The sequence below is a fragment of the Numenius arquata genome, chromosome 11 (assembly GCF_964106895.1).
Source record: "Numenius arquata chromosome 11, bNumArq3.hap1.1, whole genome shotgun sequence".
NCBI classification, from domain to species: domain Eukaryota; kingdom Metazoa; phylum Chordata; class Aves; order Charadriiformes; family Scolopacidae; genus Numenius; species Numenius arquata.
In genome coordinates this window covers 26,040,320-26,111,314 of record NC_133586.1, presented here as the reverse complement: position 1 = coordinate 26,111,314, position 70,995 = coordinate 26,040,320, and the positions used below count along the sequence as shown (strand labels likewise).

The 70,995-nt window shown below is 53.3% G+C and overlaps 1 protein-coding gene across 1 annotated transcript; it reads right to left on the bottom strand.

Annotated features, from left to right (window-relative positions):
- Nucleotides 1-46,263: 46,263 nt before the first annotated feature.
- PCDH1 (protocadherin 1) lies at nucleotides 46,264-56,944 on the bottom strand. Its single transcript, XM_074156259.1, has 3 exons — nucleotides 56,881-56,944; nucleotides 50,165-50,979; nucleotides 46,264-48,534 (listed from the first exon to the last, which is right to left on the bottom strand). The coding sequence occupies exons 1-3, from the start codon at nucleotides 56,942-56,944 to the stop codon at nucleotides 46,264-46,266; spliced, it is 3,150 nt and encodes a 1,049-aa protein (XP_074012360.1).
- Nucleotides 56,945-70,995: the final 14,051 nt, after the last annotated feature.

Below are 70,995 nucleotides of genomic sequence, written 5' to 3'. Positions count from 1 at the left end.
TGCTTGTCTAGACTGGAGCCCGTGGGGAGCTTCCCCCTACCCCTCACCCCCACGTGCACAGAGGCTTTATCCTTCTGGCTTATAATTGTGCAAATGAGCTTCTTTCTGACAGCACCTCTTCTTCGCCCTCCCCCAGGACTGATCCCCAGAGACACTGTCAAATTCACCCTGGGACAAATCCCCAGTGCCTCCGCTCCCAGGACCAATGTCCAGTGCCTTCTCCTCCCCAGGGACCCATCCCCACTGCACCCCACATAGCCTCCCACCCCTTGGCACCCCACCGAGGACCCACTCCCACTCTGTTCTTCCCCACCGGCCCACCCTCGCCCCACCTTCATGCTACCCCTAGACACTCATCCCCTCGTTACCCCCCAGATACCCTCTCCCCACTGTGCTCCCCTCCAACGACCCAGATCCACCACCCCATTGTGCACCCCCATGACACTCATCCCCCCAACCCTCCCTCCCCATAGCATGTATCCCCAGCACCCATCCCTCCCACCCTTTGGGGACCCCCTCTGCACTCACCAACCCCCTTGCACCATGCTTGCACTGAGAACATCGCCAGGTGCTCCAGGAGACAAGACGGCAACTCCAGCCACAGGGCTTCGAGCTTCAGGGTCCCTCTGGTGACCCCAAGCAGAAGGTAGAGAGCCCGCCCACAGGCAAGGGGCCAGGGGAAGCTGGTCTTGGACAAGCACCCCTCAGATGTGGCCATGTCGCTCTCCTGCGTGGGGCCCCCAAGGGGGGCACTGGACACTGCCACTGCCTGAGCCAAGGGGAGGCGTGAGCAGTCAAGTTGGCAGTGGAGTCAAAGATCGTGGCCAGCGAGGCCAAATTGCACATTCTGCCCAGTTTGGCCCTGAAACTACAGAGCTACAATAAAAACAAGTTCAGGAGCGTGACCTGCTCAGGCAGCCAGGCCAGGGGAACGTGGGCCCCACTGGGCGGCTACCACAGGCAAGGGTAGAGCAGGGATGCCTGGGCAGGCGGACGGACGGACATCCACCAGGAGCATCGTGCCTGCCTTGAGGAACCCCCGGCCGGTCGGCGGGGAGCAGCAGCAGGAAGCCAGGAGGAGGATCCTGCCTCCTCCAGGTGGCACCCCGAGGTTCAGGGGCTGTGGGCGATGTGGTGTGGTGTGATGCCGCCCAGGGAAGGCAAGGAGCAGGGCTGGGGCAGGAGGGAGCGGGTGCGAGCAGGCGCCTTCTGCCGCCTTTCCCTTGTCACCCGGGCTCAGCTTGCGCCACGTCCCCTCAGGTCAACCGGAGACACACCAGGGAGCTGGCTGCATCTTGCCACCACCGTCAAAGCAAAGGGAGAGGAGCTGCTCAGAAAGAGGGATGCTGGAGAGGGGGAGGAGTCTGGGTGGGGTGGGGGGCCCCAGCGTGCTGCACCCCAACAGGCACTACAGCTATGGCAGGGCAGTCTCTGACCCACAGTGGCTGGGGTGCCCTGTCCCTGCAGTGTCCCCATGACGGTTGAGCCTGGCAGAGCCATCCACGAGCCCTGTGGTGATGGGCTGTGTGGACTGAAGATGAAGCACGGGGGAAAGCATCCTGCAGTTACCACTGGCCTCGCTCCCTAAGGAAGATCCCAGAGATGAAGACGATCAATGCGCGCGCGAGTACGGGAAGAACAATGGTGCAGCACAGCCCCTCCCCATGTCCTGGCAGGGGAGGACTGGGAAAGGCTACCCAGGAATGAGGCGTGAGTCCCCCGGACCCCTCCTGCCAGGGGTGCACATGGAGCCCCCCAAAACAGGACCATGCCCCCACTCCCGAGGGAGCCGAGAGGCTCAGGAAAGTGCCCAGGCATCCCCCTCTGGGGAGTCCCTTGAGGGGAGGGGGTCCTCTCCCCACCGCACAGGCAGCGTTGCCCTGCATGGGTACCTGCAAGGGAGTTGAGGATGCCGGAGCAGTGGGGACCTGCCGGGGAGACTGGTTGACCTTTGACAATGGAAGAGAAAGCTGGATCCCGTGAGAGTGGCCCTGTGGCCTAAGGGCAGCGGGAGTCCAGTGGGCAGGGGCTCGGTGGCCCCCGGTGTGACCCTGAGACAAAGCTCCTCCTCACAAAGGCAATGGTGGCTTACAGGCGGACGGGATGGAGGTCGAAGGCATGGCACAGCCGGCCTCATGGGCATCCCCTGCCCCAGAGGAGGCACAAGGCGATGGGCTGAGACACCACAGCCAATGATGACCTCCCTGCCAGCAGAGTCAGAATAAGGGATACTCCGGACCCAGCCGGTCCCTTCACTGAGGGCTTCCCCACCCTTCCTGCTCCCGCTGGGTGCAGGGACACCCCCAGGGACACCCCCTCCCCGTCACCCTGCAAAGCAGACCCCGCCTATGGCACCGGGCAGTCCCTAGGGACCCTGCAGCTTGTGGGCACAGTGACAACGTTCAGAAAGAGATCCAGGCTGAAAAATAGCAAAGTCCCTATAGTCCGGCTAGGACGCTGCCCCTCTCCTCCAGCTCCCCAGCTGCTGTTTCAGGGACTGGTCACATCTCTATTTACAATATAGAACATGAGTGTGGGCCGGAGGCTGCGCTCCCGCGGGCTCTTCCATGCAACAAACCATTCAAAGCTGGAATTTGCTCCCTGTGGTTTGCTTGTTTTCTTTTCTTTTTTTTTTTTCTCTTTTTTTTTGTGTGTTTTTTTTTTTGTTTTTGTTTTTGTTTAAATGTCTTTTGTTTCAAGGACAATAAAAAGGTTCGATCAGGCAGGACTTGAATGTCATTCCTAAGATTCGTATTTACAGGAGTCTACAGCAAAGAGACAGGCAGCTTTCTCCCCGTGCGTGGGGACACCCCTCGTCCTATGCCCCAGGAACTCCACCAGCTCTGCGTGGACCTTTGGTACATAAGCCCTTCTCCCCAGCCATGCTCTCCACACCAGGAGCCTGCTCAGCCCTCCCTGGTGACACAGCAGTTCGGAGACATGCACCCGCAAGTGCTCGGAAATCGGGTTTCGGATGCTTTCATCCTTCCCACCCACCCCTGGCCCTGGGAAACAACGGGTTAAAAAGGCGCTCCTCTCATCCCTGCCTTGCCCTGCCCTGCTGTCCACCGAGCCCACTGCCTGGAGAACCAGCCGCTGGAGTGATAAAGCATTGAAGTTTAAAATGTTCTTCTGGACACTGGCCTCAGAAGCGCGTCTGCTCCCTGCCCCTCATACCCAGCCTCACAGGTATATCTCCCTCTTGGCGGTCTGGGACGAGGGGGTGGTGGCTGGCTGGAAGTCCGAGGTCTGGGTGAGAGGAATTTCCTCCATGGGAGAGTCCTTGCAGGGCTCATGGCTACTATTGGAGAAGGCACTGTACGTGGGGAGCAGGCGAAGATTGGCCATTTTGGTGCTGCGCTCTTCTGAGAGTCTGGGGCTGCCATTCCCAACTTGCTCTTGACTCCCTCTGTCTTGGTAAGGCACAAAAGTGGAGAGTTTGAGGGCATTCTTGGGCCTGCGGCTGGGGGAGGACTGGCCAGGCATCCAGCAGGTATCAGAGTGGCCGAACTCTGTGCACTCCCGGGTACAGGTCCCAGTCATGGCTACATCGGGCAGAGGCCGGAGATCTGCGGAGAAGCAAGTGAGAGCATCGTTATGCACACACAGGTGCCACTGGCTCAGGATGTGAGGATGGAGCACAGGGAGGAGCAGCAGAGCCTGGACATCTCCGTCCTACCCACACCCTCCCACAATGGGAGGGGACAGCCAGACCCATGGCCACCCAGGGAGATGGACCCACAGCCACTCGGGGAGCCAAGGCAGAGCTGGGAAGGGAACCCAAGGCTCCTGGCAGCTGATGGCCTCCTGTCCAAGCTTGCAGCTCCAGCTCCCTCTGGACAAGCATCCTCCTGCAGCATGCAGAGAAATGGGAGGCAGAGCATGGAGCAGAGCTCACTAAGCCCACCCCCTTTGGAGACAAGCCTTGCACAGGAGGGGCTCCACAGCCTGGATTTGCACAGCGTGAGACAGGCTACCACTGGACTCATCACCCCACAGCTGTGGGTATCACCTGGACCCTGCTGGGCTCCAGGAACTCCTTTGGTCCAGTACCTTTGAACATCACTGATGGCTTCACCATGCAGAGACAGGGAACTGCCCTAAACACGGTCACGCTCTTCACTGCCCTGAGGTACAACCATATTTCATGAGCACCATCCTTGGCCAGCCCTGCCCTGCTCACCATCAGGCATGCCAGGCCACCTGCAAGCCTCCCCAAGCACCCATCAGCAGGACCCCCAAGCCCAGCCAGAAGTCCTCAGACATTGGCTGGTCTCCTGCAGAGCCTGAAATCTCCTGCAGAGCCTGAAATCCCTGCGCACAGTGAAGCACACCCATGTTTAACCCCAGAGAGCCTGGACATATCTGATACTCACAAGTCCCTGCCCCAGGAGCGCCTGAGCCTCTCTGTGCACCAAATACCTGCCCCTGAGAGAGCCAGGTATCTGAGGGCATCAATAGCTCCATGCTCCTGGCATAGCCTGGAAACTCTGACCATCAGCTACACTAGTTCATGGTCTGGTGTCCTCACATACTAACCACCTCTACCCTAGACACTACAAGACCTTCTTGAGCTTTGGCCATGTGTCCTTTACACATGGAGTACTTGTCAAAAGTCTTTAGAGGCCAAAACTTAACATTTCCATGCAGAGGTGAGTGTCCCTCTGAGAGCCACCCCAGACACAAGCCATTCCTTTCCATCTACCCCAACCTGGGGCACAACATAGCCCCCCACCACTGCCTGAGACACATCGCTACCCACTACTACAAGCACCTGCTGCCAGATCAAGCCTGGTGCTGATGCTGGGATGAAAGAGGGGACTGCTCATGACCTTGAGACTGCTCTGATTTGCAGATGTCCCTTCTGGTTCACAGAAGTCCTCTCCATCTCTCCACCCAGGAGCTCACTCCACTGCATTGCTGACAAACAGCCCTGCAGACTGATGAAGGGAGATACTAAGGAGCTCTGGGAACCTGAGACATATGGCGCTTTCACCAGCTAAGGGCAAGCCCCTTCCCATCAGATACACTCTGGTACATCTAAACCCTTCCTCTCAAAAAAGGGACAGACTCATTGGCACTCCCTCAGCCCTGGGAAAAAGCAAACCAGAGCCATTCACACCGTGCTGAAGGCTGTGCCCTCATCTGCACATCCCACCTGCCACCAGTGCAGAACTCTCAGACACAGGCATCCCCGAGTCACCCTGGCACAGCTTTCACACACAAGCAACCCCGGGATGCAAGGAAGGTCTCTGCAGGAGAAGGTTCCATACGATGCCAGGAATGGTTGACAAGGGTCATAAGTGACACCTGAAGAGGCGGGCATGGAAGAAGGGGCAAAGTGAATAGTCAACCACTGCATGAGCATATCTTGCCCTAAAACAACCCCCAGTGACTGTATCACAAATTCTCGGCTCCTTTTGGGTGTTGAGGCACCCCAGTTTTTCCCCTCTGGTTCCTGTGGAGGCTCTGGCACACCCACGCTGCTCCCCGTGTTGGGAGCTGCCTCCCATGTCCCGTCCCCTGGCACACACGTAAGCTGTGATATCCTGGCAAAAGCCATAAGGACATACCTCAGCGCAGACCCCCTTCACAGCCTGCTCCGCTCAGGGGACTCTAATGAGGAGCAGAAAAAGGACGAGAGGGTCACATCATTGCACAGTCCCCAGCCTCCACACCCACCCTTAGGATCCTCCTGGCCCCTTCAGCCTCTGGCCAGCCCTCCCCGTGGCATTGCACCAAGTCCCACAGCATCCCTCTGGTACCCCAGGAGTCCCTTGGCTTCTCCTGGCCCTGCTCCAGCCTCCTTGAGGCTGCTTGGCCACCACTGCCGATCTCTCACTAGTTTCTACAGCCTTATCCTAACTTCCCTGGAGCCCACTGGCCCTTGTAGGATTCGCATGGGAAGCTGAGGCAAAGCTTGAAGCCACCTGGCTTGTGGCACCCTGAGTTCCCATGTGCAAAAGGACTGGGGCTGTGTCACATGGCAACATGCACACACACACACAGACACAGCCCAGTTGGATGCACGCTGATGTGCTCATGCACCACAAGCGGGCACACTCAGATGAACTTGTGTGCAAGGGGACAGCCATGTTCACATTGCACAGTGCAAAAGCAGGAGCCCAAGCATCACAGGGGGACAAGATCCTTGCACAGGCCAGTGTGAGGGCACAGCTTGCCAGCATAGGGCATTGGGGTCATTCTCAGGGCTGGCCATAGACCAACTCTCCTATTTCCTGAGTGTGGTGAAGGAAAGTTGCCTCGTTTCTTTCTCCTAGCTACAGGTAGAAAGCAAGATATGAAACCAGAGGCAAGAGAGCCCAGTTTTCAACTCTACTCTATGCAAGTAAAAGCAGAGACTGGAGCTTGTGTCCTAGATGATCCATCAGGTCTTTGTCTCAGGACAACAGGATGCCCTGGTGGCCACCAGCTTGGTCATTTTGAGGTCGTGTTAAGTTGTCTGTCATTTCTGTCTCTCACTTTCTTGCTGTCTCTCTCTCATCTACTTCCCTACCAGAAAAACGGGAGGGGTCATCATCATTTCCACTTCCAGAAATGCCTTGGTGCCGTGCACTCCCAGTGTGGGGAGTGGACAAGTGCCACCTCTTTTTGCTCTGGCGGAAGGTGCTTTATGGAGGTTACTGGCAGGACCAAAATAAAAGCTACCTCTCCAGTGAACAAAGCTATGGAGATTTCCTCGTGCCAATGGCAGCTTAGAAATTGCAGGATCAAGCAGGAACGCTGTGTTCAGAGCCTTTTATTCTGCTTTTCCCATTATCTGTTTCTGGCACTAAAGTCTTTTTCCAGCGTTGTCCCTTCGCTTGCAGTGAGATGCTGGCATCGAAACTCTGCCGCTAAAGGAGCATATTAAGTGCCAGGAGCACAACTTGCTCTGCTTTAAGAGCCCGGGAACGGGGAAGGGTGCAATTCCTGAATAGCTGTGATTTCAAGCAAGCACGACCCTACAGCCTAATTCTCAGCACATGCTGGTGGTTCAGAGACTTCAGTGTGCCACCGCAGACAAGCAGAAGTCTTTCTTTGGGAATAAACATTGGTGGAAATTTTACCCACAAAATGCTGATTTGGGATGCGATGAGGAGGCAGAGCCCAAATCTCACCTTGTGGTCAAGGTGCCCAACTCACCTTAAGAAATGTACTTGGGATTTCAGATTCCTCCTCCATCCCAGGTTTTGTGACCCTGAACCCCAAAAAAGTTCCCAGGTGATTAAGGGGATGGCCATGCCCTCTGCTCCAGCATCTCATTCCTCCATGGCATCCTGGCCGTGCAAAGTAAAAGCTATGTCTGTGCAGCAGCCGTGTTTTCCTGAGCTTTGGCCTCTCACTGTGCTCCTTCCGAGGGTTGGCCCATCTTGTTATTGGCATTTCCATGCCACAGGGCTGTATACCATCGCCAGGAGGGTTGCCTGTTTGTTGGGGCATTCACAGTCCTCACAGTCTTCTGGCTCCCCCCTTTCTACAGCTTTGCATTTCTCTGGCACCCTCTTGTTAGCTGCCTCCAGGCTGCTCTGCCTCGGCACATTGCAGAGGAATGAATCCAGGGCAGTAAAAGTCGCATCCCTTTGAACTTTTCAGATGAAAAGGGGGCACAGTTGGGGCTTTACAGCGAGACAAACCCTGGGCCCTCCTTCTGGGCTGGAGGAGGGGAAGTTCTCTGGAGCCGCAGCTGTTCTGGATGCTGGCATGGCTGTTCTCGTCTCCTGACATCCAGGGCACCTCTGCTCTTTGTGAAGGAGACTGTGCCAGGCTGCCTCCTCTGGGAAGAGGCACATATTGGTGCCGCTGCTAATTATTTCTCTCTATATATCCCTATGCAGGGCAGGAACACATCCTGTTGCAGCCACTTGCAAGGGCTCCTCTAATAGTATTATTGCTCTTAGTGGGGGATTTCAATGGTGCACTTAAGTACTATTAGATGGGAGACAAAAGCTGGCAGCCTCATTCAGCGGGCACTTCCATCTCCTGCAGTAGACGTGCAAAGGTTCACTCGCCTACTGCAAGACAGGTAGCTTCAAGCAGAGGCTGAGGGCCAGCCCCAACACATTTATTTATTTTTTTTGGCCACCATCTGCAATGTCTGCAGCCTGGTTTGGCTCTCCCCGTCTTCCCTTCATGATAGACATCAGCACCTTATGTGTGGTGTGCGGCACTGGGCAAGCAGAGGTGATGCAGCACAGGGGGGCAAACCTTGAGGGTGAGGGGATGTAGTGGAGCAGCTCTGGGAGGGAAGACAGAGGTTCAGTGGGGATGTGACACAGCAGAGCACGGCAGAGATGCAGGGAAGCCTGGAAGGGAGGAGGAGGAGGGAAGCACAGCATGCTAGGAGGGACGGGAGAGGTTCAGCAGTACAGAGAAATTGTGAATATGAGAGTGTGGGGAGAGCAGCTTGAAGCCAAAGCAGGATGTTTTCCTGAAGCGATAGATCAGAAAGACTCGTCTTCCCTACCTGGTGGCATGGAGAACATCAGCCACTAATTTCAACCAGCTACCCCTGTTCAGACCCCAAAACCACTATCTCTTCCAGCCTTGGTAAGGGGTTAGAAGGGTGGAGGACGCCCCACACTGCAACGTGAGGGCTGAAGTACAAGTTGTTTCTTTCAAAATGACTGTCTTTCAGTCAGGGAAGGATGCAGTGTTTCCAGTACAGGCAGCTTTACTACCTCTATCGCCATGGTGTGGACACCTGGAAACACCCCTTCTCCTACACCCGGCCCTCAGGGCTCTGCAGACCACTCCTGGGACACCCCTTATGGCAGTGACCACCCATGACACCACATCCCACCATCACTGTCTTCCTTGCCTGCCCCTACAGCATCCCTGCAATGGGAACAGCCTCCTCGGTGCTGCTCTTTCCAATGACATCCTTCCTACAGCCCTGCTCCTGAGAGCAGGCACCATTCCCCTACTCCATCGTAGCTTACTGGGACTGTTCTCCTGCACCATCACTCTCTCCAGGTACCACTCCCTGGAGGGCTCACACCTACAGGTACCGTTGTCTACAGCACTGTTCCCAACAGGCACCATTCCCCTACCACGGTGCTGCCGGCATCCTCCTGTGCAGCTCTTCTCTATAGGTACCAGTCCCCTACAGCGCTACTACCTACAGGTATCGTTCCCCTACAGCGGTCTTCCCTACAGGTACTGTCCCCCATGGCGCAGTTACCGAAGGTACCACTCTCCCATCGCATTGCTCTCTACAGGTGCCGTTCCCCCGCAGCGCCATTCTGGGGAAGCACCGTTCCCCCCACAGCGCTGCTGCCTATAGGTACTGGTCCCCAACAGTGCCACGTCCTCCAGGTGCCATGTTCTGTCCTACTGCTCCCTCCAGGTATTGCCCCCCCCCGCTGCTGTCTTCCCTCCAGGCACTGCTGCTCTAATGGTGCCATTTCCTCCAGGTACCATGTTTTACAGTGCTGTTCCTTCCAGATACCACTCCCCTACGGTGCTGCTTCCTCCAGGCACCACTGCTTCATGGTCTGTTCCCTCTTCACTACACCCAAATGGTACAGCTATTTGGATAGTGTGCCCCAACATCCCATTTTCTTATACCAGCAGCCCCATTGCTATTCTTCTCTGCTCTATTCTTCATGTCTTTGCAACCTGGCAGTGCTGGGATGAGTTCCTTGTACTATCCCACCCCTCAACTCACCCCTCTCAGTGCCTTCCTCCCCCCCCCCCCCAGGAGCATTCCCGACGCAGTAGCCCGGAGGAACCCCCCCACATCGGCAGCAAGAGATGCTCAACAGCTCGTCCCCAGCTGGCTTTCTTTGATGTAAAGGAGCTTGGTGGCTCCTTCCCAGCCCATCTTCCCCTTGAAGGGGCTTTTGGGAGAGGGGAGCTGTGCTGTAGGTGGCTGTGGAGCCATGATCTCTTTTGCAAAGCCCAGGCACAAGGTCCCCCTTCAAGGTCCCCAGGTAAAGCGGGCACAGCCATTGCGTTATCCCCAGCAGGGAATGCCCACCCTCCAGACACAGGGGACCAGAGCGGGCAAGCTCACCTTCTGCAGCTCCTCAGCCCATCTCCTTTCTGGTCCCCGATTCCCACATCATGTGCGGACGTGACCAGAGCCCTCTACCTCCAGAGCAGCATAAACACAACACCAATTTAACTTTCCAGGCCTTGGGGAAGGCTCCTGGACTGCTGCCCGTTTCCACAGCAATGCTCCAGAGATCAATGAGTACAGAAATATTGGAGGCTGAAAGCACAAGCAGAGAGCTCCCCGCAGTCCACGTTAGTTCCCTATTTTTCCTAGGCTGAGCTAACATCATCCCTACAACACCCAGGCAGACGGTTTGCAGGACCACTCCTAGCACTACAACACCCAGACAGACAGCTTCGGGGACCAATTCTAGCACTACAACACCCAGACAGATGGCTTTCCAAACTTAACACCATCACTACAGCACACAGACAGATGGCTTCTGGTATCTGAGACTGACCTGACGCTGCCCATAAAGGTGGTTACTGCAGTTCAATGCCACACCTACAGCTCTCAGGGCAATAACCAGCAACACCCGTTCTTACAATAAATACCGAGAAAGACCTTCAGACTGATGCCAGCACACAGATGGATTTCTTCTAGGCACCAGAGTCAAAAGATATAATGCGCCCAGCCATTTCCCCCAGACCCTGCAGCGCTGAGCATCTCCCCCCTCATGCTAAACAATAGTATCTAAACACCCATACAGACAGCTTGCTCCAAAGTTAATGGCCTGTCAGCCCCCAGATGCAGGCACAGATCAAACCGTGGCCCCTGGCCATTACAATGGCACACACTCACTGCAGCACCGAAGCAAACGACTTCCCAGATCCTGCCAAGGGTATCACAGCAGAACCGCCATGTAACTAATGCGGACAGATGCACCCACCAGCCTCAGCCTCACTGGCACAGGTAGTGCTAAACCACTTTGTCAGCTGTGAGGGCCTGAGCCCAGCCTCCCAGAGGACATGTTCTTCCCTTGCTCACTGCAGCTGGAGCTTGAGGGACCACCTCCCTGCTGCCACTATGCCTGCAAACTGCAGGTGGCTGTGTGACAGTGGCTGGGAAGAGCAGGCATCCCATCGCAGCAGCAATGGGAGGCAATCCTGTGCCAGCAGCCAGAGCACCCAGACGGATGGCTCTGGACACTGACCATGTTTCTGCAGGGACCAGGCAGGGTTCACGGGGCTCAGTGACAGACTACAACACTCCCAAAAGCACCATCAGCACTCCCAAAAGCACCATCTGCCCTCCCAGCTTTGCTGAAATCCCTGTGATACCCAGTGAAACAAATTCAATCCCTCTATAACACATTTTGTGCTTGTGGTGCCACTTACATGATCTCCTACCCTGGCACAGTGGGGCTTCAACCTTTGCTGGACTATAAAAAGCAGAATTATTACATTAAATCACTGAATAATTATGTTAAGAACTACCTTAATAGGATTACAGGGTTCAAAGGTCAGGAAATGCCAAAATTAGGATTGTCCATGCCGTCTTAATTCGCTTCATGAAAGTCTGCTTCTTGATGCAGACCAGAATTATGCTCTGGTGGAAAATATTTTCCCTGGGGTCCCTTTGTGCCTCCGGGGGATAGGACAGAACCACCTGGGAGATATGCCAGGCTTTTCAGGAGAAATAGGCTTTCCCAGTGAGACTCCACCCCACAGGCTGCAGAAATTGGGGAACATACAATGAAAGGGTCAAGAGATCACAGAAAATTATCTCTCTAAATCAAGGGGCTAGAGAGACGGGGATTGCTTTACTATTGAGAAAACAATTAGCAATTTCTTTTCTTGCCTCCTTCTGGAAGTGAAATATCTGGACGGGTTTCACTGCCACTTTTTAAAATATTTGTTAAGTGGCATATGTCCACTATGAAAAATTGTGTCCTTGCAGTTAAAGTTTGTCAAAAATTCAAGCAACTGAAAACAAAGTCAGGTAACGAGCATTACCGGGCAATCCTCTTCACCCAAGTTTTATACTTGTTGTATAAAACACAGCAACAACTCTAGCTCCAAAATGAAATCCTGCTTCCTGTAATATCCAACCACTGTCCCTTGGCCAACCAAGAACTTCTCATGACACCTACAGACAACAGACATTCAATAAATAACCACCAGAGAGGACGAGGAGCCACGCAATAATCAAACTGAAGCCTGCAATAACCAAACCATCCTCCCAGTCATATGATTTGCTCCTGCAATACCCAGCGCAGGCGAGGAACAACTCCTGTAGCACCTTCAGGAGCACAGGAAGGTCTTGACAAGACGTTGTGGGCAGCCGAACAGCACAGCTGCCTTTCTTCCTCCCCCTGCCCAAGGGGGAGGGGCAGGTGGGAGCACAGGGCTCTTCTGGCTTTTGAGTTCTCTATCGAAAGGGCTAATGCTGGTTATATAAATTAACAGAGGAACACCACCTGCTATCCCCAGGGGCTGTCAGCTCATGCATGCCTTGTATGCGCATTCCTGCTACCCAAATACCTACACAATTGTTCCTTCCACATTCCCACCTTGTTTTTGCCTCCCCTGCATAGGATTCCTCCCAGCCCTTCCTGGTGGGGGTCCCAGCCTGGGTCTGTGGGGCTGACCTGCCCCCCTGTCCAGCCAGGGACTCCCCAGGGACACATGGATGCATGGCTCAGAGCCTCCTGCCATGCCCCAGGTGCCCGTGTGCTGCCAGCCAATGGGAGGGGGGTGACCGGGCCATGAAGGGCAGGAGCAGTGCCACCCATGCCGGTGAGAGCTTTGGCTGCCCACCAACCTAACTACAGGGTGTCTACGGCTGAGATGCCCTTGCCCAGCCTTCTGGTGCAATGCATTTTCCAGCTGGGGTTTGCTGCGCCTAGGGGAACAGCAGGAGAGCTGAGGTTGTGGCCCCCAGGTCCTTTTACCCCATCTCCCTCCTCCCTTCTCAGAGCATCACCGAGACACATAGAATCATGGAATTGTCTAGGTTGAAAGGGACCTTTAAGATCATCGAGTCCAATCGTCAACCCAATGCTGACAAAACCACCACTAAACCATGTCCCTCAGCATTACCTCTACCCAGCTTTTAAATACCTCCAGGAACGATGACTCCACCAGTTCCCTGGGAAGCCTGTTCGAGTGTTTGATAACCCTTTCTGTGAAGAAATTTTTCATAAAATCCATCCTAAACCTCCCCTGGCACAACTTGAGGCCATTTTCTCTTGTCCTATCACTTGTTAATTTGGAGAAGAGACCAACCTCCACCTTGATACAATCTCCTTTCATGTAGTTCATGGCTTCTGGAGGGGACTAGAGACCTGTCCCCTGGCTCCTGCAGGAGGATAGTGCTCTGCGCTCCTGCCATTGCTCCAGAGGCAGGTGACAGTCGTCTGCTTGCACTGAAAGCCTTGGGGCAGCAGCGAGGACATGTGAAGCAACCCACATGCCCCAAGCCACCCCACAGCTGCCGGGCACAGGATGTGTTAAAGCAGCAAATGCTTCTTACAGGAGGAACTTGAGCTTTACCTTGTTCCTGAGGCTGGGAAAGGCAGGGGTCTGATCCTACCTGACCCAGCCGCTCTGCTCAGGCACAGAGCTCAGGAGGAACACACAGAAAGGTCCCCTCCAGCCCACATCCCACACATGTTTCCAGAGGAATTGCAGCACCCCATCCCTGGAGCTGGCCTCCACACCTTTTGTCTGCTGCAGCCCACCGCTCCAGCCGGCCTCCCTCCAAGGGTTAATCTTCTTCCGTAGAGTTTCTCAAAGCTAATTAGAAAGAGCCTGGGCAAGTGTGGTGGCAGACACTGCTGCACTTATCTCCCCACTTCCGGGGCTCTGCCCTTATCATTTAATTAAAGCTGCAGCCGTTTTTCCCTTCCTGGCAGCAGCTAATCAGAGAGGGCACTGGAGCTTGAGGCAGCCTTTGCCAGTTCACCAGGGAAGAAGAGGGAGAAGGGCAGGCAACATGCCCCAGGAAGGACAATAAGAGGGAGAAGAAGACAGAGTCCCTTTGTGCTGGCAGCCCAGGGACAGGGAGGGCAGCGAGGGACTGAGACCCAGCCCCAGTGCTAGTCTGCCAGTGGTGCTGTGTTGCGGGAGGATGTAGGGTCCTCTCAGCTCTGGATGGACCACTGCGATGTCAGTCTAAGAATGAGCCAAGAAAGATGTCTTCACTACAGGCTAACTCCATCTCTCAGCAGGAACAGGACCCTGGAACCCCTACACTTTCCCAGCAGCTCTCCCAGTAAGGCACGTTGAGATGCCCCCTGACACCAAAGCCCATGCATGCCATATGCCCCAATGGCAGAGCAAGCCACACTCAATCCTCCCGCAGGTGAGGAATGACCCATGCCATGCAGTACCTAGCGTCCCAAAGAAACCTCGGGACACACAGAGTACTGGGGAAGGGTCATGTCCAGGAGGGATACCATCAAGCAACACGAGAGATATCCATCAAGCAACAAGAGAGAGAATCATCAAGCAACAGGAGAGACGGCCATCAAGCAACAGCAACTGCAGTGAGCTCCTGTACCAAGTCTCTGAGGGAGAGCAAGGATGCATAAACCCCAAGAAATGCTGCTGTTTGGAGGCCACACAACGGTGTGTGGGTGCAGCTACACAGGGATATCTGCTGGCGTGCATTCAATGAGAGACTCAGCCATTTTCGGGCAAACAACTCCCAACCAATGCTGACAGCTTCCGTGCCAAATTCCACACCTCTCTTCCAAAGCACGGTTAAGCTAACAGTTCTTGAAAAGAAATTCTTATAACCAGTTTGTTAGCTGGGCTGAGACAGCATGTCTTGTTCTCAAAAAAACAGCTGGAACACCTCTGCTAAAACTTAAGAAAAAAAGGAAAAGAAATCAACCTGAGGGAAACCCAGCATGGAAAATTTAAGTTTTAGTGTTGGAAATCTGCTGAAGTGACAAGCAATCGAGAATAAGTCTGTATAATACAAAATGTCAAACAGCCTAAGGCTGCACAGTCTATATAATGACCTTCATTGCAGGTTCCAAAAGCTGCTCTGGAGGCACAGCCTGGTTGACATGTATATGTATGCTTGGCATGCTCCGAGCGGGAGGAATGGAGCAATTGTTTCAACATTATGCCCACACTATCATAGAATCATAGAATGGTTTGGGTTGAAGGGACATTAACAATCATCCAGTCCCACCCCCCTGCCATGGGCAGGGACAGCTCCCACCACACCAGGTTGCTCAAAACCCCATCCAACCTGGCCTTGAACCCCTCCAGGGATGGGGCAGCCACAGCTTCTCTGGGCAACCTGGGCCAGGGTCTCACAACCCTCACAGCAAAGAATTTCTTCCCGAGATCTCATCTCAATCTCCCCTCTTTCAGTGTCAAACCCTTCCCCCTTGTCCTGTGGCTCCCCTCCCTGATCAAGAGTCCCTCCCCAGCTTTCCTGGAGACCCTTTAGGTAGTGGAATGGGCTCTAAGGTCTCCCTGGAGCCTTCTCCAGATTGAACACAGCCAACTCTCTCAGCCTGTCCTCATAGCATAGGTGCTTCAGCCCTCTGATCATCTCCATGGCCTCCTCTGGCCCTGTTCCAACAGGTCCATGTCCTTCCTGTGCTGAGGACTCCAGAGCTGGACGCAGTGCTCCACTATACAGTCCTTCCACTGCTCCTGAAAAGGGTGGTCCTCTCCCACCATTGCTCACCTGCTAGTTCCTCAATCCTCCTACTGTCCTTGTCATATGAGCAAGTATTAACTTATGATATTTTAATTATTTTTTTTTAATTAATTATCAGCAAGACCAGTTTTCTCACCTCACCTACAGGCTTGTGTCAGAGCGGGGACTCACGTGCACAGCCTCGGAGTGTCTTGTGAGTTGCACCAGTTCATGTGCACAGGGACTCGGGAATATTGGTCTGGTTTTATGAGCGCTCTCTGTGTTTGCTCCTTGGTGGCTGCCTTTCATTGTACACTTGTATTAAAGCTCTTGTGTCAAGGAGAATGGAACTGGCATACGCATGTCTGCCTTTGAACAAAACCATTGCTAAGGCCCATCAACAATTTAATAATCTTTCACTCGCAGGACAATGGATCAGGGGAAATTATTCTTGCAGGGGGGCCAGTAGCCACACAGCAAAGCGTTGTTCGAGGCCTTTGAAGTCACATAGGTGTTTAACTGACAAAAGAAATCACAACTTTATGAAAAGGGCTTGCCTCAACAAGGGGATCAGGAAACAAAGAAAAATCAAGACCACTCAGAGAGAAGCAGAGCAGGGGAGAAGGAAGAGCCCTTGAAAGAGAGTCAAGCCAAACCCCAAGGAAACTGGGAGAGGAAATGACAGTACGGATTTGCATGCATATGCTTTGTTTTCTTCCCACAGATCTTTCCTGGGCTGTTTAAGAGTAAAGTGAGCACATTCACTTGTCATTTCAGCTTTTTTTACAGTCTGTTCTGACTGTAGAAACATGTTGGTTGCCCAAACCATAACACAGACACCGAGGAGGAAGAAGCCAGATCCTTGCCAGAATTTGCGGTGGATATTTGAAGGATCAGGGGATGGGCACTAAATCCAGGGCTGATGGTCTTGGGCTGCCCCAAGGAGGAAATGTCTGTCTGCTGATGGAGAACGCACACATGGACCCGGATACCACACCCAGCCACAGAGAACCAAATGCACATGAAATCCAACGTACGGTGGTTTTGTAAGCATTAGACCTGGAGCACAGTCATGAAAATTTGTAGGAATGATCCAACACCAAGTGAGGGTGTCTGACTGCTGATTGCTCAAAATGAAGAGCAGCCCACACAGGAGAGCCTGAACCTCTGAACTACCCAGCCCATTCTTCTGCAGTGAAGACACATTGCCATAAACCCAGCTGAAAATGCACGTTATTGACACCTCAAACACCCACGACTCAGAGGCTGAAAATCCGCAGTGGAAGCTGAATGGGGAGAGATTTCTTGGCTGGCACATGGCAGGAGCAGCATATGCACTGGTCAAATCCTCCTGTGGTGCAGCCAAAACACATGCCAAGAAATCAACCCAAGTGGTTAACATTTAGGAATTGAACCACTTGCCATCTTGCTGGCCTGGTTCCCCACTGAGACATTGAAAGGATTTGAAGTGCTGATGGCCGCAGCCGGGGAGAAGTCACCTCCCCATGTAAAAACAGGAGGTATCAACGCCAATGCAGCTTGCTAAAGGTGCAGCTCTGAGCAAACAGGAGAATACCGGTGTGCTGGATGCAAATGGGGAGGTTTGGGAACGGGGCAGACTGGTTATGGTTTGTTTGGGAAGACCCAGGAAAAAAAAAACACCACCCAGATCCTGATGAATACTGCTCTGCCCTATGTTTGTTACTAGGATGGCAGAAAGGGGCTCCCGTGGGAGAGCGGGAAAAAGGAGGATAATCGCTTCTGATAGGGAATATCAACCTCCAGCTACCCGTGGGTGCTGCAGTTTACAGACTGCTGGAGGTTAGATGCAATAAAGTTTGCACCACCCGAGGGAGACCTGCCAGAAGGAGTCCTAAGGCGCAGAATGAATAAAACACGCTTTGAAGAATGAGCAAGGATTAAACCTGCTGCCTAGCACTCTGGCAGGACAACGGGGATACATCACCGCCTTGCATTAGAGGCAGATTGGCAAAGGGGATTTGCCAGCTCTGTCACCCCCAAAGCACAGCCCAAGGGAACAGCAGGATGATCACTAGAAGATTTTGATTTCATGGTCCAACAGAGATGTATGAAAACTTCCAGAATCAGTGCAAGGGCGTAATTTTTACAGATTATTTTCCAAATGGGAGAAGATGGTAATAGCAGGTCTGCTTCTTGTGCATAGTCCATAGCAACAGAAAATATGTGTGTAGCATTGAATAAAGCAATGGTGTACCTGCTTGAAAGAGCAGCCCAGGACAGGACAGGTAGAGAGCTCAAAAGGATCTCTGATTTGAGAGGTCTAGGATCAGCAATTGACCCTCTGAAGGAAGCCATTAATCATCATTAAAGAGGTTTATGTCCCGAGCGACCAAGAGGCACAATAACATGAGTCCTGTGTCCTATGATGTGGGTTAGCAAAGAGAGAAAACAGGGCTTGGAGAATGAAAAATAAAATGCATGTGGGCAGCAGGGTTTATCTGCAGCAGGGAACTGCCTGAACACAGGGAGAGTTCGGGATCCAGCTGCTGAGGGAAACTGATAGGGTGAACAATACCCTCGAAGCAGCATTGTTTTCAGGAAAGGCAAGATATTTGCCTTCTCTCACTGATTTATCTGCATCTCTGTGGGTGCCCCTTCCTGTGTGGCTAATAAGCAGCAAGATGCTAGACACAGAAGACACAATTTCTATTCCTTTTATTCATTTTCTTTCTCAATATAATAAGTCTTGCTTTTGTCAAGATCCCTGTTGTCTGGGTAATTTCATCTAGAAATCCTCAAGGAACAGAGATCTCTATATCCCTCAAAGTTTAATATCTTGGTTTTAGTTGGCATATTTTCAAGCAATAACTTATACAGCTGAAGAAAAAAAAAAAAGATTACTTATGTCTAATTGGTATTATACTAATTACCAGCAGAATACATCAGGCAAATATCACATCTACTCACTCTCTGTCATTTTACATTCCCTACTCCATCTTCTCTTTCCTCGGCAGCTATAAAACAACACAACATGCTGTTCTGACACATCCCTGAACACAGATCATACCCTAACCCTCTCCTCCTTTCTCTCGCTGCCTCCCTGTTTTTTCACTTCCAAGCAAGGTCGTTTTAAAGCAGACACAGATATAATTGATTGAGAACTGCTGGCTTTCCGAACTTGTGCCTATGCACCCCAGCATCCTGCTCTTCTCTCCCGGATCCCTTCCCCAGCCTCTCCCAATGTTCCTTGTACAGAGGGTTTATGGCCATCCACGTAAGAACGTTTTTACCTTTCACATCTGAATAAGTATATGACTACAGAGAGACCAAAACAGGGACACACATCCTCTCACACATGGGCCATCTGAGCTGATTTATTCCTGACTCGCAGCATTTTTGCTGGTTTGCCCTAAATGTTTTAAAAAGTGAAATAAATTAAACCTGATAGTGCAGGCTTTACACTGGAGTAAGAACAAGAATGGTAAGGGCAAGGGTAAGAATGTAAATCTAAGTATCTCCAAGGACCACCAAGAGCACTGTCCTCATCATCCAGTTGATTTTGGGGTTAGCCTGCTACCGCCTGGTGCAGAGCACCTCTCTGACAGAGAGAGCCCTGGCACAGTTTGGGGGTGAACACTGTGGGGGAACCTTTCCCAATGGGCAGGAAGGATGAAGCAACCCTGACTGAAGGAATTTAGCCCAGTGGAGATGAGCTGTGTGGGGGCAGTTGGCCTCAAAGCCCAAGAACAAGCTCTGGGTCTTTGTATTTAGTGATACAGCAGTGAAAAGAGCACGCTTGTAGGACACAGTATCCACCAGACCCTGAGCAGTCCCATTCTTCCATCAGTGAGGTGGAATCCTCCTTTCCCATGAAAAGCTGAAGCCCATCATTATCTGGGAAGCCCAGTACCCAGTGCAAAGGCAGAGGCCCTTCTCCATCCCCCTGTGGTCTCCAGCAGCAACAAACATGGACAACTTGTCACTGTGCCTCTGAGACCTGTCTAGATGTCCCTGACTGGGAAAATGGAGCCCACCAACTACAAAGCACATAAGCTTCTCCCATTTCTGCTTGTCAAAAGCTTTTTGTCCTGCTGAGACCAACTAGAGGGCTGAAGTGTTGAAAAGGCAGCCCAGGTCCAACCACTCTGCCTAGGGAAGAAGGAGCTGACCACCATGTGGCTTCCCTACACCACTGTTGTGTTGGCACTGGACTGCATGGTTGCATCAGCTCACATGAAATGAGCCCTGGTTCCTGCAGGGGAACCTCAGCTCTCTGAAAGGAAAGGCAAACGCAGGGGCTGATACGGTTAGATAACCTCTGAGTCAAAGCAGCCTATCCTTGGTATCTCTCTCCAGATGCCATGACTAATGCTAGATTTATGGAGTGTCCTCTCTGCAAGTAAAGTAAAGAGCTAGCGTTACAACCACTTAATGGAGGTGACTTCAAATCAGGATGGATGAGAGTTTGTGGGAAGGAGACAGGAGGAGAGATTCATTGATAGCGAGAGCACAAAGGATAAAATCCTGGGGAAGAGCGAACAACTGAGACTGACATTTGACCTGTCTCAATAGCAAAGCCCACATTGATTTCACTGGGGACAGGAATGAATCCCTTATCCGCTCTCTCATGCCTACGAGAGGGATTTTCCACCTGAGGGATCTACACCTGACCAATCCTTCAAACTCAGGCACATGGTATTTTTATGAGAAAGAAAACATGCAGCATGAAGTCCTGAAGAAGCTCTAACAGGAGACTTCATAAGCTTCTCTAGCATTAAGTTTAAATCCCACACTAATGCAGGTCCCTTTGCATGGGAATAGGTACTGCCAAGCAGGAAGGTTTATAGAGACATTCAGGAGGATTCAGAGGCAGATAAAGGGGAAATAACTGAGCTAGATCACACAGGAGCTGGAAATGGCATGTCAAATTACTTCAAAAGGAGCTTTCTAAGGAAGCAGGTCTTTGAAAACAACAAATAGTCTGGGACTGCTGAGGGATCCTAGTTGTCTGTTGCTTTTACACTTCGTTGCTTTTTCTGGTTTAGACGGATTCTAAACCCGAACGCCAACCTCATCCGGCTGCTCACTGCCCCTCTGCAAAATCCTTTGCACTTTCTGCAAGTTCAGCTCTTTATGGAGTCATGGAGTAGTCAGGTTAGGAAAATTGGTCTGACCGAAGAGTAATATGGCCAAAAAAAAAGGTGATCCAGCAAAACTTCAGCCTTATCAGCTCCCTGATCCAGTCCACCATGCAGCCAGACAAACAGCTGTGTTGGCACAACAGAGCACATGGCATGGGGACAGGCATGAGCAAACCAAGGCAGAGAGGAGGGGAGCTGCCTATCTTGGCACTCTCGCTAACAAAACCCACAGGGTGCTGGCTGTGCTTAACAGGTTCATCAACAGAAATGCTCATAACTCAGCTGCTGGCTCTCCCCCATGAATGTCCCATGGACCTTCTGCAATTGCTCCAGAGCACCTGTCCAAAGGCAGGACACTGGATCTCAAGCCCCGTTCAAATGCATATTATAAAATGTTATAGAAAACACAAAAGAAGAGTTTGAAGGAGCTTCATCCAATCCCTCATTCTGAGGAAATGTCCTCTCTGGAGATCAACATGGTACAAACTAAGAAGGGACCCACCCTCTTGTTCCTCTTGAGGATCTAATTAGTGAACTTGAGTTGAACCCATGAATAGTTTGAGGATGATGTAAACTACTCTTTGGAAAATAGACTTTCTACCATAGAAGGAGTGTTCAGATTTGGTCCAGATAAGAATAGCTGTACATGACCATTTACATGGCCATTTGCAACCATTGCCAGGCAAAAGCAAAAAAAACTAAGTCCTGAGTGGCAGTAACCTATATCTCACCTTGAAGTCACCTTGTGAAGGTGAAGAGTTCCCTGTTTTAACGTCATTAGGGCTGCAGGAGTGCATGTGAGAGCTATGACCCAGCCCCAGGCCTGCTGAGATGAAATGGGGGTGCAAAGTGTTCCTGCCCTGGGCTGGAGGAGGTACATGACATTGCTTGCTCTCCCTAGTCTGGGAGACTGGGAAATCCTCCTCTCGCTGGGACAGTAGAATTCGTATTCCCTGTATAAGCTCATTTATAGTTCTTAGATAAAAATTATATGCTTCCTCCTGTTCACAATTGGTTCCTATAAGTAAAGTCCTGAGGTTTGCTGTGGAGCTGACCAAGCCTAGTGAACAAGGAAGAGTTGTTCCAAAAAGCAACGTGAGTTTGGGGCTAGTTCTCAGCATATTCTCTAAGCCTCTCTTCTCTGCAGTGTTGTCCAATAAAGCAGCAAAATCAGAGCAGGGTCACCTCCCTGAGATGTGTGCTCATGATAGCAAAGGGGAGGATTGTGTTGGGTAGGGCTTCCAAATGGAAAAAACCCCAAAGATTAAGAAAAATGACAAGATTTTCTCCATCTAGTAGGTCCAGAGTAGTAAGAATGTGAAGGACATAAAAGAAGGGAGATGACATTCACTAATTTCCATCATCTTGCCACAGACAGCAAGAGGGAATGGAAGATGTTATGGCTCAGCCCAGGATCACAAGGAATAGCATAAAACTCAAAAAACTCAATCTCGAATGCAGGAGGTACACATACAGCCATAGGGACCTTCCTACTGAAATATGAAGCTTTTTATCTCTTGGGTATTGACTCAGAATGACTGTCCTGCCTAGATTTTTCATAATCACGTAATGTAACTACAAGTCAGGGACAGAAAGGCTGAAAAAAAGTCATCTGAATCCAACAGAGAAATTTGGGTCCTTCAAATAACTCCTTTAGAGATGCGCAGGATCTGCCAAGGATCTTTGGAGAACTCGAGGACAATCTTACATGCGCACTACCACATAATCCTGTGAGACAATAAAGACACTGTCAAATAAATTATTAAAGCTATTTCGGACAACCTCTGAAGTGAGTAGCATCCTTCTTAGAAGGTCTTGAAAGGATTAAAGGCATTCTCTGTAGCTGGTAGCAATGTACTTGTTACTCAGTCTGGGGAAGAAAAAACGGCTGTACCCTGTTTACCCTGGGATCCTGGGTACAATTAAGGAAGATGACCTGGTTGACATGGCAAACACAATAGGTCTGACCGGAACGGCTCTTTTGTAAGAGAGTTTACCCAGACACGGGTGCTGGAAAATACGGAAAAGAAGAAATAGGGTGAGAACAAGTTTGAAATTACAGCTCAGACAGAAATGGCGTGTTGAAACCAAGATGGTGTAATCCATGACCATTTGCAATCTGTTGGATGTTGTCTTTTGTGATAAGAATCTTTTCCCACATTCTCTCTTCAGTGCGATTAGGAAAATCAGAAGCTGTCTTTGGGGATGAACCAACATTAAGTGAAGAAACTAGAGAAGCTTGTGATTTCTTATGAAGAAATGAAGATGCCTGTAGAGCTGAAGATCACTGAGAAACCCAGACATAATTTGTAGAAGCAGATGAGATGCAGAAGATGGTCACAGAGAGTATGCATACCCTTAACAAGAGCAGGACTTGGAAACCGCTAGTAACGACAAAACATCTGCACCAAGTAATTCCAGCCCTGATGTCAATAGTCAGTGTGAAAAAAGAAAGGGCTGCAGATCAGTTAAAAAAATCCCACAATATCTCAGCTAGAGAGGAATCCAAGCACCAGTAAGACCCAATGGTCCTCAACTGGTCAGATGCGTGACCTGCTGGTTCTCAGTCAGCAAAGAGGAGACCGGTGCAGTGCCAGCCAGAGACCATCTTCCTTTATTCCACACACAGCAGCACTTACCCTGTCTTACGCCACACCTTCAGGTTTCTCCCACAAGGTGTGAGACCTTTCAGGAATAGAAGAGGTCTGTGTACCAGACATCCTCTCTGGGCTCACCAGTGTTTGACTGAGAACAGCACAGAGCTAGCTCGAATCCCACATCCCAGACAGCAGCCCAGTCAAAAGCATTCCTCAGCCCTCGACAACAAAGAAAAAATGCTGCAGGGTACATTTAAAAAAAAAAAAAAATCCCCAGACTGAACATGTGCTTGGAACACTTTCTGCAAGACAAAAGGGACATTTAAAGATAATGCAAAAAAAGAAGAATAGGTTTTAAGATTTAGAGACTTCACTCTGCCAGAGGAGGAGACAGAATGTAATTTTTTTTGGTCCCATCTGCTGGCTGGAAGGAACCGAACAATAAAAGCAGTGAGAACCTTAAAAAGTAGCTCATGACCAGACTGACATGAAGAAGAGAACCGGAGGTAGTGGCTGCCCAGTGCTGCAAATCCACCTCAGCACCATGAGAAGAGACCGTTGGCTTGGAAGTCCTCTTCTGAGCCACCCGCCTTCTCAAGGTGCTATGATATGGCAGAGTGCATGCACAGCAAAGTCCTAGTCAAAAGCAGCTCTGTGTCATGTGGTGGAAACACATGCCTGTCGTGAGACTACAAAGCGAAAGACTGGCAGTCACATTATCTCTGTGCCTGGTGCTGATATGGATGCCACCGACTGCTGCTGGAGAGCTGCAGGCTATCATCTGGACACATCCACACCACTAAAAGTTTGTTGGCAAACCAGCAATCATGCAGAGAAAAAATGGTAAGAAGGAACGGCAGACTTGAACTATAATCAGAAGTGTGGCAAAGGGGAGCAGGAGGAAACAAATCTCCCCAGGCTGCCTTTGCAAGGGTTGCCAAAAAGCAGCACTTACATCCAAGATGTGCCAGATGTTGCTGCTGCCCAGGAATGGGGCTGCAGGTCTGTGGTGGTGCCATGAGCAGATGGCAATGGCTGGGAGGAGCCCAAGGAAGGGTGGGAGGAAAGGAAGCGAGACCCAGCTGCCAAAACGTCTTGCCTTGGCACCGTAAGGGACTTGACTCAGTTTCTGAGTGAATCAACGAGAACTTTAAATGTTGACTTGCCTGCATGTGATCTACAAGTATGCATGAATTGTGGTGTCTTCTAAGATCGTAAGATTCAATGGAAAGAAATGGGAGCTCGAGCAGCGTAAGCAGAATTTAAGTGTAGGCTTGTGAAATGGGGGGCAGAGAGGATCTACCCCTGGAAAGGGCTCTCCAGGGATCTCGCACACTTGCCACCATTTCCAGTTTGCTATCAAAATGGAATCTTTCCAAAGGAGTGCTTCCCCTCAGCAGTGGTGAGACGCAGAAATCACAGGGTAAAATTTTATGGCCTGTGTCACACAGGGGTTACACAAGCTGTTCCTTCTGGCTTTACAATGCATCAATCTACCAGCCTTTCTCAAAACAAAGAAAAATCTGGGCAGAAAGGGTTTTATTAAGTCCAGCAGCCAATGCCTGGAAATGGTATCTCAATTCATTTGGTCAAGCTGTGCTGAGGTGTGCAGAGGAGACAGGACACCATGAGAAAAAGGCTGGTCTTGCCAGAAAAGCCTATGGCGGTGAGCCAGGCGAGTGGGTTTTACATCTAGCTCTGCCACAAGGTCCCAAAGTCACACTGCTCATGCCTCATACATCAGCAGCTGCCCGGAGGTGGCTGATGCCGCCTCAGCTTCACCATCCAAGAGCAGCTAGAGACCTGCCTCGTGGCTCAGGAGTACTGGGATCCTACGGCGGCTCTCACTTTCTGAAAAGGGCAGACTGAGGAGCTGCCAGCTCATCCAGGGGGTCACCCAAAGCTAGCAGGCATCTTGGAAATGCAGATTATAATTTTCTAGTTCATTCCCCACCCATGGTGGAATTTCTTCCCTGGAAGGGGAGTTGTGAGGATAAACTCATTAACATCTGTGAAGTACAGATACAACTGCACTAAGTGCATTGTGAAAGATCATGAGATGATTGTTAATTACATATTCAGTGCGGGGTTGTAATGGCATGCATTAAAAGTGGCATGGGGTCCTCATTTTGAATAACTGGGATAAAACAGATCAAATATTTGCCCCTGTTCTGTGGTTCTGTGGGCTGAAGAACACAATTCAGAAATGTTTCATCCAATACATTGTCGTCTCAGGTACCTTTGTGCCCCACAGGGATGGAGTGAAACAGCCTTCATGTAACGTTTCCTATATTGCACGTATTTGGTCCTGTAATCTTACTAAATTCTCTTCATCATCAATGGAGAGAGACTGGGACTTTCATAATCCAAGCTCTGTGTGCATTATGGCAGGGCAGATCCTCTGCAGAGCAGAATCACTCCCAGGCTCCTTCCAACTAAAGCAAATCTGTGATACAGGGGGAGCAGATGTCGTTAGCGAAAGCAACGGGTGGCCAAGTGGGAGACTAAGCTCAGTTCCCAGCTCAGTGTACCCCACAGAAGTGGATAACAGCATGGCAAAATGTTGGGGAGGAAACAGTGGGCAGCTAGGTAAAATACCAGGGATGACAAATGCCTGGGATGACTGAGGAGCTGGCACATCAGTGCCAAGATACTGGAGGAGTCTTCATCAGAATCATCGTAATTCCTCCTGAAAAGGACCTGGCTCAGCCCCTGCAATACAGCATTTTACTGCAGTCTGCACTGTAAAAGGTGTCCAAAAAAGGAGGACACTGATATGTGTGTTAATCAAGTGAAGAACCATCTACAAAGAAAAGGCATGGATCTGTCTTCCAGTTGAAAAGCTATAAATAGCCTTGCATACTTGCTTATCAGATTGGTTCGGCTGCAGGGATAATCTCCTGGAGAAAGCAATGGAAGCCCTGTTATGTTGGATATTTATAACTAGATGAAAGCCTAGAAAATGCACAGTCGTGTCAGTCTTGCGCTCGTGCCGCAAGATAGGGTGTGCGGGATCCAATTAGTCTCTTCAGCTTAATATGAGGTCAAGAATGGCTTAGTCTTCCCAGCTTCACAAAGAAACAAAATCTGATCTCTTTGAGGGGCTGGTGCTGCTTGAGCAGCTGCAGAAGCCAAGACAAGGGCATGGTGAGACAGTCCGCCAAAAGGTCATGACAGTTCCACATCACTGGAGACTCTTTGCAGGAAGCAAGACATGACCCTTCTCTGGACAAACAGGACAGAGAGGTCTTGTTTGCACCACAGAGTGATCTGATGTGCCATGTCTTGGCCAGGGGGACCATGGGAAACACAACTCTGATGAACTGATCTAACTTGGCCAGTAACTTGTCGTCTCCAAATCACCTGGCCCAGTGCCAGGGTCCCCTAATAGTCTGCTTAACAGATCACCACCCTGACCCCAGCCCCTCAAGGTCATTGAACTGCCTTTGTCAGATTATCTGCAGAGCATGAGGACCAACTAGAGCTAATGCTGGTGGATTCCCCAGAGCCTTGGCCTGCCGTGGCCTCTGCGCTGAACTGGGTTTATCCAGGTCAGGACTGCTGCTGGAGGCACCGGAGCCTGATTCCCAACCACTGCCACACGAAGGGAGCCAAGCCAGGACAGGCTGGGAGACAGCAAGCAGAAGAGGGTTACGGTTGTCCCCTGGGAGCCACTGCACATGTCTGTATCACACACGGATTTGTTTTTGGACAAGTCTGTGGTGATTTCTGTCCTCCTGGGCTGTGAACATACCCAGGGTCTCTTGTGCAAAGCGAGGGAGATGTCTAATTTATAGGAGAGGCTGGTTTTTGTGATGCTGTGGGCAGGGAGTCAAACCCGGGTGCTCTGTCCCTGTGAGAACCACTGCTCCGGGCAGTTTCTCCTAGATTTCCTTGGGTCTGCTCATCCCCATTGGGCAGACAAAAAACATCTCAAGGACGACAGGATCCAACAGGCCCTCCATCTCCTGCTGCAGATCCTCCAGGTCCTCCTCTCTCTAATTTTAGCCCTGCTCCTCCCTCATCATCTCTGGGTTGCCTGTCACCTTCACAGGCTCAGACTTTCCTCTTCCAGCCCCATCATCACCGCTGCCCTCCTATATCCTTCAGCACAGCTGTGTAGCATCTCCTTGCCCACATGCCCTTCAAGCATCTCTTGCAGGCACAAGCTGGTAGTCAAGGGCACTTGGGAAGTCCAGTCCTGTGTCAGGACTCCAGGAACCTCTCTATACTGCTCTTCCCAGCTGACTGGCTGGTACTTCTGGGAAGAAAGTGATCTGCACAACACTGCTAGACAGGAGGGTGCCTCGTATTGCAAGAGCAAGAAATGGATTTGGGCACACTGTCAGACCTGGCACCACCACACCTTGCTTCAATGATCGTAGCATAGCAAAATCCAGTGTTACTCCAGGAACTAATCTGGGAAGAAGGGAGAAATGTTCCACTAGACAAGACCACAAACTACCCTAGCCCCTATGTGTTCCTTAATAGGGAGACCCAGCAGGTTTGCAGCTCCCTAGACCAGCTGAACACACTCTCAACCATTTTCATACCGCATATGGCCCTGTTCCAAAGTTAAGAACGCTCTCAGAAGTAGGAGGAGACTTCATAAGAACTCTCTGCACCTCCTCTTTTTCCCTCCCAGAAATTCCTTTGAAGCATGCTCCAATGCTCCAATGCAACCTCCCCTCAGTACAAGAGCACAGAAGGTAGCAGGTACAGGAAAGTTGATGTATGTGCACAGCCAGAGCCAAGTCCGAGGAAGCAACTTAAGCTGGCCAGAGAAGATAGCTTGGGGAGTGGGCTCATTGGGGGTAGTCAGGCAGGCGCACAGAGGCAGCACAAGGAGCAGAACTGGGGTTGAAGCTGTGCCAGGGTGGTGGAAAGCCAGCTCTCCCACAGTGAGACTGTGGACACCTCTGGTGGGGTTCTCAGGTAAAGGTGGACCCAAGCAAGAGGTGACCTGAAGGGCCCAATGAAGGCAGGACACATTGCTCTAGGGTTTGCCACCACCATGCTCTCTGATCCTCCACTCCACGTATCTCCTCACCCCAATCTGTGCTACAAAACCTGCTCTCCCCTTCTGCTCCCTGGGAAACTCCCACGGCTCCAACACCCACCATAGCATGGAGAGATGCATCATGCTCCGACCACCCCTACACCTCTGCCTTGCCACAGGGGCAAGCACCCATGGGACCACCTGACTGCAGCACTAAGCTCACCATCAGCTGGGCTACAACCCCTATCATGTGCCACCTGTGCTGCTATCTTGGACCATTCTGTTGGGTCCCCTGTCTACATCATGCCAAACCCATCTGCTTCCTCTGCTCTTCCCACTCCCATATCTCCTGGCTTTCCCCAAACCTCCTCCCCCTCATCCATCTCTCCCCTCCCCACTGTGTTCTTGCTACTATCTTGCTTTGAGTCTCAGCTCTTCTCCAGCCTCCCAGCCCCACCAGACTTGAGTGTGGCAAGCCTGTCCCAACCGATCTCCTTGCCCCATCTCACCCACAGCAGGGGAGGTTCAGCATTGAGGATGAAGAGCCTCGGGTGAAGGGCACTGGGTGAAGGGACCAGGCATGCATGCGGCGAGCACATACCGTTCTCAGGGTGCTCCATCTCCCCGATGCTGCCATCGGGCGTGGTGCGTTCATAGTGATCCTCAGGCAGGGCTAGTGGCCCGATGCGGGGCCCCGATGATGATTTGCTGCTTGGGGTCTCTGATTCCTCCAGCCCGCTGTCATAGTAGCTGTGCTGGGAGGGATCCTGCAGGTCCTGAGCCTGGCTGGCTGCAGAGAACGTCACTCGGCGATGAGGTAACTGGGAGAGAAGAGAATAGAAAAGCTATTGCATCACCCACCCAGCAGACGCAGGCAAAGGGGGCGGCATCAAACCTGACCCCTAAATATATACATAGGGTTCCTGCCCACAGCTCCCGACACCAGCAGGGTCCATCATCAGCCCCTTGCAGCCAGACCAACAGACACAGCACCTGGCTCCACCCCAGACAAAAGCACTCCATCAAACACCACCCCACACAAGGAGCACACCTTGCACAGTCCCTGTGCACCCCTGGCCCACCAGCTCCCTCCACACCTCATGCCCCAGCTTCCTTTTCCACCCAGAGACAACCCTGGGCAGATGCCCTCTCCCATGACAGGCAGGTTCCAGAAAGATCTCCCATTAGCACATCATCCTGAATCACTGCGCCCCCACCCTTCATCTGGGGACTCCCTTTTGCACTCAGGCCCTGCATGCACCGTTGATGGTCTCAGAGACCCACATGGATGAGCCCACCTCTCCTGAGAGCCACTAATGGGATCACTGCCCAGCACAAAGCTACAGTGACATCATCCCCACCTTCCAGCCTCTGGCCTGACTCCATCTCTCATCCTAAGAGGTTCTCCATCAAAGGTCACCATCACTTCTTTTGTCTGCTCGTTAAACATTTCAAAGACCCTACTTCACACTTTCTCTCCCCAGCTTTGCCTCATGCTTGGGAGGAGCTCCCTGCAAACAGCCACTAAGCTACATCGTTATCCTCCTACAAATCCTTCCATAAAATCCTTCTTTGTTGTGATTACCGAGGAGTGGAAAGGGTAGTACGAGTTCACAGGGCAAGAGCAGGATGATGAGTGCAGCGAACGAAACACAAACACCAAGGGAGAGAAAAAGATACAAAATCACCCGTAAATATAGGAAGGAGCCCAAGAAGGAGCTATTTAATGGCGACCTGAAGGTGATCAAGAGGGAGAGGAACCAACACACCATTTAGGCTGAATATTTTTTTTTTTTGCTGATGTCTTTGCTATAACTGAGTGGCAATCAGGCGTCCCACACAGTTAGCACCAACGAGGAAGAGGAAGGAATCAAGACTAACAGAGGGAAGGAACACACAGGGAGCATTTAGATGAGCTAGCTGCTTTTAGGTTGGTTGGACCTGATTAAATTCACCCCAGGTGCTTAGAGACCTGATTTAAGTAACTTCAGAGCTGTTAGAGCTTTACTTTTTTTTTTTTTTTTTTTTTGCTTTCCTTTTTTTTTTTTTTAAAGATTTTGTAGAGAATCAGGGAGCTTCCAGAAGACTGGAAGTGAGCTGAAATAGCGTCTGTCTATAAAGATGAGAAAAAAGAAGAGCTGGAGAATTATAAAACAGTTAGCTTAATTTCAGTTCCTGGAAAAATACTGAAACAGATAAAAGAACTCTTTGTAAGTACCTACAAGATAACAAGGAAATGAGTAACAGCCACTGTAGGTTTGTCACAAACAAACATGTCAAGCCATTGAACTTCTTCCTTTGAAAAAACATCAGGCCTTGTGGATGGAGGAGGAGCAGTAAATGTTATATCTTGACTTTAGGAAGTTTTTTGACGCTATTTTAGATGATATTCTCATAAGTAATGCAGGAAAACAGCGTAGTTGCAGCATAGTACTTCTCTGCTTAGGTAATAAAGTGCAATTCACTGCAGGGTGGATGCAAAGCATTTAGAAAGTTGTATTCAGAAAGTAATTACTGAAGACAGGCCTTTTAGCTGGGACGATGTATCAAATGAAATTCTACGGGTTGTGTCCCAAGTCCATGGCTGGCCTGTATTTTCATTAACTGCTTGGATGACAGATGTGGAATATATCTGTCACATTTGCACACTTGGGAAAAAATAATCACCGCTCAAGCAGCAGGCTGGCTGAAGGACTGGGGGTTATGACAGATCATGGGTTGACTCTCTGTCAGTGGTGTCAATCTCTCACCAAAAAATGCATCTAAATTGGGATGCATAAACAGGCGCTTTGTCTTGAAGTCAGTCACACAGGGATCCGTTTGCTCTGTTGGGCTCAAGTAGGACTTCAGAGGCAGAGCTGTGTCCAGGCAAAGGCAGCAGCCTTCAAGCTCATCAAAGCCTTCTGCAAAGCGAAGGCTGCTGCTGTTGACCATGGACAGACAAGAAGGAATGGCCTTCACCTGCAGCTGAGAAAACTGAGGTTGGCCACTTGGAAAAAAATATGATGGTAGGTTTAGCCAAGTGCGATAGGTTGCCCAAGCAGATGGTGCAATCTTTGTCGTGAAGGGATAGGCAAGCACCTCTCAGGAGGTCTTCATGGGCAGCTCTGGAGGAGCTGGGTTGAAGGCAGTCCTGCCTTCAGCAGAACTGTGTGCCTGCCTCCAGAGGACATCTCCCAGCCCACTTTGTAGGCTATGCAGCTGTGTAAAGCCAGCAAAAGCCTTCTTCACTGCACAGACATCACTGCCCACCATGCCAGGCAACATTGTCCCACAGCTTCCTCCTGCACCCCAGCTGCCTGCCCAAAACTGCTTTGCTCTGTCACCATGGCTCATCCCCAGCTCAAAGCTTGGCACCGATGAGGGTTAGTGCCCCCCTCGTACTCTGCACAGTCCCCACCACACTGTGACTTCAAAAATAATAGTAGCTTGTGTCTGGCTGAAGCTTTCCACCCGGAGAGCCTTGCTCTGGAGTCAAGGAAAGACACTGAATCCATTTGTCTGGCATTGACTTGCAGAAACTGGGTTTTGTTTGACCTTTCTCTGCTAGGTTAAAGAGCCTTTCAGCACGCAATGTTTTCTACACAAGAAATTGCTTGTACAGTGCAGTCAAGGCACGCCTCAATCTTCTTTTTGAGAAGTAAAACTGGGTTCCTTAAGTCTCACCCTGCAAGCCAGGAAAGCACTTTTGTTGCCCTCATCTTTACTTGCCCTGGTTTTTCCCTACTCCTCATCAGAGGCAATCCCTGCATGACTGCTGGTGCCATCTCACCAGGGCTTTCCTCAGAGCCTGCTACTCCTCCTACCTCTCCGTTTTTTTTTTCATCTGCAGACTGTATTAGCCCTTTGGCGGGAGCACCGTGAGGGCTCATGTTGAGCTACTCATGCAGTGTGACCCTTAAATCCATTTTAAAGTCAGTGCTTTCCAGGATATAAACCAGCATTCCCTACTTCTCAATGTACAACTTTACATTTGGCTGCATTAAAATGCACTTTGTTTAAATAGGCCCAGTTTACCAAGCAATCTGCATCGCTCTGCATGACTGCTCTATCCTCATCATGATCTCCCACTCCACCAATCTCCGTGTCAGCTGCAAATTTTATCAGCGGTGATTTTATCTTTACTTCCAGATCGTTGATTACAACGTTGAATGGCAGCAGGCACAGTACTGCTGCTGAAGAGCTCCTCCAGGAGAACCTTGTTCCACAAGGACTCCCAACCAGTGCCTGCTTTTCTTCACTAAGCTGTTGATAAACCAAATTTTCATCTATCTAACAATATTTTGTTTATAATGAGTAGTGTTAATTCAAAATAATAATAGTAATAGCATAATGCATTATCAGCTTGGTGTCCTCATCAAACTCCAAGTTGATCAGCTGCGTGGAATCTCACACCAACATAAAACCAGCTCTGCTTCTTCAGACCCGCAGCTATGCCCAGAGCAGGTCCTGTTCCTCACTGTGGCCAAGAGCAGATGCCTAAGGAAAGGTTTAAGAGCTGGACCTGTCATGTAATGACACTGCCCAGTATCCTCTCCCTTCAAACTGCGTTGACTGACGTCGATGCTATTTCCATCATTGAGTTTCCTGCCTCAGCTATTAATCCAGTTGTTCCCCGAGGCTGGCGAGGACAGTGTGCGCTACACACAGCATCCCCATCACTGTTCCAGCTGCCTCATTGCATCCCTGCCCTCCCACTCCTCCTGCCCCGTCCTGGGGTCCCCGGCTCCAGTAACACCCCCAGGTCAGAAAGCTCCTACATCAGACTCTTTGACACAAATTATTTCGTTCGATTATTTCAAATATCACTATTTCACTGAATTTCACTGAATTTTTTTAGAGTTGGAAGGGACCGTATAGATCATCTAGTCCAACTCCCCTGCTGAAGCAGGATTGCTTAGAGAATGCTACTCAGGACTGCATCCAGGCGGGTCTTGAAAATCTCCAAAGAAGGGGACTCCACAACCTCCCTGGGCAGCCTGTTCCAGGGCTCTGTCACCCTCACCGTGAAGAAATTCTTTCTCATATTCGAGTGGAACCTCCTATGTTCCAACTTGTGCCCGTTGCCCCTCGTCCCTATTTCAAGGAGATGATATTTTGAATGTCGTTGCTGGTTATCAACACATTGACAGGTACTGCATCCTATGTTGTTATGTTGCAGTCCAAATTACCAGAACTATTTGTTGAATACTTTTGCATTTTTCTACATAATTAACAATTTTGCAATCTCCATTTGGAAATGACAATTACTGGATTCCACCTCTTCCTAGCACATTTTTTAAAGTACTCCTTATTGCATTTAGCTTGTCAAAATTGATTTCCCCCAAATGTTTTTGGCTTTCCTTGTCAATTTTCTACACTCCATAGCTACTCATTTCTACTAATTGCTATACACTCCCTCCCTTTTCCCTTTCCTCCCCCCCTCCAGTATTTATTGTTTTTCTATTTGTAACTGCTGTCTCCACTTTGCTGCTGCACTAGAAATGGGATTTGGGGCAAAGCCGTCTATTTTCTTAGCTGAGGAATTGTGGATCTGGAAAAAAACCTCTTTTCAAGGTTTTCCCCAGTGCTCGTTCTTATACTCCTGATGGGAAGACCTGCCTGTGCCAGCCTGTACATCTGAGGAGCGAACCCAGTCCCCGTCCCCCACTTTCTGCAGGGAGCACCGGCAGCTGCCTCCAGCAACGGTGGATGCTCTGATGAAGACATTTATCCTCTGGTAAATCGAGCGGGTTTCTGTTGTGCTGCAGCTCAGGTTGGTTTGGTTTTTTTTTCCTGAGCAAGGAATCATTTGCAGCTCATACATTTAATGACCCCCATCCTCTGTCAAGTGCTCTCATGCCTTTTTTTTTTTAAGCCTACACCTGCTTTTGGCCTCCATGGCATCCTGCAGCAATGAGCTCCCTGCCCATGTGCTACGTGGAGCAGCACTTCCCTTTGCTTTTACATCTGCTGCCTGGTAATTTTTCCTTGAACCTCTCCTACCTGCGGGGTTATGAGAAAACATGAGTAATTGCTCCTCGCTCTATCCCTTTCCAATTTCACAGATCCGTGCTGCATCCCGCTCTGCTGCGTTCTCCATGAGTTGCGGCAGGCGGGTAAGTGCAACCTGTCCTCCCGCAGATGCCCAGCAGGTCGGGCCAGCTCTGCTGCCCTTCTCGGTGCCTGTTCCACCTCTGCCACCGCCTTTCCTCAACGGGGAAGCCAGGGTCACACCCAAGGTTCCAGTTTTTGGGGCTTATTTGACAGTAGCAGGGGCTTGTTTTGATGAGTAATTTTCTCGGGCTCTCCCCAACAGCCTTCCCCAACCTGCCTGGTCCTGGCTGCACACTCCAAAACCACCCAACACTAAACCCTGCCAAGGGGCTTCTCTGTCCTGATTCCCTCTACCATGAGGGCCCCCACCCTGGGGGGACTAAGGGGACCCCCACCCTCCTCAGCCCCACTCCCTCCTGCCTCTTTCCTTCATCAAAAACACCTCCAGTTCTCACCAGGACCTGCACCAAACTATTTCTCCTTGCTAAACCCGGGGAAAACAAACTCAGCCAAAATGAGAGCAGTGCTACGAGGGAACAGGGCTGTGGGATGTCGCACCGGCTACCCCCAAATGCACGGCATCACCCCCTGCACAGGCAGCATGGACCAAGAGGCAGGAGACGAGGTCCCATCTGACGGACCAGAAATAGCTCTGTTCACAAAGGAAACCTGAAAATCTGCCCCAGGCACCTTTTCCCTGCTGACAGGAATGGTGTGGTGCAATAGCCCCCATGGAGGCGAGCCGCCCTGCTCCCCCCCGAGCTGCTGATTAACACTGGAGCAGTGGAAATATCAAAATTGTTAACTACCTCTCTGCCAATTTGAAAGCAGGATCTGCGGCTAATGGGCTCATGTGGCAGCCTCCAATTGCTCCTGCGCCTCCCCACATGCCAGGAGCCTCAACGGCCTTTCAGCCAGCTGCCAAAGGAGTTTGCTTCCCCAACAGCTGCCACAATGCAGCAACTCACAGGGCTGAAAGCGAAAGGCAATGTCAGACCCAATGCCCAGAATATAAAAATAAGTGACAAGGGAGCCATTGTAGCACATGAGTTAGTCAACTTCAAATTAATTCATGAACCCCCTCTCTTTTACAAACCAACCTGGATCTATGCAGCATCCCTGGTCACTGGCGAAAAAAAAAAAAAAAAAGATAAGCACAGAGACCATGCCCCAAGCTACACAGATCCAACTTTTTATGTATGGAGACTTTGCTGCATGTGAGAATTATTTTATTTGCTAGTATCATGTCTGGAGAGGAGCAGGGCTCCAGTGCAATGCAGCATGGGCTTCGGAGCAGGAGGCTGAGGGGAACATTGTGCTTGTGGAAACCAGGGCAAGCCTTGAGGAAAGCTGGACCTGAATCGCCAAGAACCGTCCAGGGCAACACTCTGGCTCTAAGAAACAGGACACAAGCTGAGCTCGGGCCACAAACATTCGACCATTTTACAGCTCGTCTGAGCAACAGCTTGTACTTCTGCTGGTGTTTTAGGGTGAGGAGGGAGTCAGAGCAGATAGCTCTTCCCATCCTTTCCTGTGCTACCCCAGTAGCGCACTGTTCAGATGCTGCACTGACTTTTGGAGAGGAAAACCCCCAAGAGCATCCCCCACTTCTCCTGCACCCACCCTCATGCCCAGGGCTGCCATACCTGCACCTGATGTGAAGAGCTTGAAATGCTACGTGGCACCAGGCAGAGCAGCATGATAAGGGAGTGAGAGTGTCTGAACAAAAGCAACAAAAGTAAATGCTACCCTGGCTTGATGTTAGCCTCCTGGCACCTATGGTAACCCTCTGCTCCTCTGCTTCTCCCTCCTGTGCCCTTCTGGCCCCTTTCACAATCTGGGGATCCTGTCTGCCCCAGAGGTTCCTCTCTGCCCTGCCACAGCATCTCCAGGTCCGGATTTTCAGAGGCACAAGGGCTCACTATCACTTCATACACTGGAACAAATCACGCCAGAGCTGCAGTTCCCTGGCAGGACTGGATTGTTCCCTCTTAGCACAACATGAAGGAATTGAGGAAAGAGCTGGTGCAGGGCAAGGGGACAGGTCCCAGGGGCTCTGCCTGCTTTGGACAAGGGAGGGATGGAGCAACCAGGCATGACAACTGCCTGCGTGGACCTCCAGCCAGCACAGACAAGGAAGGGAGATAGATGGACCCAGCTCCAGGCAAAGGTGTGGTCTATGCACATCTGTAAGACCCCTCCTGCATTCAAAAAAAACCTTTCAGGCCTCCCCAAATTTGAACGTGGTATCTCCAAATGAGCACTGACAATTTCAAGGCCCAGTTTTCTGATCTATCAGTCTGACAATTTGCTGGGATCACCTACATCACAATCACAGTGGTTGCACAAAGCACATTAGCAATGGGACTGACAGTTCTGGTCCATCTGATGCTCATGAGGTCTTGTTTGACGGCTGTGCTCTGTCCATAAATCCTTGTGTCCATCCCCATCCCAGTGTCCAAAGTAAGGGTTGTCCCCAACAACCTTTTAGCTCTTTCATTGTTGACAAATGAAGCTACAGAAGGAATCCACAACTGGAGGAAAGACGCATGGGAACCCGTGCGAATCACATCACCCAAACCCAGGCATTATCTGAACAGCCACTCTCCTAAGTGGCTGTTCGCATGGCTTCCATTACTGACAATTAGCAAGTGCTGACCTTGCAGTCAGAAGAGAGGTGCTACGAGTCCTGCAGAAATAATGATAGCAGAAAAGCCATCATAAAATGGACATCGCATCCCAAGGCACTATTTAATGAATAAATCTGGGTAAAATGTGGGCTGACTCCACATAGGTGCCCTGAAGCCTCCTGAAATTTGCATGATGCTCAAAGAAGCCGCCAAAGCCCGGTGCCAACCTGCCTGGTCAGATAGAATTTATCTAACTCATAGCAAGATCTAACACAATTAGAAACCTATTTAGACAGCCTCGGGACAGAGATTGCCTAATCTCTCAGCCTATCAGAGCTCTGAGCCCTTCAAGGATGTGCAATTTGGCTTTTCTTTGGTTGAAATGAAGACTGGAAAGGAAAATATGGAAATAAATCGTCTGAAGGGTGAATCATAAAATCTAAAGGGGTCATAATCTTTATGGAATAATGTCTAAATTGGACTGACCGTGGTGTCCTGAAATGTCTATCACCTTCAAGCTGATAATAGAGCCATTTTGTAGATAGTTGGTACAGAGCGGAAATTGCTTGGGACACAGAAGGAGGTCTCATAATCACGTTAAAACCATCTGAAGATCCCGTGGAGAAAAAGGTTCTAGGACTGGGACTAACACTTGAATAAAGGCCTCGAGGAATCCAACAGCTGCAGAGTGGGAAAATAATGCTGGGAAAATAATGACCTAATCTGGCTCCCAGTTGCACCCAGTGGAGCTGACAGATAGTATTGAAAGCTCTGGGGAGAGCAGAGGCTTCCAAGCCGTAGACTCGGGATTCTATAATAAAGATAACCAGGAATGCTTCAATGGAAGACTTTGAATGGAAAAAATGTCAATTTGTTGAAATCAGATAATTTTTCAAGTGAGTTTCTTGTTTCAAAGATGGGGGGGTGGGGTGGGAATATCTTTGCTGACATGCAGAAATGAAAAAATGATGCTCTTGCAAAGGTAACTTTCACTTCAGAATTCAAGCCAAGTATTAATTATGAAGTTACATTCAAAAAGGTCAGTCAGAATTGTGCCTTTAGAAATTATTAGGAAAAATATCTATAATTATACTTCTATATCCGTTGATTGACTTGAGCCAAAATAGAAAGAAAAAAAAAAGTAAATTCTTGCTGATTTTTTTTCAAATTGAAAATTTTCCTCTGATGGCAACCCTGTTTTCTAACCACCTCTATGTCCATAGGCAAAGGGCAAAAGCTTTTCCTGCTCAGTGAAGTAATTGTGTCTATTCCATACATCTGTGCACCAATACGGCGTAGACATCAGCAGAGCCCTCGCTTTAGTGGTCTGCAACCAATCTGCGCTTAATGATGAATGATGATACTGGGTAAGACAAACCTTCATTTGGAGAGATCAAACAGGTAAGACAAGTAATATTGTAAGGCTTGTTAAGGCCACTTATCTCGCCTGCACTGGTCTGGCATCACCATTCATGCCGGCATGGGACCCCTGGTGTAGATGAGCTGAGGACAGCTGGCTTTTACCCTGTCCTCAAATCTTAGGGGACATCAAGTCCTCAGGCCAGACATTGCAGATCGTGGTTCAAGAAAAATTTCCTAAACATTAAAGAAGGTTTCTCAGCTCTCTTCTCTGGGCAAGAGACATGATAGCCCTTAATAAACTGTGATCTACTTGAAATCCTTGGAAAAAACCAGCCCAAGCTCCTCCAGGCACTTCCAGGGCCTTGAATCACAACATCCTAAAAGGTCTTGCCCAGCCTGAATAATAACGAAGGGCTCTTCAAACATCTGAAATACTGATTTTGCTTTCTACTGGGCTTGAGTGCTTTTGATGAAGAAGCAGAAAGATTAACAGATTAGTGTAAGAGGAACATCAGACATCACATTAGCAAGACATTTAGAGCACGATCTCAGTCCGAAGCTCAGAAAAGAAGTTCCCCCCACAGCAGGGACAGGATATCTGTCAGAGCCTCCTTGGCAGCAGCTTTGCAGCTGCTCAAGAGCATTGGGGAGTTTGGAGCATGTGAAAACCAGGCCACGTGGGAGCTAAATAGCTCCAGGCTTTCAGGTTGCTCAGGCCTTTAGAGGTGTCTCAGAGGAGCTAAATCAGGGCACTCTGCTCCGACAGCTTCGCTAAGGAGTAGGAGCAGTTCCAAGGGAGAGGTGGTGATTTGCTGCCCTCCCCAAATGATGGCTCTAAAGACAGCTTTGATGAAACCTGCCAAGATCAGCGGCTGCCCGGCCGTGCCCTGTTTAGATAATAGATAGGAGGGGGGTATTTTGCAAGCAAAGAGGTGCTCAGAAGGATGTTTACCTCCTGGGGCAGGGGCCTCTTTAGGGATCTTTGGGCAGGATCCACAGGGCATGGCTGTGAATGCCAAAATGGCTGTAAATGATGAGATAATGTACAAGCTTTCTCCTGCCCTCCTAGCAGGTCACAAACCTACTCTCCCACCCACTCTTTCCTGTGAGCATCTGAAGGACTGAGGCAGTAAACAGCTTACACCATGGGAAGACATCGATACAAAACAACTAGGAGACGTTTTTAAGGGATCTTAGCAAGTTGTTTTCTTTGTCTGACCTCCTTTTCCTCTTGTGCTCTCAACCACAGGGTTGAGCCGGGAACCCCACTAGGAAAAGAAACATATATTACTGGTGGGGTACAGAAAGGAGGTCCTCAAAGGTGTGGACTGAGACCTGTAGAAAAGTTCAGAAAGTCAGAGAGAAAACAAGGTCAACAAGGGACCTGCTGGGGGAAGGCTGAGTGGGTCTGAGTCACAGGTCACCCTGGGTCCCAGAAGTGAAACCAAGACTAAGCTTTATCCAGGTTGGACTGATGGACGCGGCAGCTAGCGTTAGACAAGAAGAGGGGAACGAAGGTGGTCTGTGCCCCTGCAGCCAGGCTCCTCCTCACCAATGTTCAATCCTTCTCTGCCTTAGCCGAGCAGACTGTGTGCTTCCTGGGGCACTGAAGGAGCAGGGGACTGTGGGAAGAGTCTCCTTTGGAGTAATCTCCATTGACCATCTTATTTTCTCCCAAGAGCAGAGCCTGGGTTGAGTAACTGCAGCTTGCAGGGCAGTACGTAGGAGCACAGCTCTCCCATGGACCTGGGCTGTGCCCAAGGTTTCATGGGCAGGTGCTCTCACACTACAGGTTTGTGTGGGGATGGAGGGCGGAGGGGGAGGAAGGTGCTTTGGGCTTGGCACGAGACTCAGCTCCATGGGGATCTTTCAAAAGGATATGCCGGCAAAAGAGAGATTGGTCAAGGTACCACAGGGGCTGAGGGTCCAAGACTCCATGAAGGGGAGCTCCTGCTCTTTTCAACCCACCGTGGCACAGCCCCACGTGAGTCAACCCGTGCCCAGCTGCACGGCCCTTGGACATGATTGACACCAGGGTTCCCGGGTGGACACCAGCTCCAGGGACACAACTGCACAGCATCCACCTCCTCACTGCTGCCCCACACCCTCCCCACCTTGAGCTGACATAGTTCCCAGGGACAGAGCTGCTCTGAGCTCCTTCGCTCCATGCATCCATTAGCCCTCGCTCTCCCCTGCAACACTCCACCCCATCCTGCCCTACATCATGTACCCTCTCATTACCCCAGCCTCCTTTCCACCCCGTCCCAGAACATCCCAGCTCTGTCCTCACCTGGGGGCACCCCACCCTCCACTCCCTTCGTCCTTCATCTATGGCTGAAGTGTCCAGTTCTGGGCCCCCAGTTCAAGAAGGACAGGCAACTACTGGAAAGAATCCAGTGGAGTCTACAAAGATGATCAAGGGACTGGAGCATCTCTCTGGTGAGGAAAGGCTGAGAGCCCTGGGTTTGTTTAGCCTGGAGAAGATAAGAATGAGAAGGGACTTTATCAATGCTGAGCAATATCTGAAGGGCGGGTGGCAAGAGGATGGGACCAGACTCTTCTCAGTGATGCCCAGTGACAGGACAAGGGGCAATGGGCGCAAACTGGGACATGGAAAATTCCATCTCAACATGAGGAAAAACTTCTTTCCTGTGAGGGTGGCAGAACCCTGGAACAGGCTGACCAGCGAGAGTGTGGAGTCTCCTCTGGAGACATTCAAGCCTCACCTGGATGTGTTGCTGTCCAACCTGCTCTGGGTGACCCTGCTTTGGCAGGGGGTTGGCCAAGATGATCTCCAGAGGTCCCTTCCAACCCCTGCCATTCTGTGATTCTGCTCTCTGGGCAGGCGGCCACAAAGTGGCCAGGGACAGTCCCTGTCGCAGGGGTGGGTTTTGCCCCAGGATTTGGGTGACTGTTGAAGCAGGCTGCAGGGCTGGGCCCTGCTCCAGGCTGGTCTGAGCACAGGGAACAGCACTGCAGCTGAGAGCCCGGCCGAGCAGGCAGAGCAGTGCCGGGAATACCAATCAGCGCGGCTTGGACCGGGTGGCTGCCCACACAGCCAGCGCTTTCATCACGCAGGAGATGCACAGCTCGGCTGCCAGAGCCAGCCAGGGACTCAGCCCTGCGCTGCAGAGGGCTCAGCATCCCTCTGTAGCAGGGCCAGCAGACAGTCCATCAGGAGAGACTGATGGGGAGGGGAAAGCAACAGGGAAGGGGGAGGTCACAGCCCGAGCAGAGCAGGGAAGAGATCAGGAGGGAGGGATGGAGAGAAGCAGATACAATTGTGAAAGAAAAGAGGGAAGAGTGGGGGGAAAAATCAAGAAGTCCCCCAGATCCAAGCTAGGGAAACCTGTGTTCATCATGGACCAACACTGGCTCCAAGGGCATCAGGCAGGGGAAAGCCTGGGGGTCGGAGAAGCGAGAGGAAGAGGAGGGCAGGGAGGAATGAGCAGCATCTGGCTTAGTAGGATGGGAAGAGGGGAAATGGCCAGAGATGAGAGCCACCCAGGCAGCCAAGCCCAATGTGAGGAGCCCCAGGCAGGTAGCACAGGCTGGGTGAGCCTTCAGGGGAGCAAAGGATGAGGTCCCAAGTGCTGGTGGGGTCGGGGATTGTCAGGCAGGAGAGACCCGATGCTCTCCTTGATGGGCTACGGAAGTAAGCGCCACTGCCTCCTTGCAGACGTGCTGCTTATAGAGGAGTCATCACCTGCCCAAGGCTGGACGCTATGAACACCCCGCTGTCACCTCCCGCCGCGTACAGGCTGTGTACACCCCACTGTCACCACTCCACACAGTACGGCTTGCACATAACACTGTGCCCCCTTTTACTGTGGTACTGGCTGCATAGCCCCCCATGCCTCCTCCTGCAGCACACACCCCTCTTCCACCTCCTCGGAGGACAAGGCTTGTACCCTTCTCTGTGCCACCTCCTCCCAGAGGAGACACAGGCTGCATCCCTCCGCATCACCGACCCCTGCCGCACAGCCTGTACATGTCCCCCTGCCACAGAGACCCCCGTGCCACCCCTCCATGGAGTGCAGGCTGTGAGCACCCCGCTGCCACCTCCCACACATGGAACGCGGGCTGAGCACACCCCGCTGTCACCTCCCCCTGCAGCACAGTCTGCGCACACCCACGCCATCCCTGGCTGCACAGATTGTACCATGGGGTTGTTCATCTTCCATGGCTGAAGCTCATCGTTTTTGAGGTCCCAAATGCCCCACAGGGCAGCCCTCCCCACCATAAACCTAAGTCCCCCAGCACAGACCTGCCAGGAGCCACCACACAATCCTGTCTTGCTCCTGCAGTTCTCAGCATCCTCACCAGCTCCCCACAAGCTAGCACGGAGTATGCCCCACTCCTCACCCCCTCTTGCGCTCCCCCAGCTCCCACCAGTGCCCCATTGATGCTCACAAGCCACTGGGCATTCCCAGTTGTTTTTGCAGAGCCCAGTCACTCTTCCCAGCACAGCTGGGGCTCAGCCCCCTGGACCTCGCTGCCACGTTCCTGCATTCAGTCTCTGCACCCCAGAGCCACCTCCGAACCAAGTGCAGTCAATCCCGGGAGCAGGATCTCATTTACAGTGCCTGGGAACTGCTCCCAGCACAGTGTCTTTCTGAAACTGGGAAAAAACAGGGCAGGTCCCCCATGAACCCTCAGCTCCATCTGCAGCTCATTTCTGGATCCGTTTATCAGCTCATTCCACGTGAACGACCTTGAGAAAAATTCACTGACCCAGGACAGTAGGAGACTTTCCCAGACATCTGCCAACACCTAAACCTGCAATTTATGGAGACTCTAAGCTAAATTCTAAACCAAGACAATTTCATTCTGTCCATTACAGTTACAATATTACTCTTCCCTCCCCCCCGCTCCCCCCTGCAGAGAGTAATTAATACTGCGCCGTGCTCACAAGCCTGCAGGCAGGTGCAGGCACCTCTGCTGAGCTCGCAGTAGCTCGCTGAAGTTAACATCACTCCAGCCAGCTCCTCAGCTGGTAGGGGGCTGTAAGGACCCGGGGCAGTCTCGGGTTTGTGTAGCCGGGAAAAGATCTAGAGGTGCCCCCTTCCTCAGCCCTGGTATAAAAAAAACCCAAAGGATGGAGCTTGAGAGATAGATAGGTAAAATAAAAAGAGATGCTTCCCACGCCAGCATCTGAGAGGTGTTGTTCTTGCCCCAGGTTCATCAAAGAGCTGCCGAGGACAAGGAAAGAAGGGAAACTTTTCTCAGAAAGTTCCCAAAGGGAAGCAGATATCAAGACTGAGCCAAGCCCCCAGACTGCCCTGCCCAGCCCTTCAGGGACTAGTTATTTAGGTGGTTGCTGGTGTCTCCTTTCCTCCTCTGCAGCCATCGCATCTCCCTGCAGGTCCCAGCCCTGCCTGCCTAGGAGGCCCAGACACTTCCTGGACAGTTCAAGATAAAACCTTATGCTGTTAGCAAAACAAACTAGGAGGCTGTGAGAGCCAAGGCTGGCACAGGGATGAAACCACCAAAGCCAGAACCACTGGTTTCCCCGGATGATCTAATCTCTCCCAGCGCCAGGGCTCCTCTCTCTCCAGCAGCCTGGTGTGGCCGGTTGGAGTCCCTGGGGAAGAGGTGAAGCTGGCGTGACAGGGGCAGGGATGTCTGCCCCAGTTTGAAAGAAAAACCATGAGAAAGAAGAAGGGGTGGCCGGGTAGGGGGTCCTGGAGATGCAATGCTTGGCTGGAGGGAGGGGGGTGTAGGACGGCCCCATCCAGGGCCTGGGGAAGGGGTGCTGTGCTGCTCCTGCCTACCAGGATCCATCCTCTCTCCAGCGCACTGGAGATAAGAGCCTGGGGAAGCCCCACGGCAGCAGCATTGCCCCCAGCCTGCCCACCAGGAGGGGCAGAGCTAGATTTACAGGTCACGTGGCCGCCTGTCTCCATCACCCTCCCGCAGCCCCACTGCCGCCTGCAAGCCTGCCTGGGAGGACCTCTCCTGTGCTGCGAGGGTGCCCATCACATCCCGGGGTGGGGGAGCACGTTTGCTTTGGGTGCTTTCCCCCTGGCGCTGCTGACGCACCAAGGCTCCATCTGCAACCATGTACGTCCTCATTCCAGCACTGCGGTGGGTGAGAGGCAGGCGTCTTCCAGCCCTCACTGGCAGGATTTGGGTCATGCTAGCCAGGCACCACATGGAAGGGACTTGCTCCTCCACACACTTGGCTTTGGGACATGGGTGGGACTCAGAAGGGCGTGGGCATGAACCAGGAGAAGCAATGCATGGGGGTATTGGGGTAGAAGAAAGGTGAGATGGCTGCTTTGTGACACACATGTACATGTGTATGTGTATGTACATGCATGTGCTGTGAACCATGTCTTGCAGAAAGCTGTCTCCTTAGAGGGCCAGGCCCTCTGGAGATGGGAGATGTCAATCTGGGAAGGAAGGGGTTGATACCATGAGGCCTCTGGACTAGCCATGCTGGGGCATGGTGGAGGACTTGTGGAGGTAGCTAGCCCACGTGAGCATCACTTCTGGGCGCTGCGGTGCCTGGGTGCTCCAGTGGCTGGGGACATGGAAAATATGCCTGGGAAATTGCTGGGAGCAAGAGCATCTTCAGGGGGCAGCAGGGAAAATAAGGCACAACCGGTCAAAAATAGAAAACTTTATTGAAGTAAAATCCAACAGGGCAGCTGAGCTCAGCCCCACGGCAGGAGCCCAGCCTGCCGCTTACCAGGGTACAAAGAAGGGAGCAGGGGTCTCCACAGGGCACAGAGGGCACAGCACAGTGGGGGAGTGGGTGGTCCTCACCCATGGGGCCCCAGGAAGAAGGCAAAGCCGCTCGTCCCCCCTCCGCCTCCCTAGCTATTTAAGGATAGACCAGACAGGCGCCAAAGCAGAAACGTGGTGCAAGCTAACTGGCCATAGCCTGAGGAAAGAGGGTTCTGCAAGCTCTGGGCTCATCCCACGACCTCCTGGGAGAGCTCCAAGCTCCAGCGCACACCAGCGAGCAGCCCTTCCTGGTCTGCAGCCAAGACCTACCTCTGCCCTGCCCCACACACAGCAGAAAACCCCAGTTAGACCAAGAGCAGTGACCCGACCGCAGCACGCAGCAGAGACCCCAGTGCCCCGTTCCTCCAGCCCCGACCATGAGACCCAGCCCCGGCACACAGCCAGACCCATTCCACCCAGAGGAAGCTCCCTGGCCACCCGGATCCACTCTCCTCCTCCTCTGCGGCTGCAGCATGGCTCCTGCAGAGCCGTAGCTCCGGGCCCCCACGCTCATACTAAGGGAAGCACGGTTTCTTACCACGCTGGCTATGGCAGAGGGCCCAAGCCTGGGGGAAGCCCAAGCCTAGGCCTGGGAAAAAGGCAGAGCTTTGCTTCTCCACCCAGCCCCACCTGCCTGGGCAGCCACAGCGGGTGCAAAACTCCCTTTTTGGGCAGCTTTGCACAGGGATGGTGAAAGGTTCAGCCGCACTAGCAGAGCCAGGCTGGCAACAGCAAGGCTAGTGCCTTCCTTGCTGCTCCCCGGACAGGGGCAGGGCTGGGAACCCAGAGCTGTGGCAGGAGCAGGACCAGTCTCTCCTCCCCACCAGTCAGCCGAAGCAGAGGGATGGATGGGAGGGTGGACGTTGCCCTCCTCCCTGCTCTTAGAGCCGGTCTCCAAAGGGGACCCATGCGGGTGGGATTCCCTCCCCAGCTCCCCAGAGATCCACATGCAGAGGCACATGCACGCAGCACCCTTCACATCACCATCACCCAGGCAGCGCCGCCAGGACCCAGCCCTGGGCGCTCTGACAAGGGCTCTGACAGTCTTTGGCCTCTCCCCACCCCTGCCACCACCCCCATTCCCTCCCCACCCCACGACCAGGCTTCGTGGCTCGGCTCCGGGGTAGTCCTCTGCCAGCCCCCCAGGGCCACGCATGCGGGGCTGGGGGCCAGTCCACGCTTACTCCCACACCTCTGTCCAGATGGCTCCCCGGTGCAGCGGGGGGGCCGCTGCCGGCCTCAGGATGAGCTCTCCTACCTGCTTGTTGGTGTATTTCTGGGGATTGGTGCGGTAGCTGTAGTCCGAGTACTGCTCGGAGCCCGTCGAGTTGTTGTCCCCGGTGCCAACAAAGGTGTTGGTGGCCGGCAGGTCCTGCACCACTTGGTGCTTCTTGGAGGCAGAGGGCGACTGAGGCTGCAGCTGGATGGAGGGCAGCGGCGAGTTGGAGCGGTAGTGGCGACCCAGGTCTGGGCTGCCCGGTGGGTAGTTGAGGGGCAGGTGGATGCGGGGGCTGTCGCTGACAGAGTCGTTCATGAGGTTGAACTTGAGCGATTTCTGCAGCCCTGTCTCCTCCTCATCCTCCGTGGGCTTGGGTGGCTTCGGGGACTTGCTTTTCTTCACCTTGCTCTTGCTCTTACTGCTCTTGCTGGCCTGCTTGGGTGCGTACAGGTCCTTGGTCTCCTTCTTACCTGCCTGGTAGCCACTCTTGGCCTCCCGCTGCCGGCAGTAGCGCACCAGGACAACCAGCACGATGACCAGAGTGACAGCCACGATGCCAGCAATGACTCCGAAGAGGATGTTGCTTCGCTGCTTGCTGCGCTCATATTCAGGGTCTCCGGCGATGTCTATGTCGAGTGGTGTGTCCAGACTGTGCCCCACCAATGTGTCCAGCAGTGTGCGGTTGGCCAGCGTCTCATTGACGTAGAAGTGCACCAGTGCCGTGCCGTGCCGTGAGGGCTTGCCTTTGTCATTGACACGCACTACCAAGCGGTGCAGGCCATGGTGTTTGCGCAAGATCTCCTTCTCCAAGGTGATGTCTCCACTGTGTGGGGAGATCTGGAAGAGCTCAAAGGGGTTGCCTCCTGTGATGCTGTAGGTCAGCTCTGCGTTGACGCCAGAGTCAATGTCCTCCGCCTTGACTTTGCTCACCTGCTGGCCAGGGCTGGTGTGGGGCAGGATGTGTTTGTAGGTGGCATTGGAGGGTGAAGTGATGAAGGGGGCATTATCATTCTCATCCAAGACGTTGATAGTCACCCCCACATAGGCAGACCTGGGAGGATCCCCACCATCCACCGCCTTGAGTCGGAAAGTGTACGTGCTCTGCTGCTCCCGGTCAAAAGAGATGCTGGAGAGGATGGTTCCAGTGCCATTCTGGATGACAAAATCTCCGTTGTCTTGCTCCACCGACAGCTGGATGCGGGCATTTTCTCCTTTGTCAGCATCGATCACCGTCACCATACCCACAGGGCTGAGGGGCGGCATGTTCTCCATCACTGAGAAGTTGTAGCCGCTCAACATGAACTTAGGGTCGTTGTCATTCCTGTCCATGACGTTGATGGCCACAGATGCTGTGCCCTTGAGGCTGGGGCTGCCCTTGTCTGCCGCCACCACCAAGAACTCATAGCGCTCCCGTTGCTCTCGGTCCAGCACTGCCTTCACCCGGATCTCCCCAGAGTCGGGGTCAATGGTGAAGGAGCCCTTGGAAGAGGGGTCCGTCACCAGGGAGTAAACCAGCTTGGCGTTTGAGCCACTGTCAGCATCAGTGGCACTCACCTCCATCACCAGGTCATCAGGCTCGTTGTTCTCGGGGAAGGCCACCTCAGTGAAACTCTGGCTGAAGACAGGCGCGTTGTCATTCACGTCCATCACCTGCACCTTCAAAGAGTTGGTGCTGGAGAGGGGTGGGTTCCCCGAGTCCACCGCCACAATCTCAATGGTGTACTCCTTCACCGACTCATAGTCCAGTGGCGTGGTGGTCTGTAGGAAGTATTTCTTCTTGCTGTCACTCCCCGTTTCACTAGCTTGCCGCAGCTGGAATGGGACATCACCAGCCACCACACAGGTCACCACAGCATTTTCACCCTCATCTCGGTCGGACACCTGCACCAGAGCTACTGCTGTCTCTACTGGCACGTCCTCCGAGATGTTTGCCATGCCATCCTGGTGGGTGACAAGCCCAATGCCCCGTATCTCTATGGAGGGTGCGTTGTCATTCATGTCCTTGATGGTGACCACCACCTGGGTGCGGGCGCTCTTGGGGTTAGCCCCCTTGTCCTTGGCCATGACGGAGAACTTGAGGATGTTGACGTCCTCACGGTCGATGGGCCCCTGCACGGTGATGAGCCCGGTGGTGCGGTCCAGGCGCAGCAGCCGGCGCACCATGTCCGAGGCTTGATGGAAGGAGTAGTCAATTTCAGCGTTGGCACCTTGGTCCGAGTCATTGGCTTTCACCTGTGGGATGGAGGGAGAAATGATGAGCAGAAGGGCAAGGCGGTGTGAGCCCCTCTGCAAACTGCTGTGCTGCCTGCTGCAGCCTCCTCTGGGGACGGCTCAGGGGGAAAAAACCAGGATTTCCTCTTCTGGGGCCAAGGACTATGGGGCAAAGAGCCTGGGACCGGCAGAGCAGCTGGGAGCGGCCCTCCGGCAGGGAGGCTTCTCCTTGCTCTTCCAGTGAAACCGGCTGGGCCGGTCAGCCGCATTCCCCTCCACGCTCCCCTCCTGGCCAGCTGCAGCACGCAGGGAATCCTCCGGGAACCCTTGCCAACCCTTGCTGCCACAACCCAGGCAGAAGAGTGGAGGGACAGCTCTGGCTGCACCCGGTCTGCAAAAACCCTCCCTAAAGAGGGGCTGGAGCAGCTGCCAGGCCAAGGTGAGGATGAGGAGGAGGGAAGGGAGGATGTGCAGAGCTGCAGCAACTCCATTCCAGTGTTCAGGGATGCAGCCAAGTGGGGACTGAGGCTGCCTAAACTCTGCACGGCATCAGCCATCCCTACCCGCTCATCAGGAGCTCTACATTCGCATAAACCTACCTCTACGCCTATTATTTGCTTTCTAAAGAAGATGAGGTTTGTCTAACATTTGCCTCCCTAATCGGCTCTCCGAGCTGCCTCTTCTCTGCACCATTTGCTGCTCCGCCGTTATCTTGCTCAGCAGATTTGGATGGAGAACGAAAGTTGTTAAATGTAAATTCCACCTTTTACCTCCACTCACAAAAAAAAGCGGAAGTCATTTTCCCCCTGAAAGATAAAAGCTGAGCAATGGCAGCAGCGGCAGCGTCTCAGCCCATTCTCCTCCCGGCCGCACGGCTCCCTTATCTGCTTCCAACTTCCATTCTCTTAACAGTGAAAAATGAATTCTTAAAAAATTCACATAAGAATTAGCCAGCAGATGAGAGCTGGCTGCGCTCTGCTTATTAAGATGGCAGCTGCAGATAAACAGATGTCAGCTACTATCATCTCAATGCCCCCTCCAAGCCAAATCCACCGAGATCCATCCCCTCGGGCTCCCTGGGCCAGTTTGCGCTGCTGCCTGAGACAGGACAGAGCCACTGGACCCTGCAGACAGCAGAGCACCCCCAGAGTCACGGGCAGCCCCCCTGGGATGGGCAGCAGGGATGCTGCCTGCCCCCCATCTCCTGCGAGAGCCAGAGTTTCCATGGAGTGGCCAAGGGAATGCAACTTATGAAAGGGTCTATGTCTTGTCTGTGGGCAGCATTGAGACCAGCCTGGCACAAAGCCAGGCTCCGCATGGACCTCGGGTCCCAGCCCTCCCTGTAGCCCTCCCCATAACCTGGAGCCTTGCTCCTGCACACTCGCCGGCACTGCCGCTGCCCCTCAGTCACGTCCTGCAGCCCCAGCTCTGGCTGCACCTTCCTGCCCATCCTCTCCAACCTCATTTTAGCAGATGTGACATTCCAGGGACCTGCCTGGCCGCTGGGCCCTGGTGATACTGTGGGCTCCTATAGCTTGCAACCCTTCTAGGGTCTCTCCTCCCCTGAAGCACTGTGGCAGCAGGTGGCCATATAAATGGTCCCTGAGCTGTCCCTGCTGCAAACAGGCAGGAAAGAAGCCCCTGCACTCACCTGGAGGACAGAGTGTCCCATGGGGCTGTTTTCAGAGAGTTCTGCCTCATACAGGGCCTTCTCAAACTTGGGTGCATTGTCATTCATGTCCAGGATGGTGATGCGAAGCAGGGCACTGCTCGCCCGCGGAGGGTTGCCTCCATCCTGCACCTTGATGGTCAGGTCATAGGAGTCCCACTGTTCCCGGTCCAGGTTCCCCATGACAATCAGCTGCGGCTGCTTCTCATCCTGATCCTCCGCCACTTGCAGCCCAAAGAGGTCCTGGGCCTCAGGACCAGCAGTCAGCTCGTAGGAGGCAACACCATTTGGACCCGAGTCCCGGTCCATAGCCAGGGGTATGGGGAAGAGTGTCCCGATGTTGGTGTTTTCGGGGATGGACAAAGTGAGAACGGGTGAGGCAAAGTTGGGGGTGTTGTCATTGATATCAAGCACCTCTATCTGTCCCTCAAGCAGACGCGGGCTGCTGTTCAAGATCAGGTCAGTGATGGACACTTCGAACTCCAGGTAGCAGGGCTCTCCGGGCAGGAGGTGCTGGCAGTCACGCAAGCTCTCCCGGTCAATGGAGGTCTCTGTGGTGTAAATGTCCCCAGTCTTGCCATCTACACGTAGGTACGGGGCCCCCACTTCCAGCTTGTAGAGATGTCCCACATCTGGGAAGCCATAGTCAGAGGCCAGGCTCCCTATGAGGGTGTTGGGGGGTTGTTCCTCCTGCACTTTGTAGACCACACGTGTCCCAGAGACCAGGGCAGGGAGCTGGAAGAGGAGCCACAGGCCCAGGCAGGATGCCAGCGGTTTCATCCTGCGCTGCAGGGGAGCTGGAAGGAGACACAGACACTGGAGGTTAGGCAGATCCGGGCCCCTGGGACCGCTCTGCCCCATCCCTCTTCCCTGGTGCATCCCTTTTGGTGCATCCCCTGTGCCCTTGGGACTTCACATGGTCCCAAAACAGCACCCGAAAAGGAAGGGACCTCAAGGGCTCGCCTGGCAGAGCTGGCCCCAGCCTTGGTCTCCTGGCAGCCTCCACAAGCAAGTGCCCGGGAAGACCGGTCCCGACTTGTAAAAGTTCCTGCAACGCCCTGCTTGAGTGAGCAACCCAGTCATTGAAACCTCAGCCCTGGCTTCCTGTCACTTGCAGGAAGCCACTCCTGCCACTGTCCACCCTCTTTGTCACCACGCAAACCGGAATTAGACCCAAGGAGGCACACTAGCAGGGTGGACTGCACGCAGCCTGCTGCCAGCAACCTGATGGGAGCTGGCCAGGGTCAGACAGCTTCTCACCACGGAAACACAGGAGCATTGTGTGCCACGCACTACAGGGGCACTGCCTGCCATGCACGGCGGGGACACAGAGGCACTGCATGTGTCTGCCAGCCCTACGGAAACAGGAGCACCAAAAGCAGGGCAGGGGCTCTGCCTGCTCTGCAGGGATGTGGGGCCGCCACCCATCCAGCACTGCAGGGATATGGGGCACTGCAGGGATGCAGAGCTGCCACCCACCAGGCACTGCAGGGACACAGAGCACTGCAGGGATGCAGTAATACCATCCATCCATCACCACAGGGACATGGGGCACTGCAGGGATGCAGAGCTGCCACCATCCAGCACTGCAGGGATGCCACGCACCAGGCACTGCAGGGACACAGGGCACTGCCAGGACATAGAGCTACCTCCCGTCCATCACTGCAGGGACACAGGGCACTTCCTGCACTGCAGGAATACCTCCCATCCATCACTGCAGGGACACAGGGCACTGCCACAGCAGGGACAGAGCAGCACTGCCCTCTCTGCAGTGCTGACAGGACAGCACTGCCAGCCTCACACTGTCAGATGTGAAGGCACCACCCATCCAGCACTGCAGGGGTGCAGGAGCCCCGGGCATCCTCATCCTCCATCCTGCACTGCACGCAGGGCACTGCAGGGATGCAGGACCCTGAGCATCCTCCATCCTGCACTGCACGAGGGGCACTGCCATCCACCTGTGCCCCTCACAGAACAAGGGGGCACTGCCCACCCCTGTATTAGAGGGATGCAGACTCACTGCCCACCCTGCACAGCAGAGCAGACATACCCCAGCGGGCAGACCCTATGCCTTCCTGGCACTGCACAGCCCCTGCACACTGTGATGGGAGGCACAGCATCTCCCCTCTGCCGCACAGTCACTAGGCAACCCCACACCCTGCGCCAGCAAACACTGTTCCCTTCCCTCGCTGCAGACACACTGTTCCTTCCCATTCCCTCCCACTCCAGGCTGGGACACTGCATGCACGCACTGAGTGCCTGCCAGTGTCCACCCCACCCGCTGCAGAGGCAGTGACAGAAGTACTGCCCCCCTGCATTGCAGAGACACACACTGCACACGCTGCATCACAGGCATCCAGTCACTGGAAACCTTCTTCCAGTGTGCACACATCACAGAGGTGCATTGCCAGCCCCGTAGAGACTGTCCCCTTCTGCGCCCTGTCACCAAGCCTCTGCCTGGTGCTGTGCTTGGCCACCAGCTTTTCCATTGCCCGCCTTCCATTCTGGGAACACACCTTCCTCCTCCAGCATCCAAGAGCACCCACGCAGCTTCTGCTGAGCCGTGAGCATGAAGGGGAGCAGCCCAGCTCACCCGCACCCCAGAAGCCCAGTGGCTGGATGCCCTAAAATCAACAGGCAGAAGCATCTGCCACGGCCCCGCAGCAGCAACAACCTTCTCTCATCACTCCCATCACTCCCTCTCTCCATACTGGAGGTGAGCGCTCCTCCACCATCCACGTTGCCACACAGCAAGTGTCCAGTTCCTGGTTCCCCTGGCATTGTACAGGTCCTCAACAAGTGGAACATCCTGAACTGTCCATCCTTGGCAGTTCCCACAAGCCAGCAGCTCCCAGTCCCACCACCCCTCCTGCTTCCCCACAGATGAGTGCCTCAGCGGTGGCACGGAGAGAGAAGCTCTCCATCCGCAGGTGAAAATATATCTCTGTTTCTGGAGATGGAACTACGGTCCTGAAGCCTAGCTTGACTCTGCTCCCTTGTCCTGCAAGCATCCTTCATGCAGAGAAGAGGGATTTCCACCTTGCCGAGGACATGCATAAATGTCCAGACGGGTGCTGTGGGAAGATACCTCTGAGATACCTCCTGTATGTCCTCAGGAGGAAGTGAAGAGGCAAACAAGACTTCCTCCTTCCTCCATCACTGCACAGGGCTGAGGATGGAGGAGGTAAGGGACTGAGCAGAATCATAGAGCATCTCTGCATCAATACAGGCGAAACCCAACAACGCATGAACACACACACGCATGTGTCTATGTATCTGCCTGTGCACCTGCCAAGAACATGACTGTATGTCTGTAGGAAGAACCATACGTGTGCACACGTGTCCTAGCAGGGTGTGCAGTTATGCAACATGTGTGCGTGCACTGCGAGGAGCACACCCGTGCCTGCACCAGGGGCACGACTTTGCCTTCCTGCCCTGAGCAGGATGTGTGTGCACCCAGACGCGCGTGCGCCTGTGTGGGCACTATTTTACCTCAAACCAGGACACCTTGTCATCACTGCCTGTGCATGTGTGTGATGTCACCTCACGCAGGGGTACTAGCGTGTGCTGGGACACGCATGTGCCTGCCCACAGCACGCGTGTGCGCTCACACCGGATCCTTTCCACACATCCACCTGCTTTCACAGCGTGCCTGAACCTGCACTGAGCTTCATCACCCTGTTCCCTGGCGATCCCTTTGGAAGTGGCCGAGTGGCAAGGACAGGGAGAAGGGGAAGACCTGGGAAGGTGCTTCCAGAGGATGGCCCTGCCGGAAGAGGCACCCGTGCCCGTTGCCAGTCTGTTTGCCCAAGCCTGTTTGTACTAGGCTGGGCCGTGATGGCCGATGACGTAGTGCTGTCCTGACTAAGCCTTGACGTGAGGTGAAAGAATGCAGGTAAAGGTGAAAGTCCCAACGTTGGGGCGATGCCTCACATGGCCCTGAGCCAGGAGGGAGCTGGAAACGCCAGGAGAAGGAGGAAGGGAGTCACCCAAGGGTGGCCAGCACCCATGATTTCTCCTCCAATAAAGGGGCTGGAGCCTGAACCCAGGCCCCATTCCCGCAGGTGAAGGAAACTCCCAAAGGAGGGAGGCTGGAGGAAGAGAGGGGTTGGGAAGCCGAGTGGGACCATTGCCCCACAAGGGATTGCCAGCGGGCGCGAGGGGCCCCGGGTTTACCGGGGTAAGGAATCCTGTTTGATGCCTTGGGGTGCGAATGACACAGCGCAGACGTGAGAGCCCAGAGCTGGGCGTGAAGAGGAGGAGAAGGAGGAGGCGGAAGCCTCCACCACCAGGGAAAAGCACGTCTGTGCAGGAGACAGAGGCTTCCCAGGGGCCAGTCCAAGGCATCGGACTATTTTCCCATGGGATCTAAGGACTATCCCACACTTTCTTCTCCAGTGCCAGGCACCTTTTTCCGACCGGCTGGCAGAGCACAGAGCACTTAAAAATAAAAACCCCTCCCAAAACAACTATTCCTCCGCACACACAATTCTCCCCACGGGGAGAGTGTGAGAGAGACTGAACCACATGAGAGAGGCGTTAGTCACGCTGCTTAATGCATGACTGGGAAGCTCTCAGAGGACAGTAGCATGCAAAATCCTACAGAATTCAGGCACCCGCACCCACCCCCCCAAAAAAAAACCCCAACAAACCACCACACAGCACCCTAATAAGAGAGGTTATAAAGCGCTGAGAATTTAAGCAACTGCTTGAACAAGCCTTTGCTCCCTGTGATTCCCACAGCCCCTTGGCCCCGTTCCACAGAAGGCAGCACCGCCCCAGGAACGGGCACCAAAGTCCACCCTCTTATTGCTCCCAATGGCTGATTGCATGGCTCAGACCCATGCTTACAAGTCTATCCAAACCCTGCACTGAGCATACAAGTGCTAATCCCCCCCCCCCCCCAACCTCTATACCCCCTCTCCCGAGCTCTGCTCTGATGCTCAGAGCTGGAGCAACATCCCAGCAAGCAGCAAATGCTAAACACGGCTCCACTCCACACGAGGGGCTGAGATCAAGGACCATATTGTCCCAAAACTGGCCACCGATGTTGAGTCCTGCATCAAAGGCATGGATGGGGCTGAATCCTGGGCATTTTATTGCATGTGCCACGGTTTCCTTCAGCTCCGGCTGCCACTGCGGCTGCTCAGCATTTATGCAACCAGGGCCCAAACTCCCCGAGCCAGAGCACCCCACGAGGAGGCACCCCACTTGCCTGTGAACAGCCTTACCCCAAAATCTTCTCTTAGGAGCTGCACGGTGATGAAAAGAGGGTGAAGCCTGGGGCCCTCCCTCCTCCTGCCTTCTTCCCCACATCCTTTCCAACTCCAGCAGCCAGCAAGCCCAGGGCGGCAGTCCCCATCCTCCCACCCCGGGGGGTCGCCCCCAGCCCCTCTGAGATCCTGCAGGCTCCTGTCCTCCCCCTTCCACCATCATGCTCGCCATCCCGGCCTGGAGGAAGGTAAAAATATAGCGGGCCTCAAACACCCAGCCCGGGCCGCAGGGAGCCAGCAGCAGTGACAGCGGCTCTCCTTCAAGACCGCAGCCCGGAGGACCTGGGGGGAGCCTTGGGGAAGGGGGATAAGGCACCCCCTACCTCGCAGGGTGCCGGGGAGAGCCGCGGTTCCGGACCCCCACCCGCCCCCGCCGGCGGGGGTGGGAGGATGGAGGCCGGGCTCCGCTCCCCGGCCCCCGGCGGGGCTGCCCGGGCTCAGGCTCCCGCAGCACCGGGCACCGCCGGCTCCGGCCACTGGAGCTCCCCGGCGAGCCCCGGGGAAAGAACGGGGCGCCTTCCGCCTCCCCGCACACACACCGCACACACAGACACATACACGCACCCACGCAGCCACCCGCGGAAAACACACGGGAGCCGCTCCCCGGGCACCGGCTTCACACTCGCGTCCAGGCAGGGAAACGGGGATTTTCTAAGGCACAGGCACGCACACCCCTCTGTAACACACACCAACACACACCCCCGCTCCCCGCACACACACGCAGCCCGCTCCTCGACACGCACGCCATTCCTTTGACCCAAAGCCCAGCGGCACACGCAGGGACACCCCCGCCACGGACACGCAGGGGTGTTACACCTGCTAGACCCCTTCGCCCCGCTCCTCTCTCTCTCACACACACACACTAACACACACACACACACAGAGAGCCCTGCTCCGGGCACCCAGCGCTCGCCCCGGCTCCCAGAACACCCGCAACTTCTCCCGCTCCCACGCACCAGCGCACCCCGAGCCGCGCTCACACCCCGGCCGCGCACACCCAAGGGTGGATGGGGTACAGGACACCCACCCACAGCCACCCCCCGACGGGGAAGAATAAAACCACTCTCACCCCGACACAGCCACGCACCCACGGCCACCCCACGCCGCCCACCGCCACTCCACGCCGCCCACCCTGCCCCGCGCCGCTCCGCGCCGCTCCGCACAACAAGTGGCAGCGCCGGGCGGGAGCGGTAACCGCCCGCCACCGCTGCCCGCCGAGCTCCGCGCCCCGCTGCCGCCGCCCGCGCAGCCCAGGGCGGAGAAGCGCGGAGAGGCGCGGAGGGCAGCGGGGATGCTCACCAGTGCCGCTCCCGCCGCCACCCGGCCCCGAGCTCCCGCGCAGCGGCGAGGTTCCAACCCGGGGCATCCCGCACCGCTCCGCAGCTCTCCGCGGCCGCGGGATCCCGGCCCTGCCGCAGCTCTTACTTGGATGCGGACGGCGTTGCTCTCCGTGCCGGCCCCTTGCGCGCTCATCCAGCGGCGGCTGCATCGCCTCTTCCCCGCCGGGACCGGGCTCCCCCCACCCCCCCGGCTCCTCTGGATCGTTATCCACGGATGGAAACCAAATTTAAAAAAAGAAAAAGAAAAAGAAAAAAAAAGGGGGGAGGGTAAAAATAAAAAGTCCCGTGGGAACCACCCCCCCTCCCCCGGGCCGGGGCTGCGGCTCCTCCGGCGGAGCGGCGGCGGCAGGGCTGGCGGCAGCCCCGGTGGGCAGCTCCGTCCGTGCCCGCCTCCGTCCCTCGGTGTGTGTGAGGATGTGCAAGGGAAGCGCAGCGCAGGCACGGCCCCTTCCCACCCCCCTCGCTTTCCCCGCTGCCTCCGCCTCTCGCCGCCACCACGGGGAGGTGGAGCTCCGGCTCCTTATCAGATCCCCAGCCCCAGCCGGGCCGGGACGAACGGGCATCGGTAACCGGTCAGAGCCACCCTCCCGGCTCCAGGCTGCGGACACCGTGCTAAGCCCCATAGCGGTGGAGAAGGGAGGGGTCCCCGCAGCCCCCCGGGACCCCTTTACACCAGGGACCCCTTTGCTCACGTGAGGGACTGGTCTCCCCTTTTGCTCCCCTCCCAGTGCTCTCATTCATTCATTCATTCATTCATTTCTTTTTACATCCGGTAAAAAGACATTTCTTCACACCCCTGCAGCCCCTGCAGCGGGAAAGAGGGCTCGGCCAGCAGTGCACCCCACTGTGCTAAGGCAAGGGACCCCTCTGTGTGAGAGACCCCACCAGGGGGGCTGTGCCCACGCCTCCTCGGATCCCCCCCCAGCCAAGGGGGGCTCCTGGCTACAAGGGGGGCTACAAGCCTTGGCTCCAGCAGCCCTGCCCGGGTGAGGTAGTGTCACCAGGAAAAGCAACTGTCCCCTCCTGCCACACCTGGGTGAATCATGGTTTCATTGCAGGGTGTCGGGACTTGGGAGCAGAGAGCACCTTTGAGCTCCCAAAGTCACCTGCAAGCTCCTGGATGCCCTTGGCGTGCCTTTGCAAGCTGCGCTACCTCAGCTGGGACCACACTCGCCCCGTGGGACCTCGGATGGGCGAGCACAGGTCCCTGGGGGATTGGGGACAGCATGCTCCAGGGGTGCCCCTTCCCTCGATGCCTCTACTGGCCTCTGTGTTCCTGCAAGAAGAGACAGTGCTCCCTGCCAGCAGGCTGGATCTGCAGCCTAGCCCTGCCAAAGGCCTCAAGCGCTCCCAGCTGGAGATGCTGGGGTCTCTCTCAGCAACCTGTGAGGAGTCGGGCACCCCACGGGTGCCGCAGGCCCCCCCCCCAAAGCAGCACCTTCCTTCTCAGTGGGTTGCAGTGTGGATTTCTTGCCAGGATGCTGGAAAGCCCTTTCTGCTTTGCTGCAGCAGCGTGAGGATGGGAGCGTTGCTTCCTGCTGAGCTACGCCGACCTGTTGCGCAGCTCCCTTCGCCGCACACATACTCGGCTCGGCTGACATGACTGCACCATCTAGAGGCTGCACTGGCCTGCTTGGAGCAGCCCTGGCTCCAGCTCACCCCAAATCCCCCCGCTTTTCCCCCCTCAGGAAGAGAGCTTAGCCCCTGGCAGGGCTTCTTCCTGCTAGGCAGGAGAAAGGGTCTGGAGAGTCATGCGCTCCAGGTGGAAAACCCTGCTCTCCTCCGAGGTATTTTCTGTGAGCAGAGCCATGTCTCCTCTTGCAGAGATGTCAGCTTCTCTGTGTCTGTGTGTTGGTTGGTTGTACTTTTTTTTCTGGGTGTCAATTCTCATGAAGCCAATTTAGCAGGAGATGTGAAGTGAGAAGCCGGGGAAGGTCAAAGCCCACCGTGGAAGGGCAGGGAAAGGAGCTGTGGGGTTTGTCAGGGTTTACCCTGCTGATACAGCCTGAGCCAGGGGTCTGGACAGAAAGAGGGAATGAATCTCTCGGGGGACAATGAGAGATTTAATTAATCAGTCACCGGCAGCCCTCCTTGGAGGGACAGAGAGCAGTAGCAAAGGGGAGAGCTGAGGAAGTGACCCTACGGATCCAAGGCTGGCTGTGGAGTGGCGAAAGCAAACTTAAAGAGATAGCTGGGGAGCAAAGGTTTCCGTTTCACAAGAGGCACAGGTGGTTGATATACAGGCTGTGCGGGGAGCTGCTGTGCGTACAGGCACTTTACTAGATGCCAACTGTTTGTGGGGGTCTGGTGCCTGCCACCAGGCAAATTTCTGAAAGGCAGGTCCAGGCTTTGAGACTGTGATGGGAAAAAGTGTTCCAGCCTGGGGAGCCACCTCTCTCCAGCCCAGAGGAGCTGCTGGCAGGAGTAATTAGTCTGTCTCTACTTTCCTCCTCTGCCCACCAGGCTCCTCCCAGAGTGCTCCTTGCCCTCTGACAGTAAGGAAAGCCTGATGCTGCCATTGCCATTCCCTGTCCTCCCTTTGTTTGGGCATTACAGTGTGAGTCACCGGTCCTCACCTTGCCTCCATCATTTCCCAAAAAGCAGACCCAGTCTGAGCAACAGGAAACCATCAAACTGCTGTTTTGGCCACTGAGATATTTCGTGAGACCCTCCAGATCCTTCCCACCCACCTGCCTGCCAGTGCTGGCAGTGCCACCGACCCTGGAGATGCTGCTGGAGGTGCTGGTTTGCCCGGTGCAGCAGGTACCCCGTGCCGGGATGCTCTGGCGTCACACAGAGACAGCTGCTTCGTGGTGCTGGTGGGGCCTTGTCAGAAGAACAAAGCCTGCAAGGGAAGAGCATCCAGCTAAATCTCTGGGAAAGCAAGAAGAAAGGGAAACACGGAGAGCAAATGAACCTTACAAGAGAATAAATACCCCCTCCCCAACACACACACACAGCAACCTGGCTGCCGTCTGCTGCAAGGAGTTCAAAGGCTCTTCTGTTCTCTCTCTCATCAGCTCTGGGCTCCACAGGAGAAGCAGCAGCACGGATTTGGGCAGCAAATGCTAATAACACAGATGTTCTGACAATTTGCTTGTTTCTACAATTAAAAACAAAAAGATCCTCAAAACCCAAATGCGAGGAAATGAGCACATTAAAGAACTTCTCCTCCGCATGCCTATCGCGTAATGAAGGGCTGCAGGTTTGTGGGGGAAGGGGCTGGGTGGTTTCAGCCAGAGCCGGAGCCAGAATGGGATGCTGCAGGAGAGGAGCAGCCCTTGGACCATGCTGGGCTGGTGAGCCCAGTTGGGAGATGCACTGGCCATGGACTGTGGGCATCCGACCCCCATGTAGGGATCGATGGAGGGGCCGAATGGCTTGGACGGTCACTGCCCGTCTCACCTGTGGGATGCTCACTGCCGAATTACTGGGAGATTGTTTTTATTACTGTTTTAACTCTTTTTTTAACCTTGTTTTTCTCTCGGCTGCACTTTCACTCATTAATTTTGGTATTTTTCTCACGGTATATAACCCCTGTCACGGCTGCCATGGCAACAGGAGGGAATGTACTCAGCGCTAAAATATCCTCTCAAAAATAACAAAAATAAGACAACAGAGGCAGCTTCTGTGGGCTGCTGCAAATGCAGACCTGGCCCGGCTTTGTGGTGACGGAGGATGAAAGATCCTGCAAGCCGGGGAAGCCCCTGAGCTCTCATCCTCCCACGGTGCTCAGCTCACCTCCCATCTCGGGGCCACATGGGCTCCACAGTTGCCATGCTGGAAACTCCTTCTGGGATGGACCCTTGGGGCTGAGGACCACAGACCTCCTCATCCAGCCTCCAAAACTCATCCCTTTCCTTGAGGACCACTTTCCCCAAAATATCACTGCAAAAGAGGAAGAAACATGGGTATGAGCTAGGAGAAGGTATTGCTCAGGGGGGTTTGCTGGTCTCTGGTGGGTTTTTGATCCACATGTGGATCCCTGGGTGGAGAACCAAATGGTGATGTGAGGTCCCCAAAATCAGGAGCTGGAGCCAGTGCGGTGGCATGGCTGGTGGGGCTTCTCACACAATCCTGTTGTCTTTTTCTGACAGGATTATCGGTCTGGTTGAGAAAGGCAATTGTGTTGATATAGTACACTCAGATCTCTCCGAGGCATTTGACTTTCTTCCACCTGACATTTTGATTAAAACTTGCATTATAAGGAATTAACAGGGCACATATTAGATGGATTAAAAATGCTTCCCTGGCAGATCTCAGAGGTAGTTGCTAACGGGTAGATATCAGTAAGTAGCGCTATTTCTACCTACCTCCCCCTGGGGACCAGTTCTTCGTCCACTGCTATTAAATATTTTTATCAATGATGTAGATAAAGTTATGAAATCTTTGCTGGTGAAGCTTGAAAATGACACCAGGAGTGATGAGAGAGAAAGGAACGAAGATGGTTTCATGCAGAATCACCCGGTTAAATGGTCAGGGTGCATTTGAATACAGATAAATGAAGGAACATATCTGGAAATTAAGCTTGCATGTTAAGCCTGCGGTCTAGATCTTGGAAAGCAATGACTCTAGGCATGCCCATACTGGGTGGAGATACAAACACTGGCTTTTAACCAGCGACCAAAGGAGCTCATGTGAAGCTCTCCCAGGAGTACCTGCCTCATCCAGAGATGCAGATTAGTCTGTTGAAGAGGAATTAGGGATCTGTGGTACCCCAAAATGAATTTGGTGTGCCCTGCTGTGGGTTTCTGAAAGGGGAGCACTGGTAAATAGCTCACTGCTGAAGCACTGTTTCTGGCACCCACACTCTGAGGGAGGCAGGGAAATACCAGAACAGCTTGAAGGAGCACCACAGACCCAACCACGTGCTGGAAAGGCAGGCCTAATGATGTGATGCTCTTTAAAAAGTATGTTGTCAGGTGATCTGAGGACCTGGACTATGTCCTCTCATGTGGAAAAGATAGTGGGGAGCCATTAAATCCCACAGAAAGGTGTAACAGGAGCAGGGCTGGAGCTGGAAAGAGGCAGATTCAGCCTTGAATTGAAAGCCAGTGTCCTAGTGGTGAAAGCATTTGAAGGCTGGAAGGGCTTTTCTCAGGGAAATGATGGGCTCACAGTATTGCTCAAGCAATTTGCAAAGAGATTACATCTCTTTTTTAAAAAGAAACCATTTAATCCATCTCCTGGAAGCAACTCTGAGGCTGATATGAGAATGGGCTGGGGTGAGTGACCTCCCCTGGTCTCGCAGGGGCCAAATTGTCCACCTCATCCCTTCCCTTCACAGGCCGATGGGAACAGATTGTCTGCAGTGCCCTGCAATTATTCAAGCAATGATTAATCAACCTCTTGCCTCAGGGTTCAGGTAGACTTTTGCAGAGAACAGGAAGCTTTCTGCCATCTCCACTCATCCTCTGCAGCACCAGACATTACTTCAAGTAGAGACAGCAGAGCACCAAAAATGAAAGCCTACTGGCAAACTGAGCTTTGGTGCTCAGAGCCTGAGCTGATTTTGGGATTCAGGCTTGGGAGGACTCTCAGAGTATCAGAAGCCTGTGGGGATGCACAGCTCCCCAGGGGCCGGGAACCACCCCCAAGGGGGCAGCTCCTGCTGTTCCCAGAACCATGCCCATGCCAGGGACTTGGGCTGTGGTGGCCTCCCTCCTGTCCCCTGCCTCTGGCACTCTCTTTATTCCCCTAGAGACTCCAATTCTTGCTCACGGGCCTTAGCACAGGGGCTCCTGGGTAGGAAGCAGTGAGCTGTGGGAAGGTCACTCATGAAGTGTGGGGAGTCCTCTGGCCCCCTTTGCTGCCTTCCCACCCCTAGACCCCTGGACCTGACAGGGTGCAGGTCTAGGAGAAGGCATCCTCAGCCATTCCCTGGCCACGACACTGGTGGATTCATGTCCTGCTGGCACAGGAGCTGCTGAGGGTCTGGCAGAGCTGCCCCAAAGGGAGGAGAAGCTGGAGAGGAGCAGGAAGAGGGAAGTTCTCTGGAAGGACAGCTTTTCAAGGCATCGGCTGAATCTACCACATCCCTGCTGCTTTCTAAGCTGGCCTCACCTCTTCTGGCGGATCTGCTATTCATACCTCCTCTGCAAGGAGAATTACACCCATTTCCTGCTTTTGTTAAGGTCCAATGGCCTCCTGCTTGTAAACCCACCTCCAACCAGCCTCCAGCTGCTGCTGGGAGATGGTCCAGCCCTGGAGACAGTCTCTGCAAGCAGGCACCGGTGAAAAGAGGTTTCCACACCCCCCAAACAGGAGTTGTTCGCTGTTGGGAGAGCTGTGACCTCTCCCCACAAGATCCTGCCTTTTGCTTGCAGTCGAAGGGAGACAGGAGGAAACTTGGGGAGAAGGAGACCAGATCAGACCTGCCCTGCCCAGCGTGACTTAACGGGGTTCGGGAGACACAGCAGCAGGAAACTCAGCTGACGCTCTGACTTGCCCACAGGGCTGGGCAGGAGAGGAGCTGCTCTGCCTACGGAGAAAGAAAGAGGTTAGGCTCTCCTCATCCCCTCTCCTGGCAGGGCAGACACATTTTGGGGACCCCTGGCCAGCCATGCTGTCACACATGCTTCTGTAGGGCTCAGGGTTACATCAGGGGCAGTCATCACAGCAGGGAGCGTGCTGGGTACCAACTGTGGCTCAGGGACCATGGTGGGGACAGAAAAACCATGCACATGGACACCAGAAGATGGAGAGTTCAGGGTCAGCATGGACTTGGCAGGAGATGGCAGGTACTGACTGAGAGGTGCCCAAGGCAAGGTTAGTGGATGGAGACAACAAAGGAGAAGGGAGGAGGAGGACGGGGAGCCCAAGGTGCCATGAGCATCAACAGAGTAGAAAAAAGTTCACTGTGGATGTGGAGGGCAGGCGCAGGTGGAAGACAGGGACCCCAAGGTGCCATGAGCATCAGGAGGGTAGAAACACTGTGGATGTGGAGGGCAGGAACAGGCAGCCCTGGCACTGAGACCTCATGGATGGGGGAGACCAGGGCTGGGAATGGAGAAGCACTGACGCGGGCAGTATCTGGTGGGAGGCCAGTGTGCTGCATGCTGGGGCTGGCATGTAGCCTCCCTGCGCTACCAGGCAGAAGCAGAGGCTTGGGGCTAGCAAGGGGCTGGGGTGGGGGGTGACGGCAGTGGTGGACCTGTGTGGCCTTTGCAGTTACTGGGATGGTGGTTGGAGAGTTGTGTTTGCTCTGTCAGGATGATGCTGCCCCTTTATCTCATCTCTTTGTTTGCTCTGCAATATCCCAGAGCCAACACTCTCCAGGGCAAAATCCAGAGACATTTGAGTGAGACTCCAAGGGAATGCAGTGCTAAAGAAGTGACAAACAAGCTGGGCTCTGCTGAAAAAGTCTAATCGAGATCCTCTCATGTGGGACATGGTTCCCAGTGATGGGAACCCTGCACAGCAGGACTGGCCACAATGGGCCTGATCCAGTCCTCAGCACAAGAAGGATATGGACCTGTTGGAACAGGTCCAGAGAAGGCCCTAAGATTCTGCAAGGGATGGAGCCCCTCTGTTGTGAGGACAGGCTGAGAGAGTTGGGGGGGTTCAGCCTGGAGAAGAGAAGGCTCCAGGGAGACCTTAGAGCCCATTCCAGTCCCTCAAGGGGCTCCAGGAAAGCTGGGGAGGGACTCTTGGTCAGGGAGGGGAGCCATAGGATGAGGAGGAACGGTTTTAAACTGAAAGAGGGGAGATTGAGATGAGATCTCAGAAAGAAATTCTTTGAGGGTGGTGAGACCTTGGCCCAGGTTGCCCAGAAAAGCTGTGGCTACCCCATCCCTGGAGGTGTTAAAGACCATGTTGGACGGGGCTTTGAGCAACCTGGTCTGATGGGAGCTGTCCCTGCCCATGGCAGGGGGGTTGGAACTTGATGTTCTTTAAGGTCCCTTCCAACCTGAACCATTCTATGATTCTATGATACTTCTGTCCCCAAAGCCCAGGAGACCCCCTGGACCGTGCAGCAGCGTGTCAGTCGGTTGGTTTGATGTCACGCAGGTGAGTGGGGTGCCCCCACAAGCAGGAAGGCCAGGGAGGCAGAGGTGGCAGGGCTGTGTGGGCATAGTGGCAAGACAGCTTTGGGACAGGTTCATGAGGAGCTGTGAGCAAGATGTGTCCAGGGAGACTAGACTTTGCCCATTCTGGTAAACAAATAACATAGATTGCTCCAAACCAATAACTGACTCAGTCATCCGTTTCTCTTGCTAACAGACACAACCTGCAGGGCCCTGAACTTTTGTATATTTATTTTAGGACAAAAGCATCAAAAGGAAAATATCAAACAACAAATAATCTACATGCACACTGGCTTCCCAGGCATTCTCTGCTCCCTAGGGCATGCTGTAGGTACAGCCTGTGCTGGTGAGTCCAGAACACAAAAACATGTCTGCCGGTCCCCAGGATTGTCTCTAGTCCCTCAACATCCACCGTTCATCCAGCATCTCAAAGCAGAGCAACCCAGTCTGGGCAGTTTCCTCCAGGAGGTGAGGTTACCTTCAGACTAGTTTGCTGCACAGGGACTTGCATTTATTTTTCCCTCCCAGATGGCCCCCGTGGGTCCTGAGGACTTGAGGATTTATGCAGCACCTTATTGCGCAGGGTGCCCTTTGAACATCTATAGCATCTCCACATAATCCTCTAAAATGTTCCTTTTTTGGTTGCCTTTCATGCCACACAATTGCCAGCATGCAAGCAGTTAGAAATGAGTGAGAAAAGTCCTGTGTTGGTGGGCTTTGTCTGAGGGGATGAAGTTTCAGACGGGTCCTTTGGCCTCAGGCCTGCTGAGGTCACTAAAGTGCCCAGCTTGAGGTAGCCCCAGGACCACTGACCTGGTCCAGTGCTCACCAGCAACCCAGTCACTGTCCCACCAGGAACTCCAGCTTCAGTAGCGATCGCTCACCCTTGCAAACAGCCTTATTCCATCTCTTGAAGAAACTCTTCAAAGCCACCCAAGCACTTTGATTTGGGAAAGATTTTCATTCCTGTGAAGATAAGAAAAACTCCCTTGGCATGGTGCAAGGGCCCCCAAGAGGCACCACAGCCCACGCATGTGTGAGCCTGGCAAGCAAGGGGATGAGAGAGCAAGGCAGGCAGAGTCCATGGCCACCACCTGCAGTGTACATTACCGGTGGCTTGCCACAGGACTGGAGCTGGCCCTGCACTGCTGGAAGTGGACCCTTCCCTCTGCCACGGCCAGTGATGATGTGAAGTGACCCAGAGATAGGCTGTCTCAGCCCTTGGGAAATGGGGTGGCCACCTCCGGGCACTTGGGACTGGGCTTGCAATGGGTGATGGGGAGGTGTCTCCCTGCCGGAGTCTGGGAGGGAGGCCTGGTGTGGCCTCTTGCAGGGATGATGGTGTGATGACCCAGGTGCTGCACTCAGCTCTGCTGCCCAGGGGCTTGTTTTAGAAATGGGTGGAGTGTGTCTGGATTTCAGATCTGTGAAATGACAAAGTGCAAGAGGGACAGATTGATGGGATGGGCTGAGAGCGAGGTGTGAAAAGCCAGGTGGGGACTGGACAGGGTAGGGACCAGGCTCTCAGGGCAGCTTGTCTGTCTCTAGGGAATGATGGGGAGAGTCATGACCATGAGGGGACATTCTTCTTGTTACCCCTCTTGTGATCAGAGCCTTGCCCTGGCCCTCTAGCCTCGTCCTGGCCTGGAGCAATCAAAGCTTTAGTCACAAAGATCCCCTTTGCTGCAGGATCTAGGGGCCAAGAAGTAAAAAGCAATATTGGTGTCTAGGTCTTCTCTACAGCAAGAAGTAAAACTAATGTCCTTAGGCAACTTGGAAGGGAGGTTTGGATAATGAGATCCCATCCAGCCAGCTGAGGTTCCTGCCAAAACCACCATGACCCAGCCAACAGGGAGCAAGGAAAGCCTTTTAGACATCAAGACATCCCAAGCCTGAGTATGGAGACGGCTCTGTGAGTTGGAGGGATGTCAAAGGGAGCTTCAGCCTTTGGTAAGGGCTGGAGGAAAGTGAATTTGGAGCTGCATGGCAAGAAACCATGGTCTCTTCCACCCAGCAAATTCAACAGCCCTGTGCATGAGACGTGAAAGCAAGACAAGCAGAGCCAAGCGTGGGAAGTGCCACTGGGGTTAGAGAGAGCTGTGTGTGCCAGATACACATCTTCAAGCAAAGGGGTAGACCAGCAGAGAAAGAAAAAACATTGGAGAAAGTTGGCCTAGCTCACAGCGAGACATTTTGAGTGAACCTGATCACATTACATTTTGCTCACAAAATTAAATCTCTTGGCCTGATTACAGCAGTGTCACTCGGACCGGAGTGGGCTGAACAGCCACACGCAAAGGGCATTGTGAAGTGGAGCCAAGAGTGGGTTGGACCCTCGTAAGTGGTGAGGAAGGTGAAGGGGGCAGCGTGCTGGTGTCACCGGGGTGCTCCACGGTGGGAGGTGGCAGCACGGGGAGGGAGGATGCAAGGCACAGCCTGATATTTCACAGGCTGGTGAAATGCAAGTGACAAAGGGACCCTGTGCTCACCCCCTGCTCTCCTTCTCTGTGGAGGGGCTGCCCTGTGGGTTCAGAGCCCATCAGGCTCAAGCAGGGCTGGTCCCAAGTGAAAGCTCAGATGCTGGCCCTTGTGCAAAACCCAAACCATTTCAGTGTGGCCCCACAGACAGTTGTGCTGGTGCAACTACAGGAGGCATAGGAGATACAGGGAGGACAAGGCAACTGCAACGCCATCGCTCAACCACGTCAGCCCTGCAGGGACACCAGCACCAGATCCTTTGGTGATGGGTGTGGTGCTCATCACCTTCTGGTCCATCCTGGGGATGCCTGAGAGTGGAAGTGCCTCATCGAGCTCCAAGCAGCTCCTGAGCTGCCTGCAGTGGTGGTTTTAGCTGGGCTGAAGGGGCAGTTCCCAAGCTGGGCAATGTGTTCCTCTGCCCTGCTCTTCTTTTGCTCTTTGTGACTCCACACGTGCAGTGTTAGTGTCCTGTGAGACACCAGACAGGTCCTGCTCAAAGGGGGTGCAGTTAAATTGGGGACACTGTTGAGTTTGAGCATTACATTGGTGGAGCAAGAGAGGGCAGGGTTAGGAGAGAGTGAACTGGAGAGATGCTGGGAGTGATGGAAGGAGCACAGGAGATCCTGGGAGACCTGTCCTACTTTTTCAACAGCTAAGAGCAGGGAGTGTGTGGGGGGGTCCCCCTGATTTCTTGTCCTCAGGCCCCTTGGCATATGCTGCGGGAAGCTGCAGTGGGGATTTGCAGACCAGCGTCCTTCCAGACCAGCCTGCGGTCTCTGCGGTGCCCCATGCAAATGCTCTAGAGAAAGGTGCACAAACGCCCCGGGGCACAAGGCAGGCAGAGGAGGCCCTTGAGGGACGTGCTTGCTCTTCTTTCTGCCAGGAAAAGCCCAGGGCAGAAACATTCATCTGTGCCAGCTCCCTGCCTGTACCCCCACATCGTAACAATGGGGGGCTTAGGGGAGGGGCTGGTTTTGGGGGCACAGTTCAGCTTCAAAGGACTGGAGCAGGCAAAGAGGTACTCTTTGAGCATCAGGACCTCTGCTGATGGGTCCTGAGGGCCTGAGGTTCCTTGCAGGGGGCTTTGTCACAAAAGGTATTATAGAAAAGTTTTTCTCAAATGTTTTTGTTTTTTTTTTTTTTTCAGTCTGAGTCAGGTATTTAAAACCCCATGGACTTTTACATGCCCCTCCACCTATTTAGGAAAGCGGGAGGGGAAGAAGTGACTGTCCCGGTTTGAAGTAAAACTGAACCAATTTTCTGTTCTGTAACTTTACATCCTAGCTAGGCCTCCTCTAACTCTCTGAAATTAATGGCGTATTGTGGAGAAAACTGCTCGTTCTCAGAATGATAAGACCAATGTTTGTGCTCCATGCCAAGGGATGGTGTGCAGAGAGGCCCTTGCTTATACTTATTGCTATAACAACCAAGGTCAGCCAATTTCGTTATTTGCCCCCTTAGAGGGTCGGAAATGGAAAAAACATAAAGGGGTCACATCAGTGGGGAGGAGTGGACAGGAGAGGTGACCCAAACCTGACCAACTGGGGTGTTCCATCCCATCTGCCCCATGCTCAGTATAAAGGCTGAGGGATCAAAGGGTCAACCCCCTTCCTGCGATGGCCGACGTCCAGAGAGGACTCTGTCTGTTCATCTGCCTTTGATCCCGATCCGGGTGTTCCTGACTCCAGAGCTGGAATCCAGTTCCCATCCGTCTCTGAGTCCAGCCTGGGACTTCCCCAGTGCCTGCCGGTGACGTGACTGTCATCCTGGGAGCTTGATACGGTTTTGTATATATTGTATCTATTTCATTATTTTCATCTTTATTTTTATTTTAATATTAATTCTTCATTAAAGTAGTTTAGTTCATTCTAAACTTCTGAATCTCCTTATCTCTTTCTCCTCTTCTCTCCTCTTTTTAGAGGGGGAAGAAGTGGGGGGGGGGGGGGGAGAGTACCATCTGTCGGTCTGGTTTTGGTAAATTCAGCCGAAACCACGACAGTGACAAAACCCATCCCGTAATACATTTTTGTTTTGCAATCCTATTGTTAGCACTGGAAAAACATCAGCCAAAACAGCATCAGTGGAAGGCAGCACACCCAATCCCTGCTGGTGAAACCAACCCACTTGGAGACACCCTGGCTGGCTGCAGGGGACTGGTGGCTGTTTGGTCATTTGGGTGTTTGGTTTATGTTCCTTATATTTCAGCCTGATTTTCTTAGAAAATGAGGCGACTTTAGCTCTTGCCTGATTCCACCAACGAGGGTGAGCTCTGCAGGATTTCTCTTCCTTGGGTTGTTCCCAGAATCGGTGGCTGGATATGGGGAGGTGCAAAAAGTGCCCCAAAGGAGGAAAAGACATAACACAAGCGAATGGCAACCTCCTGCATGGCTGCCAGTATCTTCCCAGCTCTGCGGTACCCCTGAGCCTCAGTGCTGGCAGCAGGGGCCATTTCCCAGTCAGGGACCGGATCCTGATGTGTAGACGTGTGGAAACACAGGGTATGGAGCTGCTCACAGCTCCCATGGTGTCTTCCTTGTCTGTGCATGAACAGCAGGTTCCCTTCCCGGCTTGAATGTGCGCCTTCCTCCCAGCAAACGCTCCCTTGTTTGTGCAGAGCATCTGTGCTGGGCGCAGCATCTTGAGGGAAAGGAAGAGGGAAGGAAAAGACCTATGCTCTGGGTTGTCCTGGGACTGACCTGGTGCCAAAAGCTTGACAGAGTCTAAACTCCTCTGTCTGATAAGGGTACTGCTGGTCCCGAAGCCCTGGTGTCTGCTCTCAGCGTTGGTCGCAGCTCTGCCTGCCGCCAGCCCATCCATCCTGGCCCCAACCTGTGCCTCCTGTTGCATGGGCACCACTTGTGTGACCACGAGGGGACCAGACCTAGGAATAACCTGCCCTAGAAAAGAGGAGCTGCTCGGGCGATGCGTACTCATTTGAAGTGGCTGGATACGGCAGCTCAGGAACCCCTGCTCCACGAGATTTCTAATTACGCTTCTGCATAATTGTTTCAACCATTTCCTCGCGCTGAAGCAAAGCTTATTGGTTTGTAATCCCTAGCACACCCTGGGGCCTTCTTTAAAATGTAGGCCCAGCATTTACTGCCCCCAGTCCAATAGTTGGAGGATGTGAATTTGTGTGTTATTGCTAAAAGCTTAGTCACTTGCTTTTTAGCTCTTTGAAGACTCTAGATGTGTCATTCAGGCTCAGGGATTTGTTACCTTTTGTGTGTTCCAGGACCATGGCTTTGAATCCTCCATCTCTGTCTTTTGCTTCCCCACCTGAGGAGGATGAGTTTGGGAACATGGCTCCCCGCTTCTGCATGAGGATTTCATTTCGGGGATGCCCCCATCTTTGGCCGGCTGGTCCCTCAGGTCTACCATGTTTCCTCCATGCCCCTGTCCCCAGCAGGCTCCCCTGTGTGTGCGTTGCACTGTCTGTGTGCGCTTTCAGCCATCTCTGCCTCCCAATTTCCATCCCACATTTTACCCACTGCATTTTTCGCTTTCTTTCTGTTAGCTCTCTGGAGGTTAATATCTATTTTCTCAACAGCATTTGGCTCAAACAATCTCATGCATCTGCCAATAAGAGCAATATGAAACTTCCCTGTTTCTCTTCCCAGCTGTCCCCAAAGCACTGCTAGGCAGGCTCCAGCCTGAGCCCCATCACTTTGCACACTGCCACGTTCGGGTGTCTG

Coding starts and splice junctions, on each gene's coding strand:
- PCDH1 (XM_074156259.1), bottom strand. CDS start 56,944: ATGCAGCCGCCGCTGGATGAGCGCGCAAGGGGCCGGCACGGAGAGCAA. Junction 50,980..56,880: donor GCAACGCCGTCCGCATCCAA/GTAAGAGCTGCG, acceptor GTCTCCTTCCAG/CTCCCCTGCAGCGCAGGATG. Junction 48,535..50,164: donor TGGGACACTCTGTCCTCCAG/GTGAGTGCAGGG, acceptor TCCATCCCACAG/GTGAAAGCCAATGACTCGGA.